Source organism: Rhipicephalus microplus, chromosome 6 (assembly GCF_043290135.1).
Source record: "Rhipicephalus microplus isolate Deutch F79 chromosome 6, USDA_Rmic, whole genome shotgun sequence".
Classification (NCBI taxonomy): domain Eukaryota; kingdom Metazoa; phylum Arthropoda; class Arachnida; order Ixodida; family Ixodidae; genus Rhipicephalus; species Rhipicephalus microplus.
The window spans coordinates 81,166,435-81,230,770 of record NC_134705.1 but is presented as its reverse complement, the minus strand read 5'-3'; the positions used below and the strand labels follow the sequence as shown (position 1 = coordinate 81,230,770).

General features: G+C 45.1%; 2 protein-coding genes across 2 annotated transcripts; both read left to right on the top strand.

The window, feature by feature from the left end:
- Window positions 1–11,991: 11,991 nt before the first annotated feature.
- Window positions 11,992–36,963, top strand: LOC119167566 (uncharacterized). Its single transcript, XM_075867712.1, has 6 exons — window positions 11,992–12,166; window positions 13,321–13,522; window positions 18,301–18,404; window positions 28,250–28,455; window positions 36,040–36,208; window positions 36,958–36,963. The coding sequence occupies exons 1-6, from the start codon at window positions 12,044–12,046 to the stop codon at window positions 36,961–36,963; spliced, it is 810 nt and encodes a 269-aa protein (XP_075723827.1). The 5' UTR covers window positions 11,992–12,043.
- A 951-nt stretch (window positions 36,964–37,914) lies between these two features.
- Window positions 37,915–60,914, top strand: LOC142764814 (luciferin 4-monooxygenase-like). The gene is made up of 4 exons (XM_075865351.1): window positions 37,915–38,184; window positions 41,431–41,575; window positions 42,344–42,601; window positions 60,681–60,914. Exons 1-4 carry the CDS (start codon window positions 37,963–37,965, stop codon window positions 60,806–60,808), a joined length of 753 nt encoding a protein of 250 aa, XP_075721466.1. The 5' UTR covers window positions 37,915–37,962; the 3' UTR covers window positions 60,809–60,914.
- Window positions 60,915–64,336: the final 3,422 nt, after the last annotated feature.

Below are 64,336 nucleotides of genomic sequence, written 5' to 3'. Positions count from 1 at the left end.
AGGACGTATACCCCATGCCACGCATCGACGACGCCCTTGATTCACTGCAAGGCGCCGAATACTTTTCAAGCCTTGATTTGCGTTCGGGATATTGGCAAATTCCCATGCACGATGACTACAAAGAAAAAACGGCATTTGCAACCCCCGATGGCCTATACGAATTTAACGTGATGCCTTTCGGGCTCTGCAATGCGCCCGCGACGTTTGAACGCATGATCGACACCGTCCTGCGTGGTCTGAAATGGAAGACGTGTCTCTGCTACCTTAATGACATTATCATCTTTTCATCAACGTTTTCTCAGCACCTGAGCCGCTTGGATGACGTCCTAACATGCCTCGCCGGTGCGGGTCTGCAGCTCAACACTAAGAAGTGCCGTTTCGCCACCAAATCCATCAAGGTTCTCGGTCATGTCGTCAGCAAGTACGGTATTCGCCCTGACCCCGAAAAGATCACTGCCGTCCTTCGATTTCCATGCCCCACAGGACTTAAGGATTTGCGAAGTTTTCTTGGCCTCGCATCATATTTTCGTCGCTTCATATAAAATTTCGCTTCAATAGCTGCGCCACTTCACAAACTACTTGCATCTAATGCACCCTTTGTGCGGTCCGAGGAATGTCAGTCGGCGTTTCACCTATTGAAGAAAGCTTTGACGTCAGAACCTGTACTCTGCCATTTTGATGACACCGCTCCAACACTCCTGCATACCGACGCCAGCGGCTGCGGTATAGGTGCTGTTCTCCTCCAACGCGATAACTCTGGACGAGAAAGGGTCATCGCATATGCTAGCCGAGTGCTAACTTCTACCGAAAAAAACTATACCATCACTGAGCAGGAGTGCCTCGCTGTGGTTTGGTCCATACAAAAGTTCCGCCCTTATCTGTACGGCCGTCAATGCACCATCGTAACGGATTACCACGCCTTATGCTGGCTTTCTACAATGAAGAACTTGTCCGGACGCTTGGGTCGTTGGATTTTACGCCTACAGGAGTATCAGTTTGACAATATTTATAAATCGGGCAAAAAACATCAAGACGCCGACGCTCTTTCTCGTTGCCCACTACCTACAGCGTCGTTCGACACTCCAGCTGCCACCTCCAACGACACCAGTGCGGACGTGACTCCCACTTCTGTTGCCTTGCTCGCCTTGCTGTACCAACCGCCAATCGACGATGAACAACCCTTCAGTTCTCACCAGCAGGCTGACCCGTATTGTCGACGCATTATAGACCACCTTTCAGGAGCTACGCGTCCACCCATGCACGCCTTCGTCGACAACTCGAGCACTTCAAGTTTCAGGACGGTGTGCTGTATCGTCACATATATCATCCTGACGGCACACGCTGGGTACCTGTTCTGCCACGCGCTCTTCAACATCATGTACTTAACGCCTTTTATGACGATTTGATTGCTGGCCACCTAGGCTTTCACAAAACCTACGACCGCATTCGAAGCCGCTTTTATTGGCCTGGGATTTCTACCAGCGTAGCAAAGTACGTGGGTTCCTGCTCTCCATGCCAACTTCGCAAACTTCCGACATCTCCCCCAGCTGGTCAGTTACAGCCAATGACGTGCCCTACAACACCTTTCGAGGTCGTCGGTGTCGATCTTTATGGACCCCTTCCTGTTACTGGTGCTGGAAATAGATGGATAGTCACCGCCGTAGACCATATGACACGCTACACCGAGACAACTTCAGTAGCTACTGGTTGAGCATCGGAAGTTGCTGTCTTCGTCCTTCAGGCCATAATACTACGTCATGGTGCACCTCGTGTACTTCTGAGTGACCGTGGAAAGGTGTTCTTATCACAGCTTTTAGGTGAAGTTCTTCGCGTTTCTGGTACCACACACAAGATGGCGTCTAGCTACCATCCTCAAACAAATGGTCTGACCGAGAGATTTCATCGAACCCTTGCCGACATGATCACCGTATACATTCAACCAGATCATAGAAACTGGGATAAACTTCTACCGTTCCTCACTTTCGCCTACAACACCGCTGTTCAGCGCACAACAGGCTACTCACCGTTTTATCTCGTTTACGGACGTTCACCTACTTTCTTTATCGATGTTTCCTTCTTCACCAGCAATGGCCCTACATCACCATCTTCTTGCGAAGAATATATTTCTCGCCTTGCCCAGTGCCGCCAGCGCACTCGTATGAACACGGAAGCTACGCAACAAGCAAGGAAGGCCGTCTACGACACCTCTCATCGTGTGGTATCATTCCGACCGGGTGACGAGGTGCTGCTATTGACACCAATTCGCACACCGGGTCTCTGCGACAAGTTTCAGCCTCGATTCATCAATCCTTATGTTGTTTTAGAGCAGACTTCACCTGTCAACTATCGTGTGACGCCTCTTGTCGTGCCAACTGACCACCGTTACCGCAGCACCGAAATTGTACACGTTTCCCGCATGAAGCTTTTCACACGACGTTCCTCGTCACCTTGACTACCCGCCCGCAGCGGCCAGGCTGGCCGCTTCCACGGGGGGGGGGGGGAATCAGTGTAGGCATCTATTATGCGCTTCATCCTCATCTGAACAGCAGTCGATAATCATCATATGTTCTGGCTGACAATCATCATCTGCTTGGCACGAGCGCTTCTTTGTCGGGTCCGTTGCGCTTGTTCGTTCCCGAGTTCACGGCCAATAAACCTCGCTACAACCGAGTCGTCATAATATATATGTATATATATATATATTGTACCGAAGCATAGTGGCGCCAGCTCTGTGCCAGCGTGAAAGAAGACGTTGACGTCCGTGTGTGGCTCGTGCTTGCCGGGTCCCTGCCTGTACCAGCTTGTTGCGGCTAACGTTTCTGGAATAATAACCTGTGTTTTTACGCAACCTTGCTCGTTGCATTTGGTGGAGGTGCTGGGTAACGTCCTGGAGCTCCGCAGCCGTAAGCTACCATCTCAGTCCACGATGACCGAGCGCGTCGATCCCCCACAAGGCTCTTCCACGCTGCCACCCGTCATGTGTTCTGGTGTACTTCGTCTGCGTGACCCACCAGTATACAACGGCACTGAAGATCAAGATGTCGAGGACTGGCTGGCAGAGTACGAGCATGCCAGCGCGATTAACAAGTGGGATGACCCTGCGAAGCTGATTCACGTCATCTTCTACTTGACGGATTTGGCCAACCTATGGTTCACCAACCACCAAGCCGACATCCCCACCTGGTCGGTTTTGAAAGAGGCCGTCACCTCGTTTTTCGGTCGTCCAGCCATGCGTAAGCTTCGCGCTGAACTGGGACTGCGGGGACGATTTCAGCGAAATGGTGAGAGCTTCACAAGCTACATTGAGGATGTGATCAGCCTCTGTAGGCGAGTTGATGACAGGATGACGGAGGCTGACAGAATAAAGAACATAATGAAAGGCATTGATGACGACGCTTTTCATATGCTTGTGGCCAAAGACCCACAGACCGTCACGGCCTTGATTCAGTTATGTCAAAGTTTCGATGAGCTGCGCAAGCAACAAGTTTCTACACGTCGCGCTAATACAAAGACAGCTGATATTTCGGCCTTGAAGTGCAAAAGCAGTGGCCCCGACTACAGCGTGTTAATGCCTCAAATTCAACAGTACATCCGGGAGGAAGTTGCTCGACAGCTCTCTCTTGTCGCCACCATCAACGAGACCCCCACAACACTGGACCACTCACTTCGCCGTGCTATTCAGACGCAAGTTGCCGAGGCTCTCCCATCGCCCACATCCCCAATATCAGTGGCTGCACCGCTGACTTATGCAGAAGCCGTCTGCCGACCTTCTGCCCAACCACCGCTCCCTTCATACAGTCCAGCCACCAACTACTACAGGTCACCAGTTTCACTTTATCCGGTAAATCGGCCCATTCCACCACCTCGAGCACCTGCCAACTCTTGGCGTACTCCGGATAACCGGCCCATCTGCTACAACTGTGGCATTCCAGGACATGTCGCGCGCTACTGTCGTCGCCGTGGATTCTATTTTAATGATGTGCAGCATTCCGGCAACATACCTCGGCCATCAGAATCGCATGTGACACCTGATTCGCATGACCCCCGCTCACGTCGACCAGACTTCAGCCGACGTCGATCTCCTTCACCCCGTCTTCGGTCTCCTTCCCCCATGCTTCGCCGTTCCAACCACGCCCAGGAGGAAAACTGACAGTCGCAGTTCCTGAGGCAAGAGCTGCGCTACCGACGAAATTTCCAAGGCCTCATCTATCGCCCCCTAACGAGATTGCCGTGTTTGTGGATGGTTTCGCCACAACTGCTCTTGTCGACACGGGTGCCGCTATTTGTATAATCAGTGAAGTGTTATGCCGCAAACTGAACAAAGTGACGACTCCGCATGTTGAAATTTCTTTACGCACGGCGAGTTCGCAACACGTCCAACTTTCTGCCACATGCACTGCTCGTGTTGTGATTCAAGGAGTGCTTTACATCGTAGAATTTGTCGTCCTTCCGCATGCGTCTCATGAAATCATCCTGGGATGGAACTTCCTTTCTGCTAATCATGCGGTTGTCGACTGCGCTCGTGCTCAACTCGTTTTGTTTCCATTCAGCACGACATTCATAGATCTCCCTCGCTCACCCAAAAAGGTGATCGTCGCCGCTGACGTCGTCATTTCTGCTTTTTCGGTCACCGCGGTATCTCTTTTGTGCAACTCCGTTTCCGATTCAACTGCCCTATTTATGCCGTCACAAGAATGCGCTCGTCGCCGGAACCTTGTCATCCCGTTTGCCATCATAACACTTGCCGATGGCTCCAGTGCCGTGTACGTGTGCAATCCGTTCCCTTGTCCCGCTACCTTATTGCATGGCGAATGCATTGGGAGTCTTGACACTTATGATGACATCTTTCCTTTCGATGCCCGTTCTGATACGACACCGATGTCCGTGGATGCTGTCACAGCTGGCACCGCGCCCTCACTACCTGACGAAGACGTTCTGTTGCGCAGCATAGACACCGGCCTTACGCAAGACCAGCGCAATCAGCTCATTCAACTACTTGACCGTTTCCGCGCCTCCTTCGACCACGGACAACCTCCCTTGGGACGCACGTCAGTTGTCGCTCACCATATCTACACCGGTCATCATACTCCACTTCGTCAGCGCCCCTACCGCGTCTCGCAGGCTGAGCGTGGCGTCATCACTCAACACGTCGACGAGATGCTGCAACGTGGTGTTATTCAGCACTCACACAGTCCTTGGGCTTCGCCAGTGGTCCTCGTGCGAAAAAAGGATGGCTCCATCAGGTTTTGCGTGGATTATCGTCGACTAAACAACATCACACGCAAGGATGTTTATCCCCTGCCACGCATTGATGACGCCTTGGATTGCCTTCAAGGTGCGGAGTTTTTCTCTTCACTGGATCTGCGCTCTGGATATTGGCAAGTACCAATGGCTTAACCAGACCGTCCAAAAACGGCGTTTGTGACCCCTGACGGCTTATATGAATTTAATGTAATGCCCTTCGGTCTTTGCAATGCGCCTGCGACTTTTGAAAGAATGATGGACAGTGTCCTCAGGGGACTTAAATGGCACATCTGTCTTTGCTATTTAGACGACATAGTTGTATTCTCGGCGAATTTCGAAACTCATCTTTCCCGTCTGGAACAAGTTCTCCAGTGCCTTACGGCAGCCGGGTTGCAACTTAACTTCAAGAAATGTCGTTTTGGCACCCGCAAACTCACAATTCTCGGCCACGTCGTTTCAAAAGAAGGAATATCGCCAGATCCTGCCAAACTGCGTGCCGTTGCCGAGGACCCCAAGCCTACTACCCTAAAGGAGCTTCGTAGTTTAATAGGCTTGTGTTCCTATTTTCGGCGTTTCATTCGCAATTTTGCCTCTATAATTGCCCCTCTGACTCAGCTTCTCCCCCGTAGCACGGACCTCTCTGGCTGGAATTCCCACTGCGATGAGGCATTCACGGCGCTACGCCAGCTACTCATCTCTCCGCCAGTTCTCCGCCACTTCGATCCCAATGCACCCACTGAAATTCACACGGATGCAAGCGGTGTCGGCCTCGGTGCCATTCTCGCTCAACGCAAGGATGGCTGCGACGAGTACGTTGTCGCCTATGCCAGCCGTACACTAACGAAGGCAGAGTCCAACTATTCCGTCACGGAAAAGGAGTGCTTGGCTATCATTTGGGCTATAGGAAAATTTCGCACCTACCTTTACGGACGCCAGTTTGATGTTGTCACAGATCACCATGCCTTATGCTGGTTAGCGTCCATGAAAGATCCTACTGGCCGCCTCGCTCGTTGGGCTTTACGCCTTCAGGAATACGATATCCGTGTTGTTTATCGCTCAGGACGCAGACATTCAGACGCCGATGCACTATCCCGTTCTCCACTGCCTCCTGACCTTGCCTGCTTATCAACTGCCGTTTGTGATTCATCATCGTTGAGCATCACTGACATGCCATCCGAACAGCGCAAGGATCCCTGGATCAATTCTTTGCTCGACGTCCTCTCTCAAAGTTCGTCAGAAACGACTTCACGCTCCCTCTCTCGTCAAGCAAGACACTTTGCTGTCCGTGAAGGCTTGTTGTATCGCCGCAATTACGTGACGGATGGCCGTACGTGGCTCCTTGTCATCCCTCGTCATTTGCGTTCGGACATCTGCGCTGCCTTTCACGATGACCCCCAGTGTGGCCACGCTGGAGTATTTAAGACTTACTCTCGCCTTCGTCTAAGATACTACTGGCGCGGCATGTATCGGCACGTTCGCCAGTACGTTCGGTCATGCACCACGTGTCAACGACGCAAGACGCCTTCTCACAGCACTGCTGGCCCTTTGCAACCCTTAACCTGCCCAGCGAGACCATTCGACCGCGTCGGAATTGATATTTATGGTCCTCTACCCAACTCTCTTCGAGGCAACCGGTGGATTATCGTCGCCGTGGATCATTTAACACGCTACGCTGAAACATCTGCGCTGCCTGTTACCACTGCGAACAACGTTGCGTCCTTTCTTCTTCACCATCTCATTTTGCGACACGGTGCACCTCGTGAATTACTCAGTGACCGTGGACGCGTGTTTCTCTCGAACGCCGTCGACGAGCTACTCAAGGCATGTCGCACTGTCCATAGGAAATCCTCGGCATACCATTCCCAAACCAATGGCATGACAGAACGCTTTAACCGTACCCTTGGAGATATGCTTGCCATGTACGCCTCTGACGACCACACTAATTGGGACCAAGTGCTCCCTTTTGTCACGTACGCGTACAACTCTGCGCCACAAACAACCACTGGCTTTTCTCCTTTCTTCCTTCTGTACGGACGTGAGCCATCATGCTCCATGGACACCATTCTTCCTTACAGGCCTGATGTTTCCGAAGCGACGCCTGTTTCCGAAGCAGCTGCTTATGCCGAAGAGTGTCGTCAACTCGCTCGCTCATTTACCGCACAAGACCAATGGCGCCAGAAAACTGACCACGATTCCTCTGCGTCTACTGTACACAATAACCCAGGAATGCTGGTTTGGCTCTGGGTCCCGTCTACCCCTCCCGGTCTTTCCCCGAAGCTTTCGTTGAAATGCCATGGCCCCTACCGTGTGGTGCGGCAAACATCTCCTGTCAACTATGAAGTTGAGCCCATTGATCCACCCTCGGACCAACGCTGCCGTGGGCGTGAAACAGTACACGTATCACGCCTCAAACCGTGCTATGACCCCCTTGTCGTGTCCTTTCCCTAGGTCGCCAGGTTGGCTCCTTTCTGCGTGGGGAGTAATTGTACCGAAGCATTGTGGCGCCAGCTCTGTGCCAGCGTGAAAGAAGACGTTGACGTCCGTGTGTAGCTCGTGCTTGCCGGGTCCCTGCCTGTACCAGCTTGTTGCGGCTAACGTTTCTGGAATAATAACCTGTGTTTTCACGCAACTTTGCTCGTTGCAATATATATATATATATATATATATATATATATATATATATATATATATATATATATTTATATATATATATATATATATATATATATATATATATATATATATATATATATATATATATATATATATATATATATATATATATATACATACAGGCAGGTATTAGGACAATTTTCATGTAAATGTGAGGAAAGAAAAGTGTGTGAAAAGATAGCTTGCCGTGGGCATGGTCTGAACCTGCTACCTTTGAATAACGGGTTCGATGATCTACCGCCGAGCTACCACGATGGCAAACCCTCCAGCCACGCTTTTTGGTATCTATGTGAGTTTAAATGTGGGAGTGTCAGTCGCCTTCACCAAGTGTCATGGCGGCGAATGTAGCATACTCTTCATGAGCCTGTTTGGCGTCACGTAGCACGTGAATCTATTACGAGCTGCCAGCTGCCCGATAGTCCCCTGTATACAACCTAAAGGCACCAAGTCTGCCAGTACAAGACTCTTGTTAATGAATAAAGAAAACAAGTGTGTTATAAAGACCTCGTTTTTTCGTGTTTAGATATATTATACATGAGATGTAACAGACAACAATGCCAATAAGGCATAGGGGAAGTTACTAGGCCAATTGAAATGTAAATGTGAAGAAAGAAAAGTGGCTCAAAAGATAACTTGCTGTGAGCAGGACGAAAACCTGCGACCTCCGAATAACCCATTTAATTCTCTACCACTGCGCTACCACGACAGCAATTGCCCAGCCACTTTATTGGGTGTCTGTGTGAATTTAAACTTGGGAGTGACATTCAGCGCCACCAGTAGCCATGGTGGCGAATGTAGCACACTGTTTATGAGCCTGTTTGGTGTCACGTAGCACGTGAACTTATTACGTGATTGCAGGTGACCGATATTCTCTCGTATAAAACCTAAAGGCACCTAGTCTGTGAGAACGAGACCATCGTTAATGAATAAGGGAAACAAGTGTATACTTGGGGGATCGTTTTTTTCGTCTTTAAACACAATAGTAATGAGATCTAACAGACAATAATGTCAAGGAAAGTGTTTGTGTGTGTGTTTGTGTGTGTGTGTGTGTGTGTGCGCAAGAAGCATTGTCTTAGCGACATTGATTTCAGCCCCAGGAGCATCGGCATTGGCATGAGCTCGTGGTTGCTGAGCTTGACCGAATATTGCTGACCACTACTCCTTCTTCGTTCAGTTCGGCCAATAAACCGGTAACAGGGGTGGAGTCTGCTGAGTTTTGATCCCTCTGGAACTTCGCATTCGTATTCTATGGTCCATTATGCCCTCCGACGCAAGCGCTGCTCCAGCTGTTCCAACGGCACTGCCCACTGTCTTCTGCGCCAGTTGTTTGTGCCTCCGAGATGTCCCTGTTTTCTCAGGCACCGATGACAAAAATGTAGGCAATTGGACTTGCACGTACCAGCGAGAGAATGCTCACATCGATTGCGATGACGTCGCCAAGTGGGCTACGTCTTTTTTTACCTGTAGAACGTGGCCAAACTGTGGTTCATTAACCATGAAGCTTAACTCCCTACGTGGTCCGTCGTCAAAGCGAGCCTCACACATGTTTTTTTAGACGGCCTGAGGTACGCAAACAGCGTGCCGAACAAACCTTGCGTACTCGTTCCCAACACCTTGGTGAGAATCTCACAAGCTGTATTGAGAACATTCTGGGTCTTTACAGGCTCGTCAACGGGTTGACGTCCGAAGAGGATAAAGTAAAACACATCATGAAGGGCATTGAGGACTACGCTTTTCAAATGTTGCTCTCTAAGAGTCCTGTCACTGTCCTCAAACAGACTGAGTTACGCGAAAGTTTTGACGAGTCGTGCAGACAACGCCTTTACACCCGACCTCCCTCGGTGTCCAACGATTCTTTGTCCCGCCTGTTCAGTTTGGCATAGGAGCCAGCCATGCTCCTATTTGAAAAATTCCACAGTTCATCCGCACCGAGGTCACTCGTAAACTCTCTTTGATGTCCCGTGTACCTTATCAACCCCGCAGTTTGGCACCTACACTCCACAACTTCATCTAAGGCCATCTTTTCCCTGGAGCCTGCACTTGCGTCACCCGCCTTAGGCAACATGACGGTAGAACAGCGAACGTATCTCTGGATCAGTAGTCTCATCAGCATTCTTTTTGATCCTTGAACTTCTTCACCGTCCCGTGCTCTCGGCCACCAGGCTAGTAACTGCTGCCCAAGAGACGACCTTCATTATGGACGCAACTACCTTTCCGATGGTCACAAGTGGCTCCTTGTGATACACCGCCATATGCAAACTGTTATAGGCGAAGCTTTCTACTCTGACCCACAGTGCGCCCACGCAGGCCGCTTCTAGACATAGGCTAGGCTTCGACTCAGATCTTACTGGCGTCGCACGTACGGCTACGTGCGGAAGTTCATTTGTTCGTGTGCTCAGTGCCCATGACGGAACTTACCTCCCGGGCAAGTCTACCAGTCACAACTTCTTTCTTGTCCTAGTCAACCTTTTTATTGCACTGGCGTTGACATTTATGGACCACTATTGTTAACTTTAGCTGCTAGCCGCTGGAGTATTGCTGTAATAGACCATCTGACATGCTATGCGAAACAGCCGCACTGTCGACTGCCACAGCCCGTGAAGTTGGAACCTTTCTGTTACAACATTTCGTTCTGCGTTATAGTGCCCTTCACAAGCTCTTAGGTGACAGAAGCCATGCCTTTCTTTCTGACACTTTGAAGACTTTAGTCAACGAATGGCGAATCATGCACCGCACAAGTGCAGCGTGCCATCCTCAGACGTATGGCATGACGGAGCGCTTCAAACGTACTCTTGGCAATATGCTGTCGATGTACGTCGCCTCTGATTATTCAAACCGGGACCAAGTTCTCCCGTTCACCATATGCGCTTATTAATCTGCCGTGCTAGCTACCACTGGGTTTTTGCCGTACTTTCTTCTGTACAGACGAAAGCTTTTCAATATAGTAGGCACCATGCTTCTGTATAAACCTGATGAGTTAGAAAGTATTACTCTGTCCGAAGCTACCCGACATGCTGAAGAATGCCGCCAGCTTGCCCACTCCTATTCTACCAAGGATCAGTGGCAGCAGCAAGCCCGTCTACCTGGGAACTGGTAGGCTCCAAATTTTCCACCTGGTTCTTTGGCGTGGCTTCGGGTGCCTGCTAGTACACCTGACCACTCCAGATAACTTGTTCTCAAATAGTTCTGACCGTACCGCATTGTAGAGCAAACTGTCAACATCGTGGAGTCCATCATGCCAACCAGAGACCTACGCTGCTGCGGCGGTCACATTGTCCACGTCTCTCGCCTCAAGACGGACTCTGACGCATTAGTTGTTTTTCTCAGTAAGCGTCCAGGATGGTGCCATTTCTGAGGAGGGCGATTGTAGTGAAGAAGAAAAAAAAGTGGCTTTAGCAGCATTGCTGTGCGCCTCAAGGGCATCGCCATCGGCATGAGTTCGTGGAGGCTGCGCTTGGCCGGACGCTGCCGACCACTTCTACGTTCCCGTTCTGCTTTGACAATCAACCCATTTCATTCGTTTTACTGATTATGTCAATGTGTTTTAACGTCATGCATAAAAATATTGAGGTTAGTCTTATAAGTACTGACCATCGAGACTACGTTATTTTACAACCTCTTAAAGGAAATGTGAGAACTTTCTAAATCTGCTTATCTCCGGCAGTGTTACTTTGGCTGTCTTCAAGCAATTCATTATCAACACATATCTTGCATGAATGCTATCGAGCAGTTGGCGATTCTAGAATATCTGCCCGTATTCTTGCGGACGCTCTGTATTCGCATGGTACTTAGCGTGGTGAATTGCTGTTGACGCTGTTGTTCTGTGCGCAGCTGGGAAGTTTGAAACGTTATGTTTGGTTGTTTGAATATCGCGTTATTGCACAGCTGAGTCAACATCGTTTGCCAAGCTATACGACCCACCAAATTTTGCAGTGCTTCTCTTTTTTAGTAGAGAAGCAGGAAGTTTGATCGTTGTATGGCATCTTCAATTTCCCTTTGTGCTACGGGCTGCACTTGCAATACTCGCATATTTGCATTTATTCATGATCTTTTCTTGTTGCTTAGGTTAATCGCTACTACAGCAACATTATCCACGTGCCCTGTGAAGAGAAAACCACGAAACACAATGAAGGCAGTGATCAAGGATGGCATTGTGTACTCTCCACATCCGAAAGTTGACATCCCGATGTGCTCCGTCTACAAAGCCATGAAGGAATTTCTAACGGCTTCACCTGAACGAGTAGCACTGGTGAGACAGAGTGATTGCACAGCAATTCTTCACATTTCGTGATGGACTGTCGCATCTCTTATTTAGATTTATCAATATCAATAAATGTTACAGTACTCACTGTAAATCTTTACTCTATATCCCCGCCAGTGCCAAAAATTACCATAAAAAGGAAGAGAAAAAGAATTAGCGAAACAAAATACGAAGTCATTTGAACTAACTGAAAATATTTTGCGTATCTTGTGGCAAAAGGAATGAACTGCTGGATGCGAAGAAGGCACGTCCGCGAAGTGATTGCTGACGAAGGGGCGAAGCAGCGTGCATTGAATCCTTAACTGTGACCTATTTCGTTGGACTTAACAGCCTTTTTAGTTGGTCGCTCGTAACCTTCTGTTAACATGCTTTGATCGATGCGTGAATAAAAGTAGGTGTTCTTGCGATGTTGTAGCCTTTTATTACGCTTATTATGGTTAATACACTCTTCAAACCTTTTATTTGTTCAATGACATGTCGGTTGATTCCCTTGTTGGTGGGTCACCTCTTTGCCTCTTTTATGGCGTCGTGAACTTCTCTCTCGCTATAAGCTTTTGGTTAACTTTTGCTAGCTTGTTCTTCTGGCATGAGCTTTTATTGACGGGCGGTGACATGCCGCTGTTTTAGGTTGTTGTGACTTTTATTTTTTAAGTCATATGCCCGTATTATGCGCTCTGTAGACGGCTTGCGCACAAATGTTTAACTCCTTTGGTGCGAAATGTGCAAGGCGTCTAAGTGGATTGAAGTCGGGTGGGCATTGTGAGGTCCTAAGCAGCTTCGCTCCTCAATAAATTGTTCGTTCACATCATCACAGAAATTCAGTATTGTTATGCCTTATGATGATACAGTTACACTGGAAAACTCGACTCCTCGCTACCTATATCGACCTATTGCTGCCGCTTCCTCTCCAGTATCTGTGTAGGTGTGTAGCCATAAACAATGTGGTTCCGCCCGTATGCACCACACCCTACCCGTTTCGTATAGCGCATTATGTCATGGACAATATTTGTTCCACGTATTATCAGCTGCGCATCATTAGTACAGTCTGTGACACACTTTCGCGAGCAAAGAGCAATAAAGCTCGTTACGTACTGGAACTTCATAGTCGAATTCGTAGCCGAAAATATCTGTGTCATTTGCAGGTAGACGACAACATGTGCCTCACACGTGGTGACTTCTTTTCTCAATTACGGAGATTTGCTGCGGGCTTCCAGGCACATGGCATCGGGCTTGGTGATCGCGTATGTGTACACCTTGACAACAGCGTCGAGAACATGATTGCCCTATTCAGCCTCACTTTTACTGGAGCATCGGTGTTGCTAGCAAACCCAGTACTCAACGAAAGTAAGCGCATCCCAAGACTTCTTTTATATTTTTTTGTCATCTATCATTTTTGCAATCATAGGAGAGAGGCAAAGAGTAATTAATTTAGGTTGGTTTAATAAATTTAGGTTTAAAACGTTGTCTGGCTTACCATGGACGACATGTGTATGTGTCTATTTGAGTCACAGTTATCACATCGTTGAAAGGACGCCATGAAGGGAGAAAGGAAAACCAAAAAAAACGTTCTCCTGTCTGGAAGAGACCTTGCCACTAATGAGCCCGCGATGGTACGCGACCGATGCTCTACCACCTGAGCTGTCGAAGCACACGAAAGTAAATGCAAACATGCCATATATCTCTCACGCATTGCCTCTCGCTCGGCGTACTCACTCGGTGTCCACGGAGTGGTGCGAAGCTGTCTTCTGGGAGCAGTGAGGAGAATTATAGTGGCATGACACTTACTAACGCCGATAAAGGTATGTTAACAAGCAGTTAAAGAATGGCGTCCAAAATTGAACTCGAGCCTGCGATCTCGGAAGTCGCCAATAAATTATCTCGATAGCACCAACAAACACTGGCCACACTGCCGTCGGCGATCTATCTTAGAAAACGGAGCAGAAATCCTTCTTTTTACGTGTGCTAGACACAGCATTGTGTCACTCTAGTTAGGCTATTTCTCGCTTTCGCTTCGTGTTAGTATGTGGCAGCTCGTTGTTAAACTAGTGCCGCTTCGACACGCTCCAACGCTGTTTCACCGCCAACAAAATTTATTGCGATAGCACCGACTGCTAAATCTGCTGCCTTAAGCCGTCGAGAAAGGCAATAATGTTGACGGGCAAATGTGGCGCCTCGGTGGAACGAGACAAAGCCAGTGAGACGTGAAACGCCTGCGTCCGTTTGCGACTGAAGCTACTAACATCTGCCTACCGTGTTGCCGAAGCGTGGTTTGATAGTGTATGCACGAACACAGAGAGTAGGTGACCCATAGAGTTTTATATAATTATACCTAAAGAGGAATCTGGCGATGCAACCGCGTACCTTCATAGAAATTATGGAAAGTACATGCCTCTAATCAGGTTAGGTGAGCTAGCAAACGGTCTACAGACCTTTTTCTACAGTTTCAGTTTCTTTCTTCACGCAGCACGGGTAGGGGGGTGCGGTAAAAGAGCACTGAATGTGTGTCTTTCTTGTTCAAAGTTGCTTACGTATCGTACTTGACAGGTTAAATGAAGCATCGTACACTCACCACTGTGCATGGATGTAGCGTCTCATGCCAGTGCAGGATTATGCGTTGATTTCATTTCATGGTTTTTCACGATTAAATTTTGCCTAAACTCTTCCTAAACTTACTGCAAATCGATTTCGAAGCTAAGTAGACGCACCGTCTCGCGCCGCTTCCTCCAAATCACAAGAGAACCAGAGGTGCGTTGGGGCAGACCACTTGAACAGACGCACCTGGCCTCGCAGAAAACGAAACGTTAAGTCTTTCTCACTTATTACTGTGCTGTTCTTTCAATCAAAAAATGTTTCCTGCTTTTGAGAAAAAAAACAAGCATGTTTGTTTTCGAGCGTTGTAAAAAATTATTCATTAAATCTTGATGCCAAATCTGGAGCGCCATGGCAGAGAAATATATACCCTGATGGTTAAGTTTGTCCTGGTTTCATTTTCGCCGCCTCGTCACGAAAACTTTTTGCAGTAAAGTTTACATACAAACAAATGCAGCAAGTTTCCTGAAAGTACAACTTCATATCGTTTTGTTTTACACTTGGAAAAGAAGCGTAGCGAATCCTAAGAATATAATCCATCCGAAGCGGATGCATAACCTGTACTTTCCCTAATTCCCATGGGGGTACAAGCGCGGCTGAAAGAGCCCGCGTTTACACTAGCGCCAGATTACCCTCTGGTTATTATTGTATGAAACTCTAGGGGGTTACTGCATCTCTTTCAGGTGCACGTCGTGCCATTTCTCCTTATTATCGACGATGCTTTGAAAAAGCGCATAGCACCATGTTTATTGAGTGTTGTTGCACGTGATCATTGCGCGCAATTCACGATAGGCTGTATCCTGGTAACTCACAAAGAATTCAACTACCACAACAGCAAAATCATGATTATCACAATTAGTCACCACAAAAAAGATGTGGCACTGGGAGTCAGCTTGAGCGCATCAAAAATCAAAAGCTGCCATAGTCGCCAAACACCAATACACTTTGTACGAACTCTCAGACCAACTGCACACTAAGCATTATTCCTGTGATACCGATTCCTATGACGAAGAGGTAAGTCACCTTTTTATTTTTTGTTGTGTTTCTGCATATGTACTTTTTGTTTGAAAAAACTACCTTCTGAGCATTGCCATCTTCCACAAAAGAAGCAGTGAACGCAGTGAACGCAAAACTAAAACTATGAGCGTAAATTGAAAACTATATGTTTACGGTTTGTGTTTCTCGGTGCAGGATAAATGCCACCTATGAATGGCTTTTACCATCGAAATTCAGGTACACTTAAGCCACTGATCATAGTGTCAATTTTGTAAGTGCTTCATGCCATCAGGTATAACACCTTTCGTTTGCTTATGTCCTACTGCTACTGAGAAATAGAGGTGAGGGCTCGCAAATCTCAAATATACCGAACAAAATTCAAATATATCACATGAAGATTCATATCCACTTCCTGCAAACGTGTCGTTGAAGAAAAGAATCTAAGATTTCGTATCACACTGCAAGTGCCCGGGCTTGATAAGTTTTCAGAAGTGTGCAAATATATATGCGAGCTGATTCTAAAATGCGAAAGTCGAATTTTTGAACTGATGTAAATGTCACCATCACTTTTCAGTAAAGTAATAACCCTCGCGCTTATAAACAATAGTTTCGCGTAAAAACGGGCTGTAACCTTGTTTAGTTGATGGTTGTTTGCTAGACCAGTTCGTTCATTTCAACGTTTTCTTGTTTGAATTATTATGTAGTGTGTATCCTGTGTAATTTTCTCATCTTGCTTGAACTTCTTATCCGCAGCATATTAAAGGTAAACAAAATATATAACACATAGATGAGTGCTGATATTCATAAACTCAGCCATTTGGCAAAAAATAAAACCAATCAAGTGTAGTGTATCGACAAACTTGCTTACACATGCATTTATGTCATCGCGACTGCCTAACATCAATTTTCACCCCCCTCGCATTGATTTTCCACCTCGTTAGTATCACAAAAAGGTTGTCACAGAATATGCCACGTGCTACGCCATCACACAATATCTTACATCAAGCTGCGTCACAGATGTCGGCGACTTCTTCCTACACAACGTCGTTTTGCAGCATGGCGCTTCTTGCTGGCACCTCGCGGACTGTGCCTCCACCCCCTATTTCTACAGAGGACATAGCCGACATTCTACATTCATCTCAACTGAGGCACAAAATCACTTCTATGTTTACTTCTCTTTCCGACAAGTTACAACAGTATACTTCAAAGCTTATGCAAATGGTTACCTTGTCACATCTGGCTGTTTCTCCTGATTTTCCTACTCTGGTACTCAAACATCACTCCTCATTACACCCATTTGAGAAAAAAATATCCGTACATATGCCAAACAATCCGTAGCAAGGTTTGAAAAGTTCACAATAGCGCATGACCTATGTTAAGCATACGATCTCGTACACACGTGAATGAACTATCAATAATTGGTGATGACTATGATGATGGCAGCCTCTACTTATGGCTCGTTACCGTTCTGGTGGATTGGCTAAAAACTAATACTTTACTATTCATAGTGGTCACATAAGAACTTTATTAATGACGAAAATAAAGCCCTTATAATAAATAAACAATTCTAATTTACATGTTTCAGAACAAACCCGCCCTGTTTCATTCAAAAAAATTTTTTACCACGGAAGGAACAGAGATCCCCGACAATGACCATATGAGGATAGTTCCAAGGATAGTACATTTGAAATAACAAAATCAAACCTAGTTAGATCAAACACTGCTTTCAGAATGTTTTTCCTGAGTGAATCGAAGAAGTATAATGATAAGAAGTAATACCTATAGTTTTAGCATAGTTACAAAGTGAGCCAACAGGGGAAGGAGCCAGGCCAGCTCTGTGCATACAATAATTTATTTAGCAACGCAAGGGCGTAAGCTTGTGAAAATAACTTTTGGTTTTCGCGTGAAATGAAGATTCTTATACCCATATTATGAATGCTTCTTTGTTTTCATTGAAGACCAGATTGCGTATTTACTATTCCCTATTATCTCTTGTCACTGAATACTTTATTGTGTTTCTTACTTTCAATTCTAATCAAGTAATTTTCTCGAAATTTTGCGTTGTATTTGTGCTTTTTTCACTTTATGTATAAACTTATTCGTTGTTTCTCTGGGTCGTTGTCATGACATGTACATGTGTAACTTGTTTACTGTTATGCATTTCAAGGCAGTGCAGCCTTGATCTGAGACATGGGCCTAGTCAAATCTTCAGTCTTTTTGTCTGTACACCATACAAATGACAGATGCTGAACAAGTTTAAGTTGAATATAATTAATTTTTTTCTTAATATACGATGCTAAATATGCCTGCCACATCGCTGCTTACCATGAAATTAAGCCGGTGATTTTTCTCAAGCACCGTGCATATAATGCTCAGCCTAAACAACTACGCTGTTTGGGCTACGCTGGCAACATCGATACTCATGCAAGCTACGCTGGGCGCATTAATACACACGAACCAACTATTTTTTTCTTTATTTAGTAGCAATGGCTTTCTTGTTATTATTACTTCATATGTTGTTTTTATGTTTTTTCCAGACGAGCTCGTCTTTCAAGTGGACCATTCAGACGCCACTCATATTTTGACCACTGCACAATATGCAACGAAAGTCAGTGCAGTGAAGAAGAAAACGAATGTTAAGGTAAGCTGATTGCAGTGCAGAAATGATTATTCAAAGAGAAAGGAAAGATGCCATAAAAGTGCGTAAAATGGTATGAAGCGATCTGATTCTGAACCCATTCGAAACGTAAGAATTGGTCGCTAAGCGGCTTCATTGAAAAATATTAGTAATATTTCAGAAGTGGAAAGAGCCAGAGCTCATCGTCGAGATTACTGCAAATATCACGTCTGACGAGAGGGCTGCAGAAAAAAAAGAAGGAATTCACCTTCATACTTAGCCAATCTTCTGCATGCGTAAGAGTCATGAAAAGAGGAGAAGAAGAAGAAGAGCACTGGAAGAAAAGAAAGAGTTGGAATCCAGGAAGGGTGTTCAATCTGGTCTCTTCGCCGGTCGATAGATTTCCTTTATATTGTGGTGCTGAAACCCCTCTTCCGCACACGTCTTCTTCATCGCACAACTCTTGTGGACTTTCTAAGCGACAGCATTGTGCTATGGCTGGCGAGGAGTGCAATGGATCGTTCCTAATTGGCGTGGATGCAGACCTCATCGACTGTAACAATGTGCCTGATGGATCGCATGAAGACGAAGCGCTCAGCTTGGCGAGCTCAGAACACGAAGTTCCTGCAGGAAGCAAGGTCTCTGCTAACAGGCCCTACCGCTGACAAGTCCAAGCTGACAGGTATCTATGACCGTTTGTAGGCTAGTAACAACAAGCTCTCAAAGATTAAAGATGCGTTGGAGAAGTACCTAGCTGACGAGAAGCTCGAAGTGGAGTATGTAATGGCCGCAAACTATAACGACCAAGCTATAAGCATGCTCAGCCCCGCCGCGGTGGTCTAGTGGCTAAGGTACTCGGCTGCTGACCCGCAGGTCGCGGGTTCAAATCCCGGCTGCGGCGGCTGCATTTTCGATGGAGGCGGAATAGTCGTAGGCCCGTGTGCTCAGACTTGGGTGCACGTTAAAAAACCCCAGGTGGTCAAAATTTCCGGAGCCCTCCACTACGGCGTCTCTCATAATCATATGGTGGTTTTGGGACGTTAAACCCCACAAATCAATCAATAAGCATGCTCACAGAGGTTCGCTGCAAGGTAGACAGTTTGCGACGCGGGGACAGTACAGCAGCGACGATTCCTATGAACGTGACAGCCACAGTTGCTGACGCTATGACCAGAATTGGCCCAAGGCTGCCTAACATTGACTTAGCGAGGGGTCAGCTTTCTGAGAGAAGTTCGAGCAAACACTCAACCTGAAGAATGATTTGTTAACAAGGAGGAAGTTTTTCTATCTATGTCATTAACTCGCGGGTGAAGTGGCAGTGGAGAAATGTGGTTTTCCGACTTCCGAAGCCTATTACGCTGATGCCAGCGAGTTATTGAAGGAACGCTTTGGTGATCGAAAACGGATCCAGCACCATCACCTATCAGCGTTTCGCATTCTACCTCATAATAAGTCGGGAAGCGACGTCCGCAGCCTCAGGTGACTCTGCGATACTGTGCACCTCAACGTGCGTTGTCTCACTGCACTGGAAGTACCAACGGTCACTTTCTCTTCAATGCTCATTGGCATTCTACGAGAAGCTTTGTCACATGATATAGTTCTGCCGTACACACGTTCAAAGCTCCGCCACACTTTAGACACGAGCTTTCTACAAACGTCTCAGAGCAAGTCTTGACAGCCTCTACATCATATGTGGAGCTTAAGGAGCTGTTCACCTTTACACGCATTGAGCTAGAAAGTCGGGAGCAGTGCGAGCCCATTGATGACCAACCGATAATTGACCGTGCACAAAGGACTAGAAGCGGCAGCACCAGCATGGTTTCGGTACTCAATAACGCATTGAGCAGCTGGAGTGAGTGTTTTTTTATGCTAGTCGAAGAAACATGGCACCCGCGCTCGTTATTCAAACCTCACCATCGATTCAGAGAAAGGAATGCTGGCGAGAGACAACCGCTGCTATCCATGCACGTCCCGAGACCATGGGACAGGTTAATACCACGTCAAACTCACCTGCTCGAGTTGTCACTGGAGGCACGCATCGAGTATGTGTGACCTCACTACAGAATGCACTTGGAGACGACACTTTCTTTACCAATGCATTCTTCCGGCAGTGCAGAAGGAATTGTGTCAACCCAAGCGGTTATGGTGCTCGAGAAGAATTCACCAAGTGGGAACGAGAGAACTGTCAGTGAATACCTGCAGACCTTTCGCTCTTCCATCAACCAGAATGGCTAGTTAAGATATGTCCGAGGAGCCCCGCCGCGGTGGTCTAGTGGCTAAGGTACTCGGCTGCTGACCCGCAAGTCGCACGTTCAAATCCCGGCTGCGGCGGCTGCATTTCCGATGGAGGCGGAAATGTCGAGGCCCGTGTGCTCAGATTTGGGTGCACGTTAAAGAACCCCAGGTGGTCGAAATTTCCGGAGCCCTCCACTACGGCGTCTCTCATAATCATATGGTGGTTTTGGGATGTTAAACCCCACAAATCAAGATATGTCCGAGGAATTCGTGATGTAGGCATTCAGCAATCTTTCAATACGGGAAACCTCGCCACCAAACTCCACTTGCAGGTAGTCGGAGAGACACTGGTTGCATTCAACACTTTTGGCAACTTTTCCTCAACCTCAGCAGATAAACGAAGGGTCCTTGAAATTGCTCTGCGCAGCCAGTACTGTCCGACATTCACAATGTTCGGGCAATAATCGTCCCAGTTATCTGTGACAAGATCCTTTCGCCGACAGCTGATAGCCACATCTTGAAGAATTTGCATCTAGAAGGGAAAGTTACTGCTGACCACAAGAAATTTTTTGAGGTGGAAACAGAGACCAGTGTCACTTTATTGGTTAGAGCTTACCCTCTGTGGAAGATACCTACTTAAGAAGTAATAAAAAGCAAGGAAACTCCACGATCGCTCGCAATTAACGTGGCGGTAGAATGGAAACTGCAAGGACCCACTCTTTCCAGTACCTCGATTGACTGTGATACTAACCTCGTATTCTGTGTCCTATAAGTCGAGACGATCACTGACAATGAATCAAACCCGAGGATTCTTTGACCATTATAACGGCTTGAAGCAGCAGCCATCGCTGATCCTGGGGAATCACACTTACATGAGCGGATTGCGAAATTCCAAGGGATGATGGACGAGACAGAGGGGAGACCCAAAATTTCTTGAAAAGAAGGACCAAAACAGCTACTCAGAAATGACAGTGATGCCATACTGACAAATCAACAAAAACTACGACTGAAAGGTTTGTTGGCGAGATACGGCCCAGTCAATGCATGGGGCGAAATCAAGCGGAGACGTTACCCGAAAAAGCTACGGTCTATCAGGCCAACTGTTAGGCTCCCTATCAACAAGTTGTAAGAGAATTTTTTTAATTCTGAGCTCAGAGTCGTGTTTCACGCCTCGTGGCCCACTAAAGGCATGCCAGCCCCGAACTACTGCTTCAATGAAAGGGCAAACCACAAGCCAGAGAACACGATCAAGGTGAGCTCTCCATTAACATCATTGAGGCATCAAAGACATTCGAAGTTTATTTCACGTGGAAAACATTATTTGTGCGATTGGTGGGTCAGATACGCCGGAAAAGTCTTCATTGCTGAAGGCACTTGGAAAGAGCAAGCACAGCTGCAAAGAAACGGAGAAGGTGCAACGGAAAGTAAAGGCGACTGCCAAAATAAGACAGTTCACCTACACGCGTATGGACATCAAAGAGCCATCTTCAATGTTTCCAGTGCAATTTCCTGTTGGACGTTAATCCCAGCCTTTCCCGAGTCAAAACGACTATGACTACGGAGCTCGAAACCCTCAGGACACTCGACGTGAGAGCAAGACCCTAGGATACTATCAAAAGCAGGTACATAAAAGGCTGATCCAATTTAAAGAGGAGCACCAATCAAAACTGGGGGTGGTTCACCTCAACGACGCACTCTGCAGCAGCAGTCTGCAAGTATACGGCGCGGTGAATTTTGATGAACTTGACACATGCAGGAATGCTTGGCCCTTAAGTCAAATCACAGACGTTGATCCCGGTTGAGGATATTTATTCGAGCTCGCACACGGAAAGCCAAAGTAGGAATATTTTCAAGGAGATCAGGGCAGCAATCATTCAAGCTCGACTTGTGCTCCTCTGCTAGGGCTACACGTAGTCTAGTAAAATTTCTCTTGTGGACCAGTTGCTGTCAAAGCTGCTGGAATGATGCTATATATGAAGATTGAAGAGTGTTTGTTGATCTATTGTAAAGCACAAACGCACGAAATTCTTCGCGCAAGCGAATGAATAACTGAGTTCACAAGGAAACCAGTTTCTAAATTTTATAGCTTTGTATCAGGCGCATCAGAACTGCTTCACTTCACAACGTAAAAATGCCTCGTACAACTTGCCACTGAGATCACGAGCTAGTAATACAGCTTACACGACATTGAAGGACAGGAACCGTAAAGCATTGCTTTCGAAATAATTCCGTAAGGTTTTCACATTTTTTTCATCATTAAGGTGCGGTATTTCGTTATGTAAGCTCGTTGTCTTGCTATTTAGGCGCGATCTTAGCTGCTTTGTAAGTGCTTTACTCTTTGCCGCTTAGTAAGACAGTGTAAAAGGCAGGCTTTTTTAAGGACTACGTAAAAATATACAGGCCGCTGGCATGGACGCTGACAGTTGGTTGGTCGGTTGTTCCTGAGAGTCCTGGCGCTACCAACCATGGGGAATTGGTCATGAAACTAACGGTACCTCGTTTCTTTAGATTGAATTGTTTTACCAGCCGTGATACTCAGATAGGAATGTTTAAACCAAGAACAGATTGGTAAACAATGGATTAGAAGTAAAATAAATAGAGCTAATACCAATCGAAAAAGCTAATGTGGTAGGCATGCCATCCACACTGGCTCAGTCGTTGGCTGGTGGTTTACCATGATGGCTGTTACAAATTGTGTAGAAGACGAGGAGCAACGTTATCATCATCGGTGGATTAGATCGGCATTCCGAATAAAAAAGAGGGCTTCGGGTGGGCTTCGCCATGGGAATGGCGGCTCGTCCTTTTCTCAAAATCTTGGTGCTGAAACCCGGGATCGAACCAGGGCGATTCTCCGGACTACTTACCTGACTTTCACTATACGCCATCCGGCGGAAAAGACATATATTGTTCGGATGGAGAACCACATGAGGCTTATAAGCCTGGCTCAACACTAGAATCATCGGCAAACCGTAAAAATTGTCCCGCTAACACCACTCAGTTAGGCATTACATCACGAATATGTCGGAACAGCAATCCCGACAAGCTCAAGCACTTCGCACTGTCCCATTGCTTGTCGACAGACCGAAACATCTCGCTGCGACACGCTACCTCGGCCTTGAGGCTTATGAAAGAAAATGTGTCGCCACGCAAGGTTCGTCATCGCCAACACCTTGTAGGTGGCCAGCAGAAAACATGCCAGCGAACCGCCCACCTATCTTTGTCAGGCTATATTGCTACCATGAAAGTTTCACCTTCGACGCATGTGATTCAACTTACGGCCCGGAGAATGATGCAAAATAGTAACGCAGTAAGTTGAAGCGTGCCGCACTCTATTGAAGAAGAGAAAGCAGAGGGTAAACCGGGGCACGCGCACGTGGTCGGGGCACTTCACCACTAGAATTGGCAATAAACGGACGTATTTCTTTCACGTCTGGGCGACGAGTCATTTCGCTAAATTGTTGTTAGAACCAATAGAATATGTACGGCACTGCCGATTGCCGTGAAGCGGCGAACTGCCGAGACAGTGTCACAACGTTGAAGGGAAAGGATGAGACGAGGGTGGAGGCAACGTAAATGCAAGATAAATGGAGCCAGGAAAAGAAAGCCAAGAAAAAGTTGCCGGAGAAAGCGCTGCAAAATATTTTTCTGGAAGCGCCTTCAATGGGAGTTTACCTATGAAGGAAACCTGCTCAGCGTCAACAGAGTTACATTGATGTCAACGCACTGAATAGCACGAATGTGGCACAAGCACCGAAACCACCGCTGGAAAATCAAGTGCAGGAGACGACCCGGATGACACTACTAGGACTGACGTGGAAGTCTTACTAATACGGACAAACATTTTGTACTCGGGAAAACTTGTGAGCGTTCAGTTTGTCGTCAGGCGCCACTGTGGGGGCACAGAGGATGTTACAAATTTTGTAGAAGACGAGGAGCGACGTTATCATCATCATCGCTGGATTTGACCGGCAATCGGAATAAAGAAGAGGGCATCGGGTGGGCTTCGCCATGGGCATGACGGCTCGTCATTTTCTCAACAATGGGAAAGGCAGATGACGGCCGCAGCTTAGTTACGTTCTGGTACCGAGCTCTTCCGCCCAAGTGTTGCGCGAAAAAAGCAAGCATACGAGTGCAGAGTTGGTGTATTTTCGGTAATGGTTTGTTTGTTTGTTTGTTTGTTTCTTGCCTGTAAGTACTGGCCCATACCCACTCTGAGGGATTGGCCACGAAGGCTTGCAGTAGCCTCTATGTGACACACTGATTGAGAGCCTATTGCTAAATAAACAAAACTATTAAAACAATACGTAATAATATTAACATCAAGACGAACTAATAAGAGAAAAAGTGAGCTAATATTATATTAGAAGCCCGAAATTTTAAGTAGACCAGACAGTTGTGTTTCTATCACCAGGTCAAAATCGAATGAATATGCGACGTTCGTTCACAATATCAATTATTATATCATCATCATTTATTGAACCCTTAAAGGCCCGTTGCGGGGTATTACATAAGGAGGAGGCAAAACACAATTCAACAGATGCATGATTGTCAATCATGCATCTGTCACAAATATTTGTCAAGAATATATTTAGGTTGGGATTATATTGACATCCGCTTAGATTCTTGAAGAAAATCACATATGGCGTAAATCCGTTTTTGTGGCCATGTCGCAAGCCAGAGGTGCCAAAACTGGGAACGTGATCTGCAGTTAAATTTAAGCCTTCTACGAAAAACGGAACAAATTAAGTCTTTTCCAAACTGATGAATAGTTTCTTCTTGATATAAAGTAATGCCCTATTGTTTGCGTTGCGTCGTACAATGGGCGCATTGGAGATATTGCCAGACAAGCTCTGTGTAAATAAAAGTTGTTGGAGGGAGACAGCATTAAAATGTGGTTAAAATAACTGCTAACTTCCTACATCGACTCGAATGAGGTTCCCAGGGATATCTCGTGCTGATAGCTCATCTATTCAGGAATATTTTCCATCATATCCGTATAAATAGCTAATATTGTATACCAGATCGACACTAAGTGTTCTATTTCTAGAGAGTACCAAGATCATAGGACAATCAAGCGAAGTTCATGCTAATAAACCAGCCATTTCATTCAACTGTATGCCACAGTAGCCTGGGACCCATACTTACTTCAGGAGCTTCAGTTAGGGTGGAAATAATGTGTGCAATGTCACTAGGGATCTTGGTTGTTCTGAAGATGTTAGAGCAGTACACACTGAAAGAGAATCTGTACTGATGATTGCACTATCTTCGTTTTAAGGCAGTTTTCGGAGCGCCAAAATATTAGCCAAGAGCTCGGTTTCGAGAACCGGAGTGAAGTCTGGTGGTCTCACTGAGAATGACAACCCAGGTAATCAGAGGCTGTTGTAGCTGTTGCCCAACTGGCGATAAGTCACGTGAGATTTCTTTAGTTTGAGTGACATTACTCGTTCTTTTTTACCTCAGGATTATTTTTAGTGGCATCGTAGTCAAGCCCTCCGCAAATGTAAACCAACTGTTGTTGTTTGAAGTGTCCCTGACCCTAACGTATTATTTACGCTTGAAATGGGAGGGCACAAAACTTCCGCTATCTTTCAAGAATATGGTTACGTCATTCTTTATCGAAAAAATTGGGAGACGCCTAAGTTAGGCCTTTAAAAGTTGGACGTAATTAGGATATTCTATTCCTAGCACAATTCAAACACTTAAGGTATTAAATCTTTTCGAACTGGCTATGCACGCACTACGTGGTTTTAAGCGTTCAGTAGCTTGTGCGCCTTTTGTACTGTATGACTGGCTGAAACAATGAGTTCTGTATCATAATCCCAACGTTAAAGCCACTAAACTTATTTCAATAAAGTGGCCATTTTAAAAGAATACTCAAAATTAGGAGTCGGGAAGTGACTTTTAAATTGTGAATAAATATGAGGCATACATCACCAATAATCAAGTTTGGCAAACTTAGTTGTCTGGTTGGCTTCCAAGTTAAAGGTATAGTTATTATATTAGTGAATATTTTCTTCATTTTTTCAATTTGTCACTCTTTGGATCTTCGTTTCTTATAATGCCTCCTTTTTATTGATATGATATATAAGAAGATGTTGGCATTAATGCCTCCTTCTTTTGCTTCTTTTTTGGGGAGCCTACAGTGGAGTTACTGTCTATAGTATACTTTATATTTTCTAGGCCGATCCCCCAGAGCGGTTATGTGTCTTGGATTCCAGGCTTCAAAGAAACAAACAAACAAACAAACAAACAAACGTCTGACGCCCGATGACAATGTACCGCTTCAACGGCGAATTAATGCGGCTATGTTTCATGTTGTATTGTGAAGCATGTATACAGGACGCGTTTGTTTGGTAAATTTGGTACATCATAAAAGTTACTATGCCTGCATTTCTGAGCAGAGAAAGTTATTTTCACTGTATTCACAAACAGAGGTGCGGCTGTGTGATTGAGCACCCGCTTGCAACACAAACGACCTGGTTTTGAACCCAACAAAGACCAGAATTTGTATTTATTTTATTGGCATCTTTCTCGATTTGTTGGTCACCCGAATATAATGCGTTTCGCTAACAACTAACAATAACGACGCAGGAATTTCTGCGAAACGAGCTTTTTAACACTATCGCTTCAAAATTAGCGCACCTGTTGTGTACTACCTTCTCGTTATTGTGTCACTTTGTGCTAGCTATTTCCCGAGAGAGTCCAATGGTTCCTGGGAATCACAATGTGATCAACAATGTCGAATTTTTCCCATCTGCCCTAAATTGAAGCAAATTGCTGTCCAGCTACGTGGGTATTGCGGTCGTTTCGTTCCTGCGACCTTCGGATCCGGAGTCGAACGCCCTTAACACACCACCAGGGCGTTGGTACGAAGGGGAAAAACGCCGCATCAAAAAGGGAACACAATGAAAGACACACAGATAGAGTACCGCATCTGTGCGTGTCGTATTTCATTTCTTCTTTATTCGGTTTCTTGATGGCGAAAGGTTTAGATGCTTTGTCATACGCGAAAATTGTCACGTAGTTTTTGAACTGCTCACAGAGCTGAACAGATGAGGAAAAGGTTCGATGAAGCTAACAGCAGTACGAGCGCTCGACTTGGTTCTTTGAACTCCAGTGACAACTAAACGCTTCAGACTCAAACTATCGTGAACTAGGGCAAATTTTTCTTCCTGTGCAATAACATGCCACTCAGAGGTCACTTAAATTGACATTCAAAACATTACACGAAAAGTTCGCAAACTTTCACTGCTTGCAATTGTGGAGTCAGTGCACAACCTCGTTCGACAGATTTAAAATCTTATAAAGGCAAAGATAAATAAAGGCAGACACAGTATCCCGCGTGCATGTGGACTCGGCTGCCGCGTAGGTTTCGGCCAGAAGTTCTTGTGCGCTCAAGGTGTGGCAAGCTTACAGATTTGGCCGGCAAGTATTTTGGCGTTGATTTGTAAAAGTAACACGAGTATCGCATCACTCAGGAAAATAAGAGACCAAGGCAGTTTCTTTTTTTTTTAGTAAAAACATACGCGTTCTTACATCTTGTTTCTTCACGTGCTGTTGTATATAGAAAGCCTTTGACACCATTTACGAGTGCGTTGTTGATCTGTTACCGAAGTGTTCGTTGCATACCGCAGGGCCTGTTTCTTATTGGCGACTCTCACCCTGGCTTTGTGTCAGTGTCCTGTTTCGCTGAACTGAGCGACGACGATTTCGAAGAGGTGCACATGGACCACCCAAAGGAGACCACGATTGCTCTATTTTACTCGTCCGGAACAACCGGTCACGCCAAAGCAATGGAGATATCTCACTACAGTTTGGTGGCGAACTTGCACATGACCAAGTGGGTGCCATGGGTTCCTTCAGTTTGAGCATATAATTACAGAAATCATAAGCATACACTATAGTGCCATGCCTCTTCCTCAGTACATTTGTATTCTGTATATTGTATATTTTCTGGCTGACAATCATTTTATTTTGTAAAAATAGTGGTAATAATAAATTACGGCATTTTAAGGGCCAGGTATCCAAGGGCGTTAAGCAGACTGCAGAGTTAGACTACGAAAAACTTACCACCGCCTCGAATTTTCTGCGCACACATAATTGGCAACACAAAGAGGGTCGTGCATTTCGCCCTATTGAAATTCACCCACTTCTTTTGAAATTAAGCTCTCTTTCTCCAACCTAGCAGCGAAACACCTTATAGTTGCTAAGATATCATGGTACACCAAAAATCGCCATCTGCGCTACTAAACTGTTAACATGTACTCTTTGTTAGACTTTTTCGTTATGATTTGTGATTTGGCTACATAGGCTACAACTGTTGATGTGTCATTGATCGGCGAGGGCCTCGGGCTTGGCCTGTTTTTGCCAAAACATAAATCGTTTCTTTTCGTCTAAGAAGCTTGCTCACACGACGTGAACATACGTGTATGTGTATATACAGGTGCAATCAGCATCACAAACGGCACTACAGTGTTCTGTGACTTACCAACAAATAGTAGATGCTTGCAATATATATATATATATATATATATATATACATACTCTGTTGTGACAACCTGCAGCAAGGCTACCGCCAGGGTAAGACAACAGGAGAGAAGTTCTGCCACAATTTCCTATAAATATTGGGCAAGCACAATGTACAAGCACGGAAATCACTTAAGCGCACGTGCCAATTATCTCTGCCAATTATTTGTAATCGTGAACAACGGTGGTGTGACGCACTCGTGATGTGTGCATTTAATAAATTGTATGAAATTGCGAAGGGTATATAAATATTACTTCTTGTATAAATGTGTGTGTATAAAAATGCATAATGACAAACAACACTTCAATTTATTTTACACTTTATACATCATCATCATCAGTAATAAAACTTCCAAGCATTTCCGCGAGGGTGATCAAGGTTACCCCGTGTGATCACAGTGCGATTCCCAGGAACCATTAGACCGTAATGTACCATAGTGTGAAATAATAAATAACTAGTGCGAATAATAAATACATTATATATATTCTTCGAATTGAATATTGAAATAAATAAATGTAACATATAGTATGAAATACATATACAATACACATATCCTGCGAATAAAAAAACACATAAGCATCATTATAGTACGAATTTATTCTCACATATGCGCGTAAACTCACTAAGATTTCCCGAGAGAGTCCAATGGTTCCTGGGAATCGCAATGTGATCACACGGGGAAACTTACGTTAGCTCACTGACGAATGCCAACGGATTTTACATTTACTGCCCCTCATAGCAACACCCCGTGCATTCACACTTAACTACGTTTACCCTCGGGGAAGTGCTTGGGAGTTTTTTTGTTCCCGTCTGATAGATTACCAATAAAAATATTGTGAATTTTGAAGGGCCAAACAAGTGTTATGATTATCAGGCACGCAAAGAGATGTCTGCTCACATCGCACAGTACATGGTCATCCAGAAAAGAAGAGAGAAATAACATTTATTTGCAACCATATGAAATGATACCGGACGACGCTTCAGCCTGTGCTTCCGTTCATCCTCCAGCCATCAGCCAGAATTCCTTGGAATATGGTGGCTGTCTGGATAGGACCAATGGCTTGATGTTTTTCGGCGTCGTGGCTTCGTATAAAGACCTCCGAAAAGGAAGAAGCAACAAAAAGGAGAAAGGCAGGGAGAATAACTAGAAAGACATCCAGTTAGCCACCCTACATTGGGTGATTAGGGAAGGGCTGTTACAGTGGTATAAAGTGTGCACATCTAGAGTTGAGCACTTTCGGGCACCGTTTACATTACAGGTGAGGATTGTGAAACACCATGGTTTGCAATTTTCGGCACAGAAATTTCTCTTTTTTTGGTCAGCTGTTTACCTGCCCCTGGATACACCTTACAGGTGATTTCTAATAGTAGATCAGTTTTGGAACGTTCATAGTACGTCTCCTGTAAAAAAAATTGGCCTGAATCCACATGTTACACTATAAATGTCGTCAAAAGACGATAGTCTTGCGTCTGCAGAGAGTGAAAAAAACGTTTATTTGATGTTCTGCGCAAGAAAATTGGTGAATGGTTTTCTCAAAGCGCTGCGTTAGAGTGCCTCGAACGTGTAGTGGAGGCGAACAAGCGCATCTAGGTGCGTTAGACAGGGACGCCATCTGGCAGTTATCTTCGAAAATAAAGGCGTGCGTGACCGAGGAGAAAGATGTGCGCCAGTCTCGGAGGTGATAAGGTGTAGAGTGCAAAGCGACGGGCAGGTGCCACCAGCGTCCCGTCATAGCACAGTGTTGGAAACACCTTCTGGGGCAACGCGTTGCACTGTCAGTGCTGCGCGATAAATGCTACAGTCTTTAGAGTTACTTGTGTGTGCGTCTTCTAGTATAAAGGCAGACATACAAAACATAGACGTGTTTTTATGGCACGTCAGAGAAGCGCAATATTTGCCTTTTTTAATTCACAATCGCACAGCTACGAACTCTACACCTTGACCAATATTGGTGGGCGCTGCGGCTGGGGTTGGCCGTTTGGTGCCGTTTGAGATATTGTTAGGGCGAACAAACAGACAAATGTGCAGACACACAGACAGACCAAAAGTTTTTTGTGGAGGCTCCCCAAGAAAGACCATCGTCTTCAAAAGAGTTGCTCGAGCCGGGTAGGGAAAGTGAGCCCTCAGGAGATCTCCGTGCGCCCCCTCGTTCCTCTTCAGATTTTGATGGGCCGCGGACCATATCAATGACGTTTGCTCTGCTGGTACTGATCCATGTCTCAGAACTTTGGCAGCTGCGCCAGAAATCTTGCCCATTCTCAGCTCCTAATGGCTGACTTCGTGTCACTAACAATCAGTTGTGTGCCTTTTTGTGTCAATGCGAGGGCAATTGCAAGCTATTCCAACTCAGTGGCACTTGTGTTGCTAGAGGTGCAGCATGAAACCATAGGTTTCATCATCACGAACCAGTACCGCTGTGTATGCTCCCCTTGTTTTGTATTATACAGCCTCGTTGAAAGCACGCTGGATGAATATTCAAGTCTCGCGTGCGGCGCTATATTTTTCGTTTTGCGCCTGTCTTTGTGAAACACCGGATGAATGTTTTTTTTGATTTGGCCGTAGCTTGTCTCGTTGTTCCAGAGCGCTGTTGTACAAACTAACAGTAGGCTTTGTGCTGATGCGTGAACGATTACAGTGTGGAGGGCGTGTGGACAGTCTGTTGCGCGCAGGTTGTGGCAACTGTGAAACACTTGAGGATATCGTAGTGCACTGTCCCACAATCGCTACGCAGTGGGCCTTGATGTTTAAGAAATATAAATTCGTGAGACTTTAGGGCACGACCCTAAACCACTACCTCTTTGCGAGAGGTTGTGCTTCCCGACGTGTCCCGGCCCGCTGAGCTCTTCATACATTTAGGAACCAAACGAACCGAGCGACCCGTTAAAAACGGTTTTTGTAATTTATTTATTCTTTACTAATAGTCAAAGTCTGCGTCATTCTTTCTTTACTTCCTTCTCTTCTTTCTTCTTTCTCGCCTCTTATCTTTGTTTCCTCTGTTTGTTCCCTCCTCCAGCTAGAGTGAGCAGGCATTGTGCCGCTACAGGTAGCAGTTGCCAGCTTGCTCTCTCCCTCTTTTCTCTGTGTCCTTGTGTATCTGTGAATGCAAATCAAATAACGGAATAATAAATATTTTGGTGTCTGGCACCAGTCGATTTAGGTATGCTAGCTAAGTGTCCGCAACATTCCGTGTGCTCGAACCACAAACGCTCCCTCATTTTCCTTCCGGTTCTACTCTTAAAAAGCCTTTGATGCTGAGACATCGTGGAGGCTTTTATGAGCTCTTGCAAAGTGTGTGAGAAGCACAGCCCAAGAAGTTTTACCGTAAAGGTGTTCGGGAGAAGCTTTGGTACAGTTTCAATCTCTTTTCTTATAATGGCATTAGTTTTATCGTTGTTTCTTCTACCCAATTCAAGACAAGGCGCAACGTATAGTGCACGGCTTATTGCAAAAGCTTTAATCAATGTCAAAATACTAGCTTCCTTCTGAAGCGCATTCTTCCTAAAAAATAAGCACGCGGCGCATCTCGTTCGCACTAGCTCCCCGTGCCCGAATATAACATAGAAGTGTGGCAGCTTGGTCTAGTTGGTATGGCATGGCGAAAGTTGTAGCGCGAGAGCAATACGACGACCGTGTCCTCCTCGTCTCTGTGTCGTCGTTTTGCTCTCGCGCTATAACTATCATCGTGCCCGAATAGTTCCAGCATTCTATTTCTATTTGTTGTATATGCAGCTCTTGGATTATACTACTGTCCACGGTTGGAATAGCATTGCCAACTTCTTCCGGGAGGATTGTTTATTGATTGATTGATATGTGGGGTTTAACGTACCAAAACCACCATAATATATATTAGACGCCGTAGTGGAGGGCTTCGGAAATTGCGACCACCTGGGGTTCTTTAACGAGCTACCGAAGCTGAGCACACGGGCCTACATCATTTTCGCCTCAATCAAAAATTCAACCATCGCAGCCGGGATTCAATCCCGCCACCTTCGGGTCAGCAGCCAAATACCTTAGCCACTAGACCACGACGGCGGGGCCCAGAGGAATTGTTTCTTTTACAGCGAAAGCTGTTATGAGATGAAAACTCTGGTGACTCGCAGCGCCATGGTTTTCCACCGCCGCTGCTTCCGGTGTTTGTAACCACTGTCCCGAAAAGAAAAAAAAAACTATCACCAAGGACAACTTAGGCTTAAAACCAGGGTCCGCTGCGTAGCAGTCCAGTATTCTAGCACTGAGCCACGCCGGTGCTTTGGAGGTGTTCGCAAATTTTCCTAAGGCAGGCTTGATGTCAGGAAAGGAGTCGCGGTAGTATGAGTAATAAAGCGTTTTATAAAAGCAAACAAACAACCAGGCGTCACACAACTAGAATAGCGTAACCAGTGGTTCGTGCCATGCTCGAACTCATTACAAAATCTTGCTTTGATCACCTAATAACTGTGGTGCGTACCCACTTCAGGTGTATATTCCCCATCGTCGTCAACCACTACCTTTAGCGGATTCAATTCTTCTCAGAAATATGACGAAAATAGCATAGTGAATGCTGGTATACCACCCAGAGATTATTATTAATGCCGTAGTGGGTACTCGGCAAATGTACTTGCAACCGTTACTCAATGAGTGCTTAGAAAAGGCTCTGAAAGGTCGCTATTCGAGCTTTCGCTGTAACTGCACTGCGCCTTCCGCGCAGGCCTGGCGCTTGTTCTCTTTTTCGTAATTGTACAAAACGAGTCTCCGATTTTTCTGCTGACCATTTCAACCCTATCGGTTTGAGATATTGTTCGATAATATCTATAGCCCGCTGATGTGTACTTTCAGTTTGACTGTTACTGCCCCTGTTAATAAACAATGTCACATCATCCGATAAAAGTTCTCGATTCTCTACAGCTTCTCAGGAAGCCAGATCGTTGTTATATTAAGAAGAATCAGAGAAAGTATGGACCCTTTTGGCGTTCCTTAATTCCACAATCTAATGTTTTCGAGTGGCGGCCCTGTCAAGCTGATGGTGGCGGTGCGATTTGGATGAAATGGATTAAAAGAAACTTTATTTCAGTACTGCAGGACGCGCTTTGCGCGTAGCGGGCGTCTCCCACGTAGGGACCGACAGGGAGTAAGTACCTGGTGTCCGCTTCGTGAGCCTGCTGGACGACCCATTGCTGGTCGGTGAGAAGTGAGCTCCTGAGGGACCTCTCCCACTTGATTGAGGTAGAGTCCGGAGAAGTTGTTCTACACTCCCAGAGCATGTGTGCGAGTGTCGCTGTGTGTCCACATGCTGGGCATGTGTCGCTGGGGTATGCATCGGGATAATAAACGTGAAGCGTGGCAAGGTTTGGGTGCGTGTGTGTCTGTATTAGGCGTAGGGTTAATGCCTGCGGTCGGTTAAGTTTCGGATGGGGGGGTGGTGGAAAAATACGGCGTCCCAGGTGAAAGTGCTTTGATATTTCATTGTAACTAATTGGCGCGTCCCAATTGGTATCTAACCCAGCAAGATGGGGTTGAGCTGTGGCAGTGCGGTCGGTAAGTGCGCGCGCTGCATCATGGGCGATGTCGTTGAGGTTGGATAGGGCACCTGGCACCTGGCCGAGATGGACGGGGAACCAGATGACAGCGTGGTGCTTCAGGGCACTCAGGTCCGCATTGCGCAGGATACGTAACGCCTGGTCGGAGATGACTCCGCGTTCGAAGGCTTTGATGGCCGGCCTGTAGTCGCTGTAGATGAATTCCCGTTTGCTGTCAAGCATAGCTATAGCTATAGCTACTTGCTCCGCTACTTCGCGGATTCGGGTGAGGATTGTGGCAGAGTTAAGAGTCTACTGCGTCGATGATACCGCGACTGCGGTGAAGGTTCTGTTGTTGCGATAGGTAGCCGCCTCCACGAAGGAGACGTTGTCCGCTTCCATGTCTATGCGCTTGAGAATGGCGGTCGCCCGCGCAAGGCACCCGCCTCTGTTGTATTCGGGGTGTACATTTCGTGGAATGGGAGCGATCGTGATAAGGTCGCGAATTTCACGGGGAATTAGAGACAACTCTGGGGGGTCCGTGGCCCTCGAGGAGAAGAAGCCCAGCGCGCGCAGAGTATGGCGGCCCGGCTTGGTAGTGGTCAATTGCACGCGTTCCTGAGCTTCGGCGATCTCTTCTAACGTGTTATGTACGCCAAGCTCGAGGAGTTTGTACGTTGGAGTTGTGATAGGGAGGCCAAGGGCTCGTTTGACTACCTTGCGAATAAGCGCATTGAGTTGAACGCACTCAGCACGTTGCCATTTTGGTATAGCGGCAACGTAGGTAAAATGGCACAAAACAAACGCGTGTACTAGACGCAGCAGGTTGTCTTCTTTGAGGCCATGGTGCCTGTTGGCTACTGTACGTACGAGTTGTATGGCATTCTCAGTCTTAGTTCTGAGCTTGTGTACTGTTTGGGTGATGGTGCGATATGAGAAAAAATATATTTCACAGTTGTATGTCTTGACGGCTACGTTTAGCACGCTTAGGTTTTCGAGTAAAGCTGTACGTTCGACATTGTCAAACGCTCTGGAGACGTCTAGACCCACAATTACTTTGGTGTCAACAGTCCTTGTGTCTATTATCTGCTCCTTCAGCTGTATCAGTGTTTATGGTACGTTGCCATAAACACTGAAAAAGGGTCGACATGACGGCGATCATGACGTCATTGTGACGCCACAAAAGTGTACAGATTTGTTAAGCCGTGACTACATATAAACATCGACTTTAGCAGCATCGTACAGCCTAATTTTCGCGGTTCCTCTGATGTTCACACCAGACCCTGGTCTCTTCGACTGGGGAGGCGTGTAAGGATTTCCGTTAAACTCATACGACAGAATGAGCAATTATAGCACTTCACACTAGTGATGACGGTCCCCGATTTTCAACTGCCATTTCAGGGTCCTGGTCAGCTACCAGCCTGGAGATGTCCTCTTGGCTTGGTATCCTATAACCTATGCATCTGGTTTTACGTTCATCCCCGTAGCTGCGTGCGCTGGAGCCACTTGCGTCATAGTACAGCCTGGGCTGACGTTCGACCAATTCGTGTATTATGTAAACAAGTACAAAGTAAGTACATTCGCCAGAACTTACCAGAACAAAGAGGCCTGTCTAGATGCATACAAGTAGTCTAGCAGTTGTTGAACTGTTACTATAGGAGACCCCATAGGAGTGCCGTAGTAGGGCTGGCTTTGAGCGATGACACTTTCTGAAGAAGTGGTGGTGGGTGGCAGTTGGCGACTGCACATAATGAACAGTTACATCTGAAACCGATCACGGAGGGCAAGGCTGACCTCAATGGGAACACTTTACGGCCATGCACGATCTAATTACGTAAGAAGTCAGTGCCTTCGTTTCGCAATCGAAGTGGCGAAAGCCATGACAGGTTTATAATATTGCTTTTAGGGCGCAGCTGTTTAAATCAAGCGTAAAATGTCGACCATATGGCGAAACTATCATCATCATGAATGATTACGAGTAAAAAAATTCGGACTAGTAGAACTACTCACTGCTACAGCGTGTGTGGTTCATAATAACGTTGATGAGTGACAGAAAAAGTAGAAAGAAAAAAAAAGCAACACAAATGGACAAAAACAAGAACAAACAAATAAAGAAAACAATCTTGGCATATTTACTCAGTGAATGATAATCATCGGGCGAAGCAGTTTGATTGTTGGGTGTCACCTTCAGTCACCCGTGACATTGACCACTCACGCATATAAATGAGTGACAAAGTGGTGTTCATTGCTCATAACTGCCATTTTCTATTGAGTTGTGATTTTAGTTTTACATTCATTATTACTGTTTTATGCTATCAGATCTAATGCGAAGTTAGCAAAGGCGGGGTGTATGTATGTTTTCCTTGTGGTTCTTAGGTAATTTATCATCGTGCCGCGTTGCATATATTTTTACAAGTAGCCTAATTTTGGAGCATATGTTTTTTTGTAGTTCTTTTTATTACGTACATTTTTGTTTATCTCCTTAGTTTATTTTAGTTAGCTCCTGCCAGTTGCAGTTGTTTCAAATAAAGCTTGTTTGTTTTTGAGGAAATGGCTGTGCTAGCTCTATGAGTACGTCTGTCAGGTTCATAGAATCCTACACGTGCAACCCCGCATGGGTTGGCCAGCCTACAAAAAATTGAATTGTACCACGTGGAGGCCTTTGAGGTGTCGCCGGCAAAAGTGTGAAGTGGAAGCTTCCAAGTCTGCCGCACCGCGCTGTTAGATTGGCAGTGCCTCATTCGAAGTGTGTAACACGCAGTCGTAACCATATACGTTAGAAAGCAGAGCACCAATGCCAGATATATTTTCCAACGTGATCCTCATCATGAGGCTAAACGTGTTGCAAGTGCAAAGATGCTGCACAAAAAAATGAATATAGCTTCTACTAAAACAACAGAGCGATACCAAACTGCCGGATGAAAATAAATATGGCGCACGCCAGTCAGTCAGTTTCCTTATTTTTTTTTTCATAGGCTGCTAGAACTATATGACAGATCTAGCCAAAAGATCTCCTCATAGCATTACTCTACACTAAAAACTGTACAAATATCAAATACATTAGGCTAGTCACGCAGCGACCGTTTCCTTACCCATGTAGATGTTTCTTTTTACTTTCAAAACATCAGCTCTATGTAGCAAAAGCCATTCCTTCAGAGTGAATGAAAGTGTGAAGTTATTTGATATGCTGCTGTGTTCCTAATAGGGGCGCCCTCGAAATATTCTGTTCAGAATAGTCAGCCCCAAAAAGTTTCAAATAATTGCTTCCAGGTGACAACGTTAGCTTCAGCGCCGGCCCGGCTGTACGTTTACTTAGCGGACATAATGCGGAGTGGAACAAAGCTTCCCTCTATAAGGACGATCAACGTTGGCGGCACTGTGTTAACCGAAACGTTTGCAAGAAGGATACTGGCTGCATTCGATGGCGTCCGCTCTCTGCGAAACCATTACGGCATGTCCGAGTCCTGCGGTGTCCTGTGCTCACCTCCAAAGGATGAAATATCTTCCGGAAATGTTGGCTTTCCGGCACCGATGGTTGAGCTTAAGGTAAGAACCACAGCGGGAAGTCTTAACGCATCTAACATGTTCATATACTGTACGCTTTCACTTGAAGAATTCGCAGCGAATACTTGATAGCAAGACTGAACTTTTGAATGAAGGTGAGAGGCGCGATGCATAAATTTAAGGCGGGAACATGTAGAGCAAAATCAAGAGTACAGCTTTACTCGTTCAATTATCCTCAGAATGACAGAAAAGGGCAACGTCTCTATAAGCTCGCAACATATCATCAACTTTTTCGTTCTCGTTATTTGGTAAAGGCTGCACTCTTGCCTAGACTATCACATTATTAGCATATAAATCACCCGTAAGTTTTGGGAATTTGTGTTCGTGCTCTTGTTAAGCCCTCAAGCGTTGGCTAGAGGGGCCACTTATCGATGTGAAAAGGTGTACGTTGTGCATGAATTCAAGCACACCTTCGTGAAAACGGCACCAGAGTATGCGATAGGTGTACTTCATAGTATTGGTACTCAAGTGCCGAATGATTGCAGCAGTAGATACGGGACCACTACACTCCAATTCCCGGAAATCTGCGTAGCAGGAAGTATTTATTTTCTTCGACCAATGGGAAAGAGTGGTATGGAGATTTAGCGCAACCTGGTGAACGCGATGTGTTTCAGGTAGACATTACAGGTGCCTACAAAAAGAGAAAAGAATAAAATTTATATCATCAATAAGCTCTATGGATGACACCTTAGTTAACGCCTGTGTGTTGTCTAACAAATGAGGATGTGTTTCGCTGCGAAAGCTGTTATGAGATCCCAACAAAGGTCGCGTGCGCCGTAGTTGTCCACCGCAGCCGCCGGTGTTCGTGAGCACTTTTGCAAAAAGCGAGGAAAAATACGTAGAGGAAAAATTACCAAGGACATATTTGGAATTGAAACCAGGTTTGATGCGTTCTAGCAAACTATTTTACCACTGAGCTACGCCGATGATTTTTTGTCTTTAGCGCATGTAATCTACACTAGTAATAGAATACTACGTACACAACACAACACAAAAGCGTCCAGTAGGGGAACCCACTCCGGAACGGGGTCGAACTCTGCGCACTTGAGCAGCTTCTTCTCGGAAAACAGACCTTGTTGACTCTGGCGGCTCGGCGTGGTTGTCAGTTTTTACCAATAAAAAAAATCGATATCCCAATAAATAACTTCTATTTTGTTTATATGTCTTTTATTATTTTCATGACTTTTCAATCAAGGGAAGCGCGGGAAGTTAGACTTGCGTTCGTAGCAGTTGCCTCCGCTCCTTCTCAGCCCTCACTCAGCGACATTAGAAGTCGGATCACACTCAGTTATCTCTCGCTTGCTTGGCGTCTCAAATACCGGAAAGATATAAACAGAAAGTTTTGGCGGGAAAAGGACGGAAGCAGCAGTCAGCTACATTGAACAAGTCCACCTTGCATTCATCAAAAATGGTTTATTCGGGCAACACTTATTTTCGCGGCTCTGCGGTGTGCTACCCCGGGATTTCAAGTTCCGCAAAGGTTTTCCATCGTTTCCTAAACGAAACGGGTGAGCACAAGGACTAGGGAACTGGGAGCGCAGAGAAAAACACAAAGGACGAAGCGAGGAACCACACAACACGAGCGCTCGTGTTGTGTGGTTCCTCGCTTCGTCCTTTGTGTTTTTCTCTGCGCTCCCAGTTCGCTGAACGAAGAAAATGAATTACCAACTGGCCCACATTTTGATCCTTTTGCACAAGGACTAGGACCATTTAATAGAGCAGGTAATAATATTGCATGAGTACAAATGAGTAAATCCAGAGAGCAAGCCTGAGTAGACTTGCAGAAATGCAGCGTCGCTTGACTAATTTGGGAATACAGAAGCCAAGCTCCTGTCGGGAGAATGTGTATATCAAAAGAATTATTTCGATTCAGCTCTGCTACACAGTTTTAGTATTTGTTTCTCACATTTACCGGGTAGTTCCTATCCTGCCAAGTAATTATAGGCTGTTTCCTGCTCGTCAAATTCTTGTAGCCGTGGTTTTAAAATTTGTCAGTCATTACGTCTAATAGGGTGACTCAAATTCATGTCATGGACTAAAGGCTTCAAAATAACAGCACAGACAATGTCAATGGAGCCAACGTTTTGACAAGAAACCTTTCCTGCATCAAGGCAACGCTGTTGCCATGTCAATGACGTATAAACTTTTTCAAGCACTGTTTCCTTTGACAATTTTTATTGAAAGACTTCTTTTCACTTCAAGCCTCTCGGTGCCTCTGAAATTCAGGCTCGTTTAGAACTCATTTTTTTAATGTTTGCGCCATCATAAAAAACGTTATCGTGCTAAATACGACGTGCCCTAATCGCGACTGCTGATAATTTTCGCATCGGTTGGGCTATTCTGGGCTAAACTTTGCTCATTAGGTTCATAAGTCAGTTGCAAATTGAAGCGATGTTTGTAGATTGACTCTTTCACGCTACGTGTAGGTATCTGTTTTTTTTTTCCTGTACAGAACATGCAATAGAAAGTGCATTTCATTTGTGTCAGCCGAGTTTCATCTTACCAAAAAAAAAAAAACAGTGAACCTAATCTTCATGTTTTTGGAAAACACAAAAAAAATAAAAAAAACATTAACAAAATTTTATTGCCGTATTATTCAAGCAGCCAGTGGACGTGAAGAAGGCACGAGCGCATACCGCTTGCATGCAATGTGGGAAAGAAGGGCTTCTGCGGCAAACCTCCTCCTCTCAATTTTTGTCCTTTCATTTTAATTGGGGACCCTGCAAGTGGCGTCATGAAAGTAATTGTCTATTCATGATTTATTTCTAGTTGGATGTCCAGCAACCGCCAATGATAAAAGCGGCAATGCCGAGAGGGAATACATGAGAGGTATAGGGAGTTTCCGCCCCCTTGATTGCGCCGCGTTTTCCGCGCACGCCTGGGGTTTTTTTATTTAAACAAAGTAAGATAAGTGCGTATGTGCCTTTTTTGTGTTATCCGGGAGATGTGACTCATTGCATCAGAGTATACAAAAGTAAGTTGTCCTTCCCTGAAGCGTTTGCTGGTAGGCCCGCATACTAATTTTGTTGTCTCCAGTATGAGATGACAAGGTCCATGCTATGTGCAGTGCACTTATACTTTGTTCACGTGTTTACAGTAAGCCTTAGGAAAGAGTCAGCTTTATCTTCGGCAGATATTTCACAAGTCTTGGCTCGTGACTGTGCTGCATCCCATGCATGCACTTAAAATCTGGCCTGAATTATATTCCGTACTCATTTTCTTGTGCAGTTCATTGACCTAAATACGGGTGAGAAGGTTGGACCAAGGCGGAACGGCGAGCTGTATTTTCGCATCCCAAGCGTCATGAAGGGTTACTACAAAAATCCAGAGCTGGTTAAGGAGTTCATGGATGATGATGGATGGTGCAAATCGGGTACGGCTATTTACTCGTTGGTTCTACAAAACATTACAAGCTCCAAAACAGACAGAAGGTTGTGGTCTATGCGGAACACCGCGCATGTTGTTTTGAAATAGCTTCTAAAAATATATGTTATGCGATGAAGAATGCAAATTCCAACTCACAGGCTGTCGCGCTTCTGCCAAATATATCTTCACTGAGAGCCTAATCCTTCGTAAGTTGAACACCTGCGTCGTGCGAATGTATTTGTATTTTGCGAATTGGAAAGTATTGCATATCTCACAACAGTATCGGCGAGCTTTGGTAGTTGGCAGGCGAAATAACGTATACTTTGTTAACTCGATTCTCGTTAATTTGGACGTTGTACGTTCATTGCTAACGAAAAAATGACGTGCAGGTTTTTTTTTCAGTAAACTTACGGCCGGTACTTTTGCTCTTACGTCACTAATATGAATCATATTTTCTTGTATATTGCCGACAATCGTTCTGCAAAATTTTGCAGTCTATTTGTACCTCAGAGTACAACATACTATTAGGAACTATGTATAATTTCTAAAACGCCGTCAAAGTCTATGATGTCATGGTGTTTCGCTCGGTCATTTCCAAGTGGCATCACAAGGCAGAATTACTTTTCGCGCGATTTCGTACTTAGCAAGCAACTTCTCGCAGTGTTTAGGTATTCTAAAGTTGTGTTTCACTAAGATCAAGTAATTGCTCCCTTTATAGTGTCCAGTCACATAATAAACAAGCATATCATCCTCCCTTTCATATTTTCCCATCCAGGCGACATTATGTACTACGATGAAGACGGTCGCGTCTACTTCGTGGACAGAGTGAAGGACATTATTAGGTGCTTTGACAAGCAGGTGTCGTCGATGGAGCTTGAATGCCTTCTGCAGAGCCACCCTAGCGTGGCTGATGCATCTGTGGTGGGTGTCCCGATTACGAAGTACGGTGACGCCCCGGCGGCGTTCGTCGTTCTGCGAGATCCGAGAGTGGCGTCGCCAGAGCTGGCAGCCAGCCTTAAGGAGCACGTCGCAAGTAAGCTCAGTTTTATTCAAGTGTAAATAACTGCATTTCTGTACGACAAGCACTTAGGCTACCTCTATATATATATATATATATATATATATATATATATATATATATATATATATATATATATGGCGCTGACTGTCGCTCCTACTTCTAAATTCACAGATAAACCCAAAAAAGTGGATGGAGGGAGTGCCGCTGTAATAGCTCAGTGGTTAGAGCATCGAACGCGTAATTCGAAGGTCGTAGGTTCGATTCGTGCTTACAGTTGGTAATTTTTTCATCCACTTTTCTTTCTTCTTATTTACATTCCATTAATGTTAATAACTTCCCCTGTACATTCCTTGGCATTACTGTCTGTTATATCTCATTATTATTGTGTTAAAAACACGGAAAAACGAGCCCTTAGGTATACACTTCTTTCCCTTATTTCATTGAACGAGGGTCTCGTACTGGCAGACTTGGTGTGTTTAGGTTGTATAAGAGGGACAATTAATCAGCTGCCCGCTCATAATAAGTTCACGTGCTACGTGACGCCAAACATGCGCATAAGAGTGTTTTCACACTCGTTGTTTGGCTTATAGATGGCGCTGACTGTCGCTCCTACTTCTAAATTCACAGATAAACCCAAAAAAGTGGATGGAGGGAGTGCCGCTGTAATAGCTCAGTGGTTAGAGCATCGAACGCGTAATTCGAAGGTCGTAGGTTCGATTCCTGCTTACAGTTGGTAATTTTTTCATCCACTTTTCTTTCTTCTTATTTACATTCCATTAATGTTAATAACTTCCCCTGTACATTCCTTGGCATTACTGTCTGTTATATCTCATTATTATTGTGTTAAAAACACGGAAAAACGAGCCCTTAGGTATACACTTCTTTCCCTATATATATATATATATATATATATATATATATATATATATATATATATATATATATATATACAGTTTTGCCGTGGAGGAGCTGGGTAATCAACGAAGCAACACGATTCTTCCCGATCTACGACAAAGCGGCCGCTTTGCTGGGCTGCGCCTGTTACCACGGGTAGCTGAGGTATCTCAGGGTGAAGAAGGAAACCGGAACCCAGCAGCTGCAGACCTTCCGCCAGTCCCAGCAGCACAGCTAATACCAGGTTTGCGCGTGGCTGGCTCGTGGTTGCATCAGGATCTGATAGTGGCTCGCACATTCGGTGGCAAATCTGGCAAGGATGTGGATGCCTGGCTCACACACTATGAAGGCGTGAGCAAATACTGCCAGTGGGATGCGGCGGCCCAGCTGAATAATGTAGTATTCGTCTTGACAGACACCGTGCTCATATGGTACTATAACCAAACATATGCCCTCACGTCATGACATCGCTTCGTTTCCGAATTAATGGCGTGCATCAAAGAATCCTTAGTTAAAAGGAAGCTAGCGAAACAAACGTTACTATAGAGAGTTCAGGTCTCCGGAGCAACGTGCACAACCAATATCGAGGCAATTCAGAAATTCTGTAAGATCGTCAGCTCTTCTATGTCCTAGGAGGAGAAAGTTGGTCACCTGTTGAAGGGCGTTGCTGAGGGCGTATATCAGTTCCTCATCAGCAAAAAGAGCCTTGGCACGGTAACCGGCGTCATAAGCCACGGTCGCACATTCGAGACCTTGAAGATGCAATGTATCACTCCGAAGCTAGATCACCAACTGAATGTAACTACCATGACGAGTGGTAGCGAATGCACGCCTCTCGATCTCACGTCGAAAATATGGGAGATCGTTCGAGGAGAGCTAACTAGACACGCTTACCCGACGCCGTACGAAGGTGCACCCATGCCGCCTCCCGTTCGCTATCTCATGTCTATGCCACACCAGACGTCGTTGACTACAACTACAGGCCACCCTCACTACCGAGGCCAAAGTGCAATAGCTACCCGCTGCCAAGGTACGAAGAGCGTCTCAGTTACTCGCGCTAGTGAGCCAACACCTATAACTACTCGAGCGAAGATGTATCTGTGCCAACACCATGTTAGCGCAACGTATTCCAGGAGTACGATGCATACCTCCAAGCCCCTGTGCGCTACGACTGTGGTATCACCGGACATATAGCTCGCTTCTGTCGTCGACAGAGAGAGCCGAACTCCCAATACGATTTCCCATGAGTGTTTCCTCCAGTGGGCACTAATTACAACAACGGTCATTGGCCCACCTATTTAAGGAGCACCTCAGGGAGAGAGAATCACCGTGGCAGTTCTCCCGCTTCCGACCGTAGTTTGACGCCTCTGTCTGGCCGGCTTCATTGCTCGCCTTTACCGGGACTACGGCTGTCGTCAACGCCGCCGCCGGAAAACTAGCCAGCGCGGCCGATGCAGGCTAGGTCGCACAACAGGATTTGCTTCAGATGCCTCCGCCAGTTATAATGTACAAAAACAAGATACGTGTGTTATGAGATGGCTTTTGTACATGCGCTGTAGTGGACACTGGTGTCACGATATCTGTTATGAGTCTTTGTTTCTAAAATTGCATTGGCCGCAAAGTTATGTTGTCTTGGGGTGAATCAACAAAATTTCGTGACGTTGGTGGGGAAGGATTTTATACTGTCAGAAGTTTTGCCGTCAATGTGTTATCGGCAGGAACGCTGTTCCTAACAGAGTTTCTTGTGTAGGAACGATGTAGCCACAATTATATTTTGGGTGCTGACTTTCTCCAAGGGTGTGGCCTTTTCGTCGACTGTGAAACTGGTGAACTGTCAAGCAGTGGTGACATTGTTCCTGCCCTCGTCGATGAGCCGAAGCGGGCCACGAGGACCCTCTCATTATTTCCGATGAACTGACACTGCCACCGTGGTCAATAAGGTTAGTTCAGGTATTCGCACCAGTGTCTGCCACACATGTGGACGCCGTCGTTGAGCCTGCCATCGTTGGAATGTGCTAAAAAAGACGTACTTGTCCTTTCTTGTCTGGTATCGCTTGATGAAGGAGCAACCTTTTTGTGGGCACTGAACTGTTCACCTATTCCGGTTGTGCTCTCTCGAAAAATGCAGCTCCACATCTTCAATGTTTCCTCTGAAGATTTTATGGTGGTCATTAACAATGATGAATGTAGACAAAGTAGTTTCTGGCGAGTGCTGTTGCTCTTACGAGTCGTAGATCGTAGGCATGATTAGCTCCCCTTTGGCGTAACTTAGAAGTGTGGCAGCTGGGGCTAGCTGGTATGGCATGACGATAGTTATAGAGCGAGAACAAAATGACGACACAGAGACTAGTAGGACATGAAGGACACGAGCGCTAACTTCCAACTGAGTTTATTGCGCAGGGCGCGAAAATATATAGAGCAAACAGTAACCATGTGACAAAAAGCATATTGCACAAAGAGCAAAACATGAGTAAGAAAGAAAGAAAAACAAAAAAGAAAAGCACAGAAAAAGGCAGAGAAACGCGGCAGAGCAGAAGCAGCGACAGAATCCGAGCAACACGGATACAGAGCGTCAAAGTATAGCCAAGATTCCGTACAAACACCAGATATCCCACAGGGTCAAGAAAATCGGAAAACGAGTTGGAGTTCGTGTCCTGTTCTCTGCACCGTTCAAAATAATCAGCCTCACCAAATCTACAAACCCCCTGAAAACGCAGTCATCAACGGAATGCAGAGTTCAGAATAGGAAAAGGTATGCGGCATGCACCCGGGAAGTTAACTATTAGACCCCCCTTTCATGCGGTGCTTGGTATGACGATAGTTATAGCGCGAGAAGAGAACAATGACTTAGATACAAAAAGGACACGAATGACACGAGCGTCCTTCTTGTCTCTGTGTCATCGTTTTGTTCTCGCGCTCTTACTATTGTCATGCCATACCAACTAGCCCAAGCTGCCACACAAGTGCTTGTTATGTCGGAACAACCGGTAGGTGTCTGAACGATCGACTGAGAGAACACGCTAACAAAGTCAAAAATTGAAAAGATGGCTTTCTTGCTCAGCACTGCACTAAGTGCAACTGTGTGTCGCTTTTCAAGGACACAGTGACGCTATACAAGCACAAGGATGAGCACACCCTAGTCACCGTCGAGGACGCGCAGATGGCACGTGAGCAGGTGTCATGCATTAGCAAGCTCTCCGTGTCTCTGTCCGAGAAGAAGCATAGGTTCATCGAAGGTTTTGGTGCGCACAAGTATTTATATTAGCTTTACTTTTTCGTTTCATTTTCTTATACAATTTCTTTTCTTTTTCTGTGCTTTAGTTTTTCAGTTTTTTCCCCTTACTAATCTTTCGCTCTTTTTGCTACATGATTTTTGTCACAAGGTTACTGTCTTGTCATGCGCATATGCTGATGCCTGGTTCGCTCGTCGAGCGTTGCGAAATGAACGAAAGAGGCTGATGGTACCAAACAAAACTCCCACTTCATTACCATAAAAATCACAAAACAAAACAACAACAAAAACATGCACACTTGAAAAACAAAGAAAAGGAACTGTCTTAATGACGCCCGTTTCGACGTCTAATACCGTTTGCGTTTTCTAGTTCTCGCGCTTACAGCTGTGGCATGACCTACGGTCCGCTGGGAGTCCCTCCCAAGCGTGACGACCCGCCATATCGATGCTCAAGGGGGCGACGATGTAGACGAACCACTACAGTGGTAGCTCCAGTGGTTTCTCACCGAGGCAGGTGCTCGGGCAGGATACACTGCAGACTAGGGTCGGTGGTAGTTCCGGGGCTGCTGGCCGAGGTCGATGCTCGGGCAGGAAAATGCAGCCCAGGATCAGCGGTTGCTCTGTGAGCTGCTCGCTGAGTCAGGTGCTCGGGCGAGAACCATTGCCGTCCAGGGACAGCGGTACTTCCTTGCGCTGCTCGCCGAGTCAGGTGCTCGGGCGGGAGCCTGGGCCGAGACCTAGTCTGAACTTCCGCAGCCCTTGGCTCCTCGAACGCCACGTCCAGGCTCTCAGGTTCCTCACTCACCCCTGCCCTCTTGTTGCAATCTCGCGTCCCCGCGCACTCTTTTTTTTCTTCTTCTTCCTCATTCAAGCGTTTAAATTACCCATTCAAGACATTTTCTTTCTCTTCTTCTTTTCTTCATGTTGTCATTCTTGACAATGGCGGCCAATTTTTTGAGTTTTCGCTCCACGAAAACTGTCGTTTCCACTAGCACCATACACTTCGCTGTACCGCACAACACTTCCCTGCACGACACAGCACTTCACTTCATGGCACATCTCGGCACTTACCTTCCCCGCACAACACCTCACGGCACATCACGTTACTGCACGGCACACTTAAATTCACTGTTGCACCACTAAACTTGCCTACACTAACGCGCGCATCAATCTTCGCGAGTCAGTCACACTTCACTGTCATCCCACATCAGCAATGAAACAACGATACTAGGTGTGTGTCCGCATGGAGTTTCCTATTTCATCATTCTAGTCATAAATCTGCGCCTACATTGTCTCTTCCTTTTATGTACTGGACCGAGAAACTGTACTCATGTAAGATAAGGCTCCACCGCTATTGTTACCATATCCGTGGTTTTGATTCGAGCCGCATCCGGGTACCGAGTAGCCACATCCACTATTGTGAGTATGTACTTATTTGCTCTGTGAGATACTGGTTTTATAGGTTCTACAATGTCCACTGCGACTCTTTGAAAAGATTGCTCAATAATAGGCATATTCCTCAAAGGTACCTTCAAGACCAAACCTTTTTGTGTGTTTCTCTGACGTGTGTCACAAAATCGCACCAACCTTTTATAGTCGATTTGCATGCACGGCTGAAAAAACTCTTCAGCGACCCTGCTAGCTGTCTTTCTTACTCCCTGATGGCCAGCCATAATAGTGTCATGTTCCAAGTCTAGAACATCCCATCGTAAACTCACCGGCACTGCTAACTGTCTCTCTTTCCCCTTCCTCATGGGTCTTGACTATTCTGTACACCAACCCCGAAAGCTTCTCAAACTTATGCTCTACCCGACTCCTTTTACAATAGATCCATTTGCCCTGAATCTTAAAACACCGTCGCAGCGTACTGTCCGCTTCCTGCATTCTCCCCATTTCTGCTGCAGCTATGTCCATGGCTGCTACTGAGTTGTTCTTCTTGATGCCCTCTTTTTCCTTTTCACTCTTGTTCCTCGTTGCTCTCTCCACGGCATAGGCTGAATATTCCCTGATATGCTGATTAACACATCTCCCGTCACCTTTATTCATAACCTCATGAGTTTGGAACTCCCTACACTCAGCGCGCGTTGCAGTAGGCAATCTCCAGAGGGGATGCGGATCGTCAACTTCTCTGAACCTTGGCATATTACCGAGAATCACATCATAAAGAGGGTTTTTGTCACATCGCGCTTCAATCCAACCGCAGTAATACGGCGTCAAAATCAGTACGCTAGCAACTGGCATCCGCCGTACTGTTCCATCAGCCAACCAAACCGGCTTTTCTGCACCCGTGACATCCATTTCTGGCACCATGGATTCTCTTACAAGTACAATGTTGGAGCCCGTGTCTCGAAGTACCGACACTTTACGTGTCAACATCCTCACGACCACTGGCATACCATCTTCGGCTTTTCCCGCCTTCACAGATGGCGTAAGAGCACTTGTCTTATCCTTGTCCTCCTGGTCAGATTGCTTTTCCCTGTCAGCCACAGCAAAGCTTTCATCTGCAACCATGCAAGCTGTTTTATTTCCTGACCGATCACGACAGGTTTTTTTGTGTGCCCACGCTTTCCGCACCGGTCGCATTTCGACAATGAACTGTGAGTGCCACCCGTGGCACAATTTGCTGCTCTATCAAGTCTTGTCACAGAGGTAGCATCTCATTGCACTCCGGCTTCGCTCTTTCTTTTCCAAACCTTTCTCACCCTGCGCTTTCCCTATATTCCTTTGACCTTGAGCTGCCAAATAAGGATCGGCGTGTTCGGACAGCTCAGCCACTGCCTTCAAGTTCCGCTCCTTCAGGAATATTGCTACTCCGTTGTGACACGATGCCAGGAATTGTTCCGCAATCTTGCTATCTCTTAGATCCTCCAATGATCTCTCTATGGTAGGTATCTCCAACCACCGATCGAAGTAATTGGAGATCCGAGCAGTGAACTGTTCGCCTGTCTCATTTTTCTGTGGTTTCAAGCTCCGGAATTTCTCTTGGAAACTCTCGGCAGGTAATCTGAAGCGTTGCAGCAGAGCCCTTTTGACCTTGTCGTAATCTAGCGCATCCGCTGCTGGCATCCGGATAAAAACAGCCAATGCCTCTCCCGCAAGGCACATGCTCAATCCAGTCGCCCAATAACTCTTCTGCCAGCCTTGTCCTATCGCTATTCTCTCGAACCACTGTATATAAGCGTCGATGCCATCTCGCCTTTCGTCAAAAGGTGCGAATAACTTACGCGGACTCACTTTTGGTGGATGGGTACGATCTCTAACCTATCTGGTACTTCCACACATGTGCTTGCGCGCAACTGCAATTTTTTTTCAGTGAGCTCCTTTTCCAGCATTAAGTTTTAATAAGTGCGCTCGTCTGCGGCTTTCGCCGTCTTTTCCGCGGCTTTCGCTCGCTATTCATCTTCTTTCGCGACCTCTCCTTCCTCTGCGCGTTCTTCACGAAATCTTTTCTTTTCCTCATGATAGAGCGTCATTATAGCCTCAGCACCACATCATTCAGCACATCGTCCAATAGATCTCAGGTCCGCTCTTCACAATCTTTCTACCTCTTCCCAACAGACCCTAACAAAATTATCAGCATTATTTATAATCTTAAAGTAACTTCTCCTGGACTGGACGGAATTCAGTCGTCCTACATTAGGCTAATTGCCAACCACATTGCCGTCCCTCTATACCGCATTATCAATCTAATGTTCAAGACAGGTACATTCCCATCTCAACTAAAACAGGCCAAAATAATACCAGTGTTCAAAAAAGGCGAGAGAACTTTTATATCTAATTATCGCCCCATAGCTATCCTATCATTTTTAGTAAAGTAATAGAAAAGTGTATTGAGAAACGTATAACTAATTACTTGTCTAAGTTTTCCATTTTAACTCCTAGTCAGTTTGGTTTTCCACCTGCTTTCTCGACTAATCTTGCATTGTTAACTTTCACTGATAAGACTAAAAAAGCTATTGATTCTGGTGAATTAGCTGGAGAATTGTTCATTTACCTAACCAAAGCTTTCGACACACTTAATCACAGCATCCTGGAAACCAAACTCACGGCCATTGGTATTGTTGGACCTGCCCTTACACTCATTAAAAGTTACCTCTGTAATAGACCACAGGCTGCTTATGTTCGCTCTACATTATAAGATTTTCTTACTACTGATCAGGGTGTTCCTCAAGGGTCCATTCTAGGCCCGCTTTTATTTTTAATTTACATGAATGACCTTCCCCTCTCAGTTACTAACTCTCTGCCCTTTCTTTATGCCGATGACACTACAATACTTGCCACAGGTAAACCAATTGACTCTTTAACGCTAAAATTACAAAAAGATCTAAATAACATCTTAAGCTGGTGTCTCACGAATTCCCTCAGTATTAACCCTAAGAAAACTAAGTTCATGATATTCCACTCAGCTAACAAAGCTCTTCCCTCCCAAATTTCTATTAAACTAAATGGCTCACTCATTAACCCTGACAATGAATGCTCTTTCTTAGGAATCGTTCTCGACAGCAACCTAAAATACTCTAATCATGTTATTCACTTGCGCAAAAAACTAGCGTTTGGTGTCAGGATTCTAATCAGAGCACGTTACTACTTTAACATTTCAACTCTAATCAAGTTATATTATGCTTTTATTTACAGCCATATTAATTATTGCATCACCACTTGGGGACATACATACCTCACCCACTTATCTCCCATTCAGCACATTCAAAACCAAGCCATCAGACTAATGACTTTCAGTTCATATCGTTCTAGTGCATCATCATTACTTCGTAACTTCGAAATACTTTCTACTATTAGTTTATTTAAATATCACCTCATTATCATGCTGCTCAAATCCTTGCACCATCTTGTTCCATCAAGCGTCTTTTATCCTAATGCTTTGTCTAACTTCAACCGTACTAGATTCGCTTCAAATGGAAATTTTCTACTTCCTACTATCCGCACTAATTTTGGTCGCCACACTGCATATTTCTCAGCATTATCATTATGGAATTCATTGCCATCTCACATCAAGCAATGCTCGACTATTGGCAGATTTAAAAAACAATCGTATTCGTACTTGAAAAACTACTAGATGTTTTTATCTTGTCATATTGTTTATTCCACTTTTCTTTTTACTTGTTTCTTTGTTAGTGTTGGTTTTATCAATTTACTCATCTCTTTGTTTTCACTGCTACTGCTAATTGAGTGAATTTTGTAATCCCATTTTGAACAGGAGGTCCCCCTGCAGCCTTGTGCTTTCGGACCTCCTCCTGTATATATACTTTGTATACTGTTCCTTTTTCTGTACTAATACCTGAAATTAACTGAAATAATAAACTGAAAATAATAATAAGCAGATAATCCCGCAGCACTACCGGCTGCCATCAAGCGTTCCAGATCTATTTCATGGCTCCAGACAGACCTAGGCGTGCGCCAAATTTACATGGATCCTGGCTGGCTCGCCATTGTCACGCGTATATGCTGAAGCCTGGTTCACTCGTAGGGCGTTGCGAAATGAACCATAGAGGCTGATGGTACTAAACTAAACTCCTAATTCATTACCATAAAAATTGCAAAAACAAAACACCAACAAAAAGACGCACACATTGAAAAACAAAGAAAAGGAAATGTCTTGATGACGTGCGTTTCAACGTCCGATACCGTTCGCGTTTTCTAGTTCTCGCGCTTACAGTTGTGGCGTGGCCTCAGAACGCTGGGAGTCCCTCTCAAACGTGATGACCCGCCATATCGATGCTCAACGGTGGCGAAGATGTAGAAGAACTACTACAGGGGTAGCTCCAGTAGTTTCTCGCCGAGGTAGGTGCTCGGGCGGGAAACTGCAGCCCAGGATCAGTGGTTGCTCTTTGAGCTGCTCGCCGAGTCAGGTGCTCGGGCGAGAACCATTGCCGTCCAGGGACAGTGGTACTTCCTTGCGCTGCTCGTCGAGTCAGGTGCTCGGGTGGGAGCCTGGGGCGAGACGCAGTTCGAACTTCCGCAGCACTTGGCCCCTCGAACGCCACGTCCTGGCTCTCACGTTCCTCACTAGCCCCCCGCCCTCTTGTTGCAATCTCGCGTCCCCGCGCGCTATTTTTTTTCTTTTCTCCCTCATTTCAGCGTTTAACTTACCTATTCAAGACAACTTCTTTCTCTTCTTCTTTTCTTCATCTTGTCATTCTTGACATGTCGTCTCTAAATGTTTTCGTGCACTGCGCGATAAACTCAGTTGTAAGCTAGGCGCTCATGTCCTTCGTGTCCTTCTTGTCTCTGTGTCGTCGTTTTGTTCTCGCGCTATAACTATCGTTCCCTTTGCGGACACACGAGCTGCAGACTTTACGCCACCTGTTGATATGACATGCTTTTGTGTTTGACTTTCGCCAAGAAAAAAAGCCAGTGCCTTTACCACGTTCTAGGGCTCAGAATAATACTGACACTAGCCCTACGAATCCTATCCGGCAAAACCTTACCGAGTGTCGTCATCAGAACGCAAAGTTATTGCCGACCAGGTTCAGAAGATGCTGAAAAAGGTTGTCGTAGAAGATTTCTTGTATCCCGTAGGCAGCACCAGTCATTTTTATTAAAAGTAAACATAGATCTTGGTGGTTTTGCGTTGATTTCAGAAAACTTAGCGCCTTTACCAAGAAGGTTGTATATCCGCTGTCTCGTATTCACGACGTAATTGACTACGTACACTCGGCTTCGTACTTTTATTCAGTAGACCTACGATCAGAATATTGGGAGTTACCTACGCACTCATCAGACAAGGAGAAGACTGCATTCGTAACGCCTGATGACTGTACCAATTCAACTTCATGCCATTGGGGCTTTGGAACGCCCCCACCACATTTGAAGAATTTATGGATTCTGTCCTTGAAGGTCCTAAGTGGAAGGTGTGCTCATGCTACTTGGACGACGTAGTAATTTTGCGGCGTACGTTCGAAGAGGATAACGTCCGTTTGAGCCTTGTTTTAGACTGTGTCGGAAACGCTGACTTGATTTTGAACTCTAAGAAGTGCCGGTCTGGTGAATGACAAGCATTAGTTCTCGGTAATTTAGATCATAAAGATTGTGTCAGGCCAGGTCCCCGCAAAACGGAAGCATTCAGCATATTCAAACCACCCCAGACACTAAAGGAGCTTCGTAGCTTCTTGGGCTCATGTTCCTACTTTCATCGCTTTGTGCGGAGATTCATAGACGTTCACACCCATTGACGAAATTATTGCAAAAAACAGCCCATTCAAGTGGACACCTGAATGTGATGTCGCATTTTCTGAACTGAAGCTTCTACTGACATCAGAATCTGTTTTTTGTCATTTCAATCCATCTGCTTCTACTGAAGTGCACAGTGACGCAAGTGGAATTGGCGTTGGAGGTATGCTTGTTCAGCGCCATAATAATGCAGAGCATGTTGTTTCTTATACATGCCGATCTCTAAGCAAGACTGAAAGGGATTGTACAGTGACAATGGAAGTATACTTAGCCGTCGTATTCACCGTTCAGGAGTTTCGTTGTTGCCTCTACGGCCGTTCGTTCATGATTGTCACAGACCAATACGAATTAAGTTGGCTGGTTACCCTTCAAGACTCTTCTGGTCACCTTGCCCGATGGGCTCTAAGCCTCGAAAAATTTGATTTCAGCAGTTCGTACAGAAGTGCGAGACGTCATTCGGACGCTGATTGCCTTCCTCACCTACCAATGACCATAACAGAAGACAGTGCATATAGCATGGACATCTGTTTTGCTGCAGTCTCTTACACGTTTTCTGAAGGCACAATTTTCAAGCGGGAACAACTCAACGACTTATCTTCAGACCCTTTGTTTGCTGACACCCACAGTCACAAAAGCAGTGGTAAATTTTGCCTTCGTGATGGACAGTTGTGGAAGATTTATTACTCAGCAACTGGCGCACGATGCTAACTGGTTATACCTGAAAGTTTTCGATGGGTTGTTCTCCGTACTAATAATAATGATCCAACTTCAGGACGCCTTGGGTTCATTCGCACCTCAAATTGAGCCCAGCAGCGTTTTTACTGGCCTTGAATGCGAGATTTTACGACGCAATATGTCACGAGCTGCGAGAAGTGCCAGCCTCACAAACGACGGACAAGTGCCCCGCACGGCCTTCTCCACCCCGTGAAGCCACAAAACGCCTTTCGAGCAGGTTTGCATCGATCTATTTATTAGGCCCGTTTCCACAGTCTTCTAACAACCCCTGCATAACAGGGGTTGTACGTCGACCACCCTAGCAGATACGCCGAAACCACAGCGATACCATCTTCTACAGCTGATGGCGTCACTGCTTTTTTGTTACGCTTTGTAGTTCTTCACCATGGTCCACCGCGATCAATCATCAGTGACCGTGGTGGACAATTCATCGCGGACGCTGTGGAAGAATCGCTTCGCCTCTGAACTTTGCAGTTCAAACGTACGACACCATACCATGCCCGAAGGAATGGCCTTATTGAATATACAAACCAAACTCCTACTAACGTGCTTGCTATGCACGTCTCGTCCAATCGCTCGAACTGCGATGAGATTGTACCGTTTATTCCCAACGCATAAAACACAGCGAAGCTCCTGACCACCGTCTTAACGCCTTTCTACTTGCTCTACGCTCGATCACCGTGCTGCTCCTTTGAAACAATCCTTCCATTTAAGCTCCACACCAATGAACTCGCGGCCGAAACATTGTGCCGGGTTAAACAGGCCCACCAGATCGCTCTCCTGCGAACACCGACATCACTAGATAACAACAAGCAGCGGTACGATAAACACCAAGATGTCATTTCATTCTACAATGGAGACTTCGTGTTGTTGAGGACCCCAAACGAAAACGTGGTTTATGCCAGAACTTCTTACCGCAGTATCCAGGCCCCGCAGTATCCAGGTCTCTGAAATGTCGAGTGCCCATTTTGCGAGGTGGAATGAGACGCTTGAATGGGCTTCTCTTGAATGGACTAATATTGTTTCCAATCATTGTGAATCACTTACGAAAGTTCTTGCTAATAAGGAAAAACAGCTGCGTGCCACCCATGTTCTTAGCACTGACGAAAACAGTGAGCTTCATTCGGATGAGCAGAAAAAGTTTAATGAAGGTAACTTCATCAAGCAGAATAAAACGGCTTGAGATAACATTACAGTTACACATCACTCCGAATCGCATAGAAACCTTGAACGCTCTGAAATTGAAAAACCAGGCACACAACAAACCAATAAAGTGAATTTCTCACGTTACCAGTTAATTTCCGAAGAATCCAGGGTTTGGCCACTAGGGCTGAACTTTTGTCCCACAACTGAAGGCTACAATGAATTTTAGATCGTTGTCAATTTTTCCAACTTCGAAATAAACATGCGATTGCGCAAGTACTTCTTTGATCGCATATCGACTGAACAAATCAGTTCCACGTTACCTACTGATAAGCATTGGACTCCGCCTTCACATAAATGTCTCACCTTATACGTACGAGCCGTCAGCCAGACATACTTAAAGCGTACAAAAATCGTTCAACTTTCCGTCATTACCTCAGCTTTAACGAGACCCAGGCTATTGAAGCATTGGCAAGCCGCAGCGACATTGTAATCAAGCCGGCAGATAAAGATGGTGCAGTTGTCGTAATGGATGCTAAAAGTTGCTTTGACGAAGCCCAGAGGCAACTTGATAATACGAAATACTACAGACGCCTTAGCAATGACCTAACAGAACAATTCAGATGTACTGTCAGTGATGTTGTTGCAGAACTTTTGAAAGAAAACAAAATCGCTCAATCTGCGTTGCGTATGCTTATTCCCCTGTGCTCGGTGGCGGGTAGGTTTTACACCCTGCCTAAGATTCATAACGAAAACAATCCCGGTTGACCAATCGTGTCTGGAATAGTCACGGTTACTGAGAACATCTCACGCTATGTTTATGGCATTATCTGTTTCATTCCTGTCCCATTTACCTCATATATCAAAGACATGAATGACTTTCTAGACGATATCAAGGATTTACATATTCCTGTTGGCTCTTTTTTGGTAATTCTGGATGTTTGCTTCTTGTACACTAATATTCCGCACTCTGATGGTATCAGGACTGTTGCGCGCGCGTACAACGAGTCTGATCTTGATAAAGCAATCGATTCATCCACACTGGCCCCGCTTCTTAATTTAAGTCTCTAATTAGGCAATTTTGAGTTCTGTGGTCAACATTACGTCCAGGTTAGTGGCACATCTATGGCCACTAGGATTGGTCCCAATTACGCAAATATCTTTATGTGCCTCCTAAAAAACGAGCTCGTTTCACGCCGTGACTTGAAGCCTTTTTACTACGAACGTTTCATTGATGAAAACGTTTTATTATGGCGCCATGGTGAATCCGATCTCCTTTCTTTTATCGAGGATTTCAATAATGTCCCTCCAAATATCCCGTTCTCGCATTCATACTAAGCCATCAGCGTCAATTTCCTTGATGTCACTGTAACTTTGCACCATCAAAAACTGACGACGAAGCTGTACAGGAAACCGACTGACAAACATCAATACCTTAATTTTCAATGTAGCCACACTAAACACTGCAAAACCAGCATTCCATACAGTCAGGCCATTCGTTTCAAACGTATCTGCTCCGGCACGATTGAGTTTCTTCGCAACTGTGAGTACCTTCGAGGTGCACTAACCAGCCAAAGATACTCCTCACGAATCATTGACGACGCCCTCAAGAAGGCGGAATACATCGACTGCGAGGATTTGCTCACGGGTAACAAACCATCAACAAGCTCGTAACGCAACAGTGTAAATCTGATTTTCACGCACTCAGCATCAGCTCCGAATGTAAACATCATTCTGAAGAAACACCACAACATCTTCATTCAAAATGACCGCCTAAAAGACATCTTTGCGGAATCACCCAAGGTGGTTTATCGCCGATCGCGAAACCTGCGTGATACCTTAACTTCGTCCAAAACAAACGACCGACCGAACTATGTTGGCTGTCACCCTTGCAATAAACCCTGTTGTAAGGTATGCCCACACATGACAACTTCGCACTCCGTAACTAGCAGCGCTTCAAGCTTTACCATGAGAATCAACGGAGACTTCACTTGCGACAGCGCCAATGTTGTCTAAATGCTTGAGTGCTCCACATTCCATCAGAAATACATCGGTCACACCGAAACGTCATTCATATTATGCTTTAACAACCATAGAGCCCACTCTTCTAACCTACCTCATCTTCCACTATCAAAACATGTCCAGATACCAGGTCACCCCTTCGCAAACATCAAGGCTACCATACTACAGTCTCGATTTAAAACTCATCATGACCGAGAAGTTCGTGAATCCTACCTCATAAATATATTCAACAGTCTTCACGCTGGCATAAATGAAAGCATCGGACGTGTCACCTTTATTTGCGGGTGACAAAATTTATCATATTCATACACTATTCTCCCCCTTCCCGTCACACACGCTCTTTGTTTTTCTAATGCGCCCCACTTTTTTTTTACCTCCGCTTATTGCATTTAAGTCGAGCGCTGCATGTTTTGTATAGCGACCACGGTGACTTGTAAAAAAATATTTTGGTAATCTTTCAGTACTTTTATGTGTACCATGATGAAGTAGATGTGATTGATAGCTGTTTTTCCACGCAAGTAGCCTTAATCTCACGTGTCTCCTTCGCGGTCTCATCATCGTTTTACTAGTTTATACGTTTCACTGATGCGATGGCTTCCTAGTCATACGTTTCTTAGATTGTAGGAGTTATCTTGTTACACGAAGTGATAGATCAAACTGAATTGTCACCGATGTTTGATTTTGAACTCCTGACGTTTTTTTTGAGATATCAGTGGCCCCTAAAAGCGGCGTATGCCTTATTCACTTTTCGTTTTCTGACAAAGGCCGCACGGCAGCCGAAACGTAAATCTATAAAGAAACTGCTTGCTTCCTCGTACGTGTGCCAGCTTTTTTTTATACGTACAAGCCCACTGAACATTGCCACTGAACATATATATATATATATATATATATATATATATATATATATAAAAATATATATATATATATATATATATATATATATATATATATATATATATATATATATATATATATATATATATATATATATATATATATATATATTGGTATGAGATTTGGCACCACGGGAGCGTTGTCAACAAGGATAAATATATTTATTTCTCGACAGTTTCGGGAGGGGTCCTCCCTTCATCAGGGTATGAGTTATTACTCATCCCCTGATGATGGGAGGACCCCCTTATATATATATATATATATATATATATATATATATATATATATATATATATATATTCTTTAGAACTTCCTTCTGAATCACATATTTACCTACACATATGCACATGTCAACAGCAGCTGCGCCCTCCTGTTACGTTTGGCGCTTACCCACATACCGCGCCCCTAGGAATACTGGCATGCGCCTCATCCAATTTAAAGGGTCAATCGACTCAGGTACTGCGATAAAGTTTTTTTGCTAAAACTAGATGTTGAAGCAGTAGCGAAAGCAATAGTACAAAGAAAACTCGTCTGGCCGGGAAGACTTGCGGTCAAAGGTTGAGCTGAGTTGAATTCGAGTTTATTTACCACGTACAGTTTTATAGTACCCAAATGCCACACATCACTAAGTTTTCTGGGACAGCAAAACGGCAAAAGCCATGTAAACCACAAAACAGTTCAAACTAGCAATGCACACGCTCTGCATTGAAACAACAATGTTGAAAACCTATACAAACCAGGAAGACACATGCTGTACACTGGAAGAAAGAAGTATACAAACAGAAAATAATACTACACACAAAAACTAAGAAAGCACAACTAAAATAGAAGTATTAGCGGTTGCATCAACTTTTCACAAATGTTTCTTAATTTATTTATTGTATTTAGCAAGCAATAACGCGATGTCTGAAAATCATAATTTGTGCGTGGTCTCGGCACAAGCCACTGTTCAGAGTGTCTGTTTGGCTGCGTCAAAAGATTTATCTGTAAGTTAGGGTGTCTGTTTAGGTGCGTCGAAGGGTTTAATTGTAAGTTAGCTAAAGTACATATATATCCACGAGCTTTTGTAGGATGAGATCCAAAAGATTACTAGGTAGTATTCGTAGAGCAGGTTTAATTTGATTGTGTTTTATTTGACGAATATGTGTGAAGTACGGACATTAAATTAGAGGTTAACATTAGAATCTAGTGCTGTTTTCTGCCAAATAATGAAATTACTAATACGGTGCTTTGTTTAATTACCCCAAATGAAGTTGAAATACCTCAGATGTGATGTAAAGAGCGCAATAAATATCAGAAATATTTCTGAAACTGGCAATGGACCCAGATTATTTCTCAAGACAACTTCGCAAAGACACCGCTTACATAGACCCTAATGGGGGCGTCGTTCACAACGATGAACTAGGAGAAAAAAAAGGTGCGGGTGATTTAGAACCCTAATCTTATCAATCCAAAGAGCCCACGTAATAGAAAATCAGTTCTATGTGAGCGCCGTTGTTAGACAACGAAACATGAAAAAATAATTGCAAAATTCAAATAATACCTGTGGCAACTAATCCTTCAATAGGTGCCCATGGCATTTATCAAGATGTGGCGAAAGTAATACAGGTACTGGAACCTAATGCCAAGAAAAACAAAAATCCTTAATCCTTAAAGGCTCAGAAAACTGCAATCCTTATTCTGTACTTTTTCGAACTGCCGTCCAGTGTTCGTGATACCCGTAGAAACAGCAAATGTGGAACTCGTAAGACTTCGCTATTATTTCTATGTTTTAATAATTCAGATAGTGTTCCGTGAAAATTGTGTGAAGTTGTCATACGCTGACATCTTGTGAATCCTTGTCTACATAGTGGTATTACCCTTCATTTTAATAATTGTCTCGACTGTCACTATATATTTACCAATATAATGACAAGAAATATAATGGTACTGAAGAAGTGTGTAATATTTTACCATCCTCTTTTTCTAACACCTATCCAGGCAGAACTGAAGAATTCAAACATCTCTATGGCGGCGTTGTGTTTTTGGACCGATTGCCAAGGAACACAAACGGCAAAGTCATCAAGCGTCAACTGTGGCATATGTACAATAAGTCGAATATATACTAATCACACAGTTCTTATCAAAAGCCCTACAGGGAAAAAATAAAACTAAGCAGATCCCACGTACCTTGAAAGCCAATGTTGTGCGAATAAAACAGATGGAAGACTGGGTTGTAATTGCTTTATTGAGAGAAGCATTACAAAATTGCGTAAAGGTATGTAGAAATGCACGCAAAACATACGTAAACAGCCGTGTAAGCTTTATATAAGCAGTTGTTTACTGTTGCGTAAGGATGCCAACAGCAATATAGATATTAGCAGTACCAGAAACAGTAAGCTGATATGAAGCTTAGGTGCTCGCGACGATGATAGCCCTGGACACTGCTACATAAACAAACTTCTTTAGGAGAGACCTGGCTACAATTACTCAACTTAACCAGCCGAAGTACTGCTTTTCAAACAAGTCGAAAGCTGCGCGAGAAGCACCACGTAAAAACACTGACACACGCGTACACGCACTGAGCGCAGAAATATGGCGCGTTGTATGAGTATTTATTTACACATTCAACAGACACGCCTGAATTGAGCGAGAACAACACGTAATAACATATACACGTACGCTTTGCTACACTTGCCATTAGCGTAGTCATCTGTGGTGCAGTACAGCAAAGGTTGCAACAGGAGAAAAAAATTTACACCATTTCTCACTCATTGGAACCATGGGGTTATGCGAAGCCGATGAGGGGGTGCACACCAAGTTTCTGTTTACGTTCAATCGTTGTTTCCATTAATGTGTGACGGTTTGCGTTCAGTGTTTGTGTTATCATTACGTTTTGCTTGCGCGTATTCGAGGAACTATCACTTGAATGGTGCGGTTGCTCCGTCAGCTGCCGATCGCTGCTTCTGTCTCGAAAGCCCTGCTATCCTCGCCGCAGACTCACTTTGACTCTCTGTAGCGGAACCGGTAGCTCGACGTCATCGCTTGGCTTCAACGTTGGTGTTCTGGGCGTCGGGGATTTGAACTACATGCTTGACTGACGTTTCCCTCGCCCGGAGTTCTGGATAACCTTGCCTTCTCAGGCGTTTGCCTTCAGCTTCGCGAGCCCTCCACTCCTGTTGCTTTGGAAAATCTCGTTTTCGGCAGAGGTTGGAGTTCTATTGCAACTGGCGCTGACGTTGACGTTACAACTCATCGGAACGGGAACAAAGCGAGAATGACAGAAGCCGACTGAGTGCACGCGATGAAAAGGGAAGGGAGAAGGGGAGTTGGGTCTACAGGCTACAGCACGGGTTGAGACGAGGAGAGGTTACCGAACGCCTGCAGTAAAAGAGGAGAGTAGGAGGGAATAGGTGCGTGCGCAGTTGAGCGTGGACGCCAACGGATGAACCTCTCCATAAGATGCCTTGAATAAAAATATTGCCAATGTGAAAAATGAGTGAGAGTTTAGCAGAGAACTGTATTTATCAGTGGAGTTGGAAGGTGAGCTAGAGGTTGAAGACATGCAGGTCGCCAAACTGAGAGGCTGTTTTGCTTTAAAGGGGCCCTGCAACACTGTTTGAGCATGGCCAGAAAATGCTGCCGATCGGTATTAGAGGCTCCCGACAACACACGATCAAAATATCACACAGCGCAGCATGCGGCCTGGGATTCAATATAAATTATCAAATCAGCTAAAAAAAGCTTTCTCTTTTCGCGACAGATCCCGAAATAAGCCCAAAAACAACACGCAGCAAACCCCTCTATCAGCCAATGACTTATATACACACGGCGAACTCACTAGTTACAGAAATCGCCGTGGAAGGCCGCTACTTGGGCACGCAAGCGCACGCGATCACACTGAGAAAGCCGCACAATCGAAAAAAGAAACAAAGAAGTGCTCCGAGACACGAGCACGCGTGACGTTTTTCTGTGGCCCTGCCATCACTCCCTGCTTAGGTTCCAGCGTTTAGGTCGGCACGAGTGAAGAGAGAGTGCAATGACAGCATGAAAAAACCTTTGTGACTCCATTCGCACTGGACAGATTCTTAAAATTTTTGCGGCGTTGAATTCGTGAGCCAATAAGCTCTTCCAGTAAATTCATTGCATGGTTACTTCAAGAAGTGTTTCAGGGCCTCTTCAATGCTAAATCATGCCCTTGTTGAACAAGCGTTAGATATATTTTCATGTCACCATTTCGGCTACCCTTTGGCTCTGCTGTTCGATGTACGTTAAAACGTTAGGTCATTTGAAGGACAGCATAATCTGTACGCTTATCCGGGATCGGACATATAAGAGTTTGCGGCTTATATTACTGTGCATAATGCCATAAGTTGCTCCAGTCGCCCTAAATGCTTCATCCTTGTTCCTTGTCTTACCATCGCCTGCTTTGGTGAACAAGTTAGTGTGCTTGGCTCCTCAGACGCTGGTTCACGGAGATTTACCGTAGATGTATAGGGCACGAGGCACGTGTAAGCTGAAGAATTATATTTACTCATAAGTTTAAGAGTGTTCTCCTACGGCGTTCTACATGATTATACCGTTGTTTAGGTGCGTGAAATTCTACATTATGCTGTTGATTTATTTCACAGGACCGTGAAGGTTGACATTTACGGACGAGGCACTTAGGAAAAAAACTTAACCGTTTATCAGAAGGACTTGTACTTATCAGAAGCTAAAAAATCGCAGGTGAATGACAGCAGTCAGCCAAGTCATCGGCGCTCAATAACATGATTTTTTCCTAAGACGCGTCAGCTCATACTCACGTGTTGATATGAATCATAGCCTATTCTTTGATGGCTACTTATGTTTCATTGTACATGGCTGTTTGGGTAGAATAGGAGATGGCAAGCCTTTATTGGGAAAATTTAGGATTACCCACGCTGTCCCGTTAACGGCCTCGCAGACTACAGAGGCCACCAGTGTGACCGCTTGCACCCATTCCTATGGTCGGTTACCTGGTAGCAAATAAGGTAATACTGTACCGTTGATGTTTGCACGTAGTAGGTTTTGATGGGGACACCTGTGGCAATTGCTCGGTGCGTAAAGTAACTAGGTGTAGAATAACTGGTACACTTGTTATAAAATTTAAACGACTGCGTGCCGTCTGGGGTAGTTCGGTATGGCTGTAGGTATTCAACTGTAGGTTAGCAGTGCTTAAAAAGCCAATTCGTGGCTAAGCAGCATACATTGACTACCGCTGATCCTGTACTCGGAAGATTATTTGTAATCGGAACGACTGCTGCACAACGACTGAGCGTGCAATTCAGACCCGTGCAAGGCCGAGAAGACAAGTCAAAGTTATTTCTTATTGTTACACAAACAAATGTTGTTGCAGAAAATTATACAGACGTGGGTCACGTACTCGATGACTGCAGTAAGACATCCAGTTATATTACTTAGGAAGAAGTCTAAAAAGGAAAACAAAAATGTGAGCAGGCGAACAGCAACAAAAAGATGAAAAGGTAAACTACAAACCTGAAGACACCGAATGAAACAAGGTGGCAAAGTACAATAACTGAAGAAAGAAAACCAACAACACTAATGGTAACACAAGCGATATATTGTGACGATTGGGAAAAACAACTTATAGATGTAGGATACACAGAATTGCATAT

What these genes read in the sequence shown, in the direction of transcription:
- LOC119167566 (XM_075867712.1), top strand. Translation starts at nt 12,044, where the DNA reads ATGAAGGCAGTGATCAAGGATGGCATTGTGTACTCTCCACATCCGAAA. An exon ending in AAACCCAGTACTCAACGAAA is followed by an intron (nt 13,523 to 18,300) that starts GTAAGCGCATCC and finishes TGTTTTTTCCAG; the next exon opens with ACGAGCTCGTCTTTCAAGTG. An exon ending in AGAAGAAAACGAATGTTAAG is followed by an intron (nt 18,405 to 28,249) that starts GTAAGCTGATTG and finishes TGCATACCGCAG; the next exon opens with GGCCTGTTTCTTATTGGCGA.
- LOC142764814 (XM_075865351.1), top strand. Translation starts at nt 37,963, where the DNA reads ATGCGGAGTGGAACAAAGCTTCCCTCTATAAGGACGATCAACGTTGGC. An exon ending in CACCGATGGTTGAGCTTAAG is followed by an intron (nt 38,185 to 41,430) that starts GTAAGAACCACA and finishes TTTCTTGTGCAG; the next exon opens with TTCATTGACCTAAATACGGG. An exon ending in TGATGGATGGTGCAAATCGG is followed by an intron (nt 41,576 to 42,343) that starts GTACGGCTATTT and finishes TTTCCCATCCAG; the next exon opens with GCGACATTATGTACTACGAT.